This window comes from Porites lutea, chromosome 1, assembly GCF_958299795.1.
Source record: "Porites lutea chromosome 1, jaPorLute2.1, whole genome shotgun sequence".
In the NCBI taxonomy this organism is placed as follows: Eukaryota; Metazoa; Cnidaria; class Anthozoa; order Scleractinia; family Poritidae; genus Porites; species Porites lutea.
The window spans coordinates 56,570,131-56,642,219 of NC_133201.1; the positions used below are offsets into that span (position 1 = coordinate 56,570,131).

General features: G+C 38.3%; 3 protein-coding genes across 5 annotated transcripts in view; 1 reads left to right on the top strand and 2 right to left on the bottom strand.

Annotated features, from left to right (window-relative positions):
- Positions 1 to 7,685: 7,685 nt before the first annotated feature.
- On the bottom strand, positions 7,686 to 9,037 carry LOC140922751 (uncharacterized). The gene has a single exon (XM_073372774.1). It carries the CDS (start codon positions 8,944 to 8,946, stop codon positions 8,086 to 8,088), a length of 861 nt encoding a protein of 286 aa, XP_073228875.1. The 5' UTR covers positions 8,947 to 9,037; the 3' UTR covers positions 7,686 to 8,085.
- Positions 9,038 to 17,525: 8,488 nt separating this feature from the next.
- LOC140922760 (transmembrane protein 181-like) lies at positions 17,526 to 41,991 on the bottom strand. Of its 2 annotated transcripts, XM_073372785.1 has the most exons (18): positions 41,866 to 41,991; positions 41,691 to 41,794; positions 30,408 to 30,475; positions 30,021 to 30,114; positions 28,865 to 28,986; positions 27,887 to 28,009; positions 27,687 to 27,767; positions 27,506 to 27,564; positions 27,337 to 27,377; positions 26,122 to 26,249; positions 25,389 to 25,477; positions 24,479 to 24,536; positions 23,365 to 23,467; positions 22,427 to 22,478; positions 21,144 to 21,226; positions 20,442 to 20,531; positions 19,803 to 19,872; positions 17,526 to 19,041 (listed from the first exon to the last, which is right to left on the bottom strand). In XM_073372785.1, exons 1-18 carry the CDS (start codon positions 41,886 to 41,888, stop codon positions 18,993 to 18,995), a joined length of 1,437 nt encoding a protein of 478 aa, XP_073228886.1. In that variant the 5' UTR covers positions 41,889 to 41,991; the 3' UTR covers positions 17,526 to 18,992. The 2 variants fall into 2 exon arrangements, with proteins under 2 accessions (XP_073228886.1, XP_073228894.1); XM_073372793.1 differs by lacking the exon at positions 27,687 to 27,767.
- Positions 41,992 to 50,418: 8,427 nt separating this feature from the next.
- LOC140922778 (lysine-specific histone demethylase 1A-like) overlaps positions 50,419 to 72,089 on the top strand; it is a 27,556-nt gene continuing 5,885 nt past the window's right edge. Inside the window, exons 1-13 of one of the 2 annotated variants that reach the window (XM_073372803.1) lie at positions 50,419 to 50,773; positions 53,141 to 53,297; positions 56,060 to 56,193; positions 56,429 to 56,507; positions 56,975 to 57,070; positions 63,370 to 63,476; positions 64,168 to 64,249; positions 64,929 to 65,023; positions 67,344 to 67,388; positions 68,501 to 68,643; positions 70,839 to 70,929; positions 71,550 to 71,623; positions 71,946 to 72,006. In XM_073372803.1, coding sequence (XP_073228904.1) covers positions 50,543 to 50,773; positions 53,141 to 53,297; positions 56,060 to 56,193; positions 56,429 to 56,507; positions 56,975 to 57,070; positions 63,370 to 63,476; positions 64,168 to 64,249; positions 64,929 to 65,023; positions 67,344 to 67,388; positions 68,501 to 68,643; positions 70,839 to 70,929; positions 71,550 to 71,623; positions 71,946 to 72,006 — 1,395 coding nt within the window. In that variant the 5' untranslated portion in view covers positions 50,419 to 50,542. Of the gene's footprint in view, positions 50,774 to 51,463; positions 51,644 to 53,140; positions 53,298 to 56,059; positions 56,194 to 56,428; positions 56,508 to 56,974; positions 57,071 to 63,369; positions 63,477 to 64,167; positions 64,250 to 64,928; positions 65,024 to 67,343; positions 67,389 to 68,500; positions 68,644 to 70,838; positions 70,930 to 71,549; positions 71,624 to 71,945; positions 72,007 to 72,089 lie in introns of those variants that run through there. The other variant, XM_073372811.1, reaches the window with a different exon arrangement.

Consider the following 72,089-nt stretch of genomic DNA (forward strand, 5'->3'; position numbering starts at 1 on the left):
TGTCCTCTATTTGATTGGATCCGCAAAAAGATTCAAAGAGGGCAATTCCTATTATCTCTAGTAGTTTGATTATATCCAGTGGCGGATCCAGGAGAGGCCCCCCCTTATTTTTAGACCAAACTGAGGCCCGAAGGGTCGAAAAAAAGTTTTTTGGAGACCACCCCCCCCCCCCCCCCCCCCCCCAGTTATGTAAGGGTCTGGGTGACCGGGCCCCTCTCTTATCTCAAGGTCTGGATCCGGCGCTGGTATCACTACCAAGTTCTATCATTTGTTTGTGATTGCACATTCGTAACTGTTACTAACTCTCCTCACTCAGTTGTTCCTCCAGATAATTAGAAGTGGTATGATTGTTTTTAAAAGATCTTTAAAATGGTAGTTTTTGAGAGTGTTGGAGGGTATTTTGTCACTGATCATTCCTGTTTCATAAAACCTACATTACGAAAGACCGAGAGGCATTTAGCCCGCTAAAAAAAGCCAATGAAAAGTTAGAATCAAACAGTAGCCAATCAAAATCGAGAAGCCATCACAATGTTCCCGCCGTTTTCTTGCATCGCTCAGTGAAAGAAATCACGGCGCCATTTTCAAGTCAGACAGAGGGAGAGGGAGGCAGATTCCGTAGGAGAAAACAACACAAAAAGAGACTAAGGCCGGTGGCGAGATGCCTGATGCATGTAATTACGTTTGCGGCTTCAAACCAAACGCACTTTAATAGTTCAACCAGAATTATCTGAATTATGCCAAACTGCTGCGCTGTATTAAACTCTATTTAAGTGCAATGAATTTTAGCACCTGCTATAAATCATGACAAATAAGATCTATCGAATTTCCCTTTCATGTCTTTTATAAAACTTATGTCCAGAAATGCATGCCATGGCAATAATGGCGAAAAATCGCCAGCCTCTGTCGAACTTTGAGTTGGATGCCAAAAGTGTCCCCTTGGAGACTGGCAATTTTGACGAAATCGCCAGAAGGCTGGTGATATCCACGGAATGTGGCAAAGGTTCAAATTGGATGCCAAAAGTGGCCCCTTAAATCGCCATTTCCGCCATTTTCGCCAAATATGCCATTTTTGCCAAAATTGCCACTTTCTATAGGGCCCCTTTGCCATCTCATTTGAATATTTGTTTACAGTGTGGCGATTTTGGCGTTTAATCACCTTTTCTGTCATTTTCGCCAAATACACCATTTTCGCAAAACTCGCCACTTTCCAAAGGGCCCCTTTGCCATCTCATTCGAATTTTTGTTTAAAATACAGTTTGGTGATTTTGGCAATTAATCGCCATTTCTGCCATTTTTGCCAATGCGTGCATTTCTAGACACATCTCCTATTATTATCATTTTGGAGGGCACCAAGAAATATAATGATGAAAACTGAAAGAAAAAAAACACAAACAGTCTGAACAATCACGCAAGCGTTTACAAGTTGAATGGGTCTATTGAATTTTCCCTCGGTAAAAGAATTCCAGTAAAAACCCCCGTGTAAGAACTGAGTTTTTTGAAGTCTGGCAAGAGTTAAGAGGTTCTTGTATTTTGGAGTAGTTATTGGTAATGTAGGTTAAGCAGATTCGTAATTAGGTTCTTAATTCCTGTGAGGAAGATATAAATAAAATGAACAAAGTTAAAACTATAAGCATTAATAACAAAACAATTGAGACAAAAACGGCTTGAGGTTTCCCGATACAAGCCTGAAGAATCGAAAAGTCGTTACAATTCAAACAGTGTAAGCTTAATTCAAATAGTATAAACGAATAGCAGTCAAAAGTCCTAAAAAGTTAAAACTCCTTGGTTCAAATATTTGTTATATACATGCTGAGATTCTTTCAAGAATGGGGGTGGTATCTAATTTTCTTGTGGGCAAGCCAACAATACTGATTTCATTTTGTGGGTGATTTGACATCAGTAAAACATGATTTATATGTGATCAAACTATAACAAAGATCCAGCAATAATTAGTACCTAAGCCATAAATAATTCTGGTTACTTGATATTTTAGCTTATTTGTACCTAACAGGGGTGTATCCAGGATTTTAAAAAAGGGGTGTCTCATTATGAGACAAAAGTAACTAACAGACTTTGTGTCCCCTCTAATGGTAATTACCTATAAATGCAAAGACATTTTCGGCGCAAAGGGAGTGCCAGATGAACCTCAGCAAACGTGAAGATTTTTCTAATGGTGACATACGAGGATGCCTCCCCTGCTCGATCGCATCACAAACATGACGCTAATAGAGATCGAAGAACATTGCTTTTTATGGAAAGTGGAGAATACTTGAAAGTAGGCAAGGGAAGTGTCAGGTCGCATTCATTCATGATGAGCCTGGATCCCGAGAAAAATGAGTTCCTCATCTCTCCCCAGTTATCTTAATTAGGGAGCGGCAGATCTCACACTTTTTTCTCCAAGAATCTCATTCAATGGAAGAAGACGCCTGATAGTAAAAGAATCAACTTGGGATGTGCGGGAATTCTTTGTTCTTGAAGGTACGAAAGTTAAAGTTGACAAGGGCACTATTACTTGGAGTATCTATAGTTTTCCTGCGAGCCTCTTGGGAGCCTTGCAAACTGGAAGAATGGTCAGTATAAGTTTCCTGTTCCCGATTTCATTGACTCTAGAGCATCATCACGCCGATACATTATTAGCATTAGTGATCAAATCGACAGTAATCCGTGTAAAGCGTACAAGTAACAACTACACAGTAATTTTCAGGGAGTTATAATAACTCCTCTAATGGGGCTAATTTAACTCCTTACAGTGAAGTTATTTTTTGGGGGGTTATTTTAACTCCAAAAAGGAGTTTAAAGAACTCTTTTTCGGGAGTAAAAATGACCCCAGATATTGAGGAGTTAAAATAACCCCCAAAAAGGAGTTATTCTGTACCTAAAATTTTTACTCCAATTTTAGAGTTTAATTAACTCCAAAAGGAGTAAAAACAACCCACGTAAGGAGTTAAAGTAACCCCATTTCGGAATTATCTTAACTCCAGACTGGGAGTAAAAAGAACTCTTTTTCAGGAGTAAAAATGACCCCAAATTCGGAGTTAAATTAGGAGTTAAAATAACCCCCAAAAAGGGGTTATGCTGTACCTAAAATTTTTACTCCATTTCTGGAGTTATAATAACTCCCTAAAAATTACGGTGTAGCCTGTAGAATTCATGGTTTTATAGAGAGGAAGATAGCGTTTTTGCAACACTAAAAGGTTCAAAATGAGCAGCTCAATGAAATACAATGCCAGACATTGACTTGAACGAAAAGCACCAAAACAGTTCGCTGACCGAAGCAAACAGTTAAGACTGTACCTGAAGCAGCACCATTAACAAGTCTGGGGACTGAGAGAGACTCGTTGCTCGCGGTCGGAGTAATGTTCGTGCTGGTCATGACTCAGAGCTTCAATCGGGCAGTGATTCACAGGTGGATTCAAAAGACGATGCGCACCACTCGGACTGTTCTGAAATGGTTAGCTTTCTCACTGCTTAGTTTTGAGGTAATGTACCAGACGCAGTTGTCGAAAAAAGTCACAGGACAACATAATAAGAGAACACACCAATGTAATTAGAGGAAGGGGGCTTGGTCATAATTTTGAAGTAACCAGGAGGGGAGTCAGAGCTAACTTACCTTAGTTGGGGAGGGGGGGGCGCTGCATTATATTACCCTACCCTACCCTTATTTTTAAGCGCCCTTCCTGACAATTATTGCACAGCCCAGCTAGAAATAGTTCAGGCAAAAGAACATTTCATTTCAACTTCGTTTAAACTGTGAAATACATGTCATGCATGCATGTGCGCGAGCTACTATTTAGACGCGTACGCTCCTCTAGCTATTTAACGTCCAATGAAAATTGCATAGTTTAATGGTTTTCTGTACACTACAGAAGGGTTAAACTCTCAAAACGTTTGCTTTTTTATAGTCTTTCATGACACCTTTTGATATTTTGACGTAACTTTTACTGTATCATTCTACAAATTGCGCTGCATTAGTAATATATCCTTACTGTATACTCATTACCTCACCGCGTAATATTTAGTTATGGAAAAAGTCCGCGACTGCTGAGGCAGTAGGCATGCAACGAGGATAACACTAAGGTTGCCAACCGCCGCCAAGGGAAGTGGGTGGGTCGCGAAAATTAACCGTGCAGTGGTCCCGGAGTACCGATCATTAAAATGACCACATTTTAGGCAATTCTTGCAAGACCACTTAGACAAACAGTGGCGAGGGAAAGCCGGATCTTGTCGTAGATCAGGATCAGCAATATAACATAACACTGAAAATTGAAGGCAAGGCTGATCGGACAACTAAGGTTTACAAATTTATTTGCCCAATATTTCGACTAGACAAAACTAGTCTTCATCAGGGGCTGGAAAAGTAGCCTGTTCCAGGCTCCGAGATAGTGGTGAAAAGCTAAGTGAGAATAGAATAAACGGTTACAGTAAATAAAATAATACAAAAATAAAATGTGTTCGGGATGAACCAGGGATGAAATTTAATCTATTTACATATATTTTTATTTAGTAAAATCCAACTAGTGGTCTATTATCAATGCTGCGTTCTGATTGGTTGAGCTACTACTGGGCTATATGTTATAGCCCACTAATAGCGAAAAGCGCGGGCTTTTTGGCGGCAAAAAAGGATTAAAGTCTAGCTTTAACTAGCTAAAATTTTTTCATTCTCGATATTTTTGACCAACTAGTTGGGTTTTACTAAAACAATTATTCCTCTAGCCCTCATAGCCTCTGAGTCAATAGCCCATTCGGCCTTCGGCCTCATGGGCTATTGACTCAGAGTGCATTCGGGCTCGAGGAATAATTGTTAAGTAGCCTCTTTGTACAAGTCTTTGTCTATTGTATTCCTCAACCAATTAAATTTTATTTTTTATTTTTGTATTATTTTGTATACTGTAACTGTTTATTCTATTCTCACTTCGCTTAGACTAGCTTTGTCTAGTCGAAATATTGGGCAAATAAATTTGTAAACATTAGTGGTCCGATCAGCCTTGAGTCACTTTTACCGTAGGAAGCACGGTAACATTTATAGTCAATGGGGTGCAAAGCAGAACAACCGCTACATGCATACACTATTTAAATGGAATGCGCTCAGTTTATACAAAATTGCTTCGAATCAGTAAGAATAGCAGATTTAATCTCGTACGCAGAGTTCTCGACTTCTTTGGTCAGCAGTCTCCTGGTGACCACCCGCGGGCCAAAAAGGCCTCGAATTCAGAGTTAGAAAGGGAGCAGAATAGACTGAAGGCGGTTACCAAAAGTCAGAACAGGCCGGCCAGATCGTTCATTCACTATGGTTCCCAGAGCTGCGATCTTTTTGGTCAGTGCCTCTCAATCTGCGGCGCTGACCAAAAGGATCGCAGCTCTGGGAACGAGAATGCGAAATAGGCTTTTATAGAGAGTTTTCAGTAGAAACCTAACACACCAGTTCCAGCTTAATTCCCGAATCGGTAATCTTGTCACCACGGACTTGCATTAACGAATACACGTTCAACCAATGCAGCGAAACCAACCTTATCTTGCGTACTGTTGACTCTGTATTAACGGACACCTGCCTTTCTTTACTCCCTTTATTTGACTCTATAAGACGGACATCTCTCTAAGACAGACTCTTAGTACCGGTCCTAAAGGTGTCTCTCTTAGGCGAAGAGAGTTGACTGCACACCTCCCTGCTTGTCCAATAGAGGAGTTGTTTAGTAGTTTTTCGATATTGATCCAAGAATCTCGTTAATTGGTATGGACGCTTCGACTTCACAAACTACAGCGCACAGAATTTTAGAATCTAATTTGGTTGGACTGGGGGAACTTTTTTACCAATGGGCTGGATCAAGAGAGAATGAACTATTTTTCTATTGGCTGGATTTTGTTTGAGGGGAAGGTATGGCCTACCATTTCAAATGCAATCCCGTATCCAGTCTTCAGGCTTTTTGGTCAGCGGCCCAAAAGGCCGGAAGACTCTGGGTAGGAGAGAGGAGATTGGTTCTAATCGAAAGCGCTGAGTCTCCAAGTTTGTTGGTCAGCGGTTGGTCTCTAGGTAACCAAGATGAAATAACGGACGAAGACATCGATACATGCCTCCTTTTGTTTATACAACATTATTTGATAGACCAGACCTAAGAGTCTTCCTCGTTCCGGGTATGCAACCAACACAAAGCCTCAATTTTTGAACAAAATCAAGAGTGACTTTTAGAGCAGATGGCAAATACAACTTTATAACCGTGATTTCAGATTTATATTATTCGTTATTGGTCTCGATTATTATAAATTTTTAAGAGCAGTCCATGGTTAAAATAGCTAAGAAGGTGATCGTTTCAAGGGCATGCGACAACCTATAATTATCCGGGGGAGTACGCTCCCGCAACCCCGTAGGATGGTACGCCTTCGGCGGACATTTATCCGAACCCCCCTCCACTAAATTTTGGATCCGCCCCAGTAGTCTTCACTGTATGCTGTAATGAAACTGTTCACCACAAATGGTGTTTAGATAAAAGCGTTGTGCAAAATTAACTTGCTCTACCAATTTTTACTATCACGCTCGTAAAGAACCGTCTTCGTAACTGCCTTTCATGTCACCCCAAAGCAGCAAACTATCACAAATACTGTACAAATATGTCGACCAAATTTGGGTTTGAATTTACGGAATTTTGTATTTAAGTTAAATTCTCCAATCGCGTGGCGTTGCGTGTTCGTTGCGTGCTTCCAGCCTGACTGCACGCTTCAGATAACCCTTTTAAAATACTCTTTGATATTTTGTTAACGGAAGTCAAATCAGTTTGGCCATAAATAGACGTTACTTCTATCCTCGTCCTCTTGCACGATTACGCTGTTGTCACAAGATTGCACTGAAGGAAATTAGCAAAAAATGAGAAATTTTTTGGAGAATGTTGTACTTTCTCACGCGGTCCCGTTTCTTGGCATTACTTGCGTCAGCACCTAGTTTTTTAAATGATGAAATTGGGGATGATCAGCGTGAATTTTTCTAAGTATTTCGGTATAAGGTTATTGAGAAAGAACTGGTGTACGATATTATCTTCCTGTAAAACAAGTTTGTCTACTTGGCACGTCTTTGATAAGCGCTGTTGAGAGTAGTGGCCTCAAAGGCCTATTTTGTTACCATAAACTAACATTCACATACTGGGTTTCTTGAACACAAATATTTGATCAGATCAACTTCCTGTCTCAGTTCAATCTTCGTCAACAATAATCTCTATCATTTTTCGCGTACTGCGGAAGACAAAATAAAACCTCCAATCATTTGGAAACCATAAACATCCGCTACAGAATTTTTCACTCATGCGTACAGCTGAGAGCGTTTGTTGAGATAAAAAAATAATGAAGTTTGCGTATTAAAAAGGAAATCGTTTGTGGTTTGTTTTTCTTCTTCCCTTTCCTTTTCTATATATATTATACATTTTTTTTGTCCCTCGTTAGATTATACTATTCGGGTCACAGTATTGAACAAACTGTTGTAATCTGCGTGGGTTGTATTGAAGATAGCCGCGCCGAACTTCATATTAAACTGGTCAAAGTTGAAGGTAGCCTGAACTTGCGTTATTCGACTGAATATCAAGAAATTGAAAGTTTTAAAGTAAACCCGTACAAGTTAAATATTGTTTTAAACGCAGAAACCTCGCTTCAGTGATTTCCCCTCCTTAATTTCCTGCACAGAATGACTGTTGTTTTACGCTAAATCGTGTTTCCCAAAACAATTTTATTTAGCTGGTCTATTTACATATAAAACAAAATTATCTTGGAAGATTTTTGCTAGATGCATATATTCAGATATTCCTAAATGCGATTACCGCATTTGGCGTATGCAAATTTGCATACATTTATGTATGCGACCACAAATTGCGAATTCACTCCATTGTAAAATTTTGACCGCGAATTATATATATTCAGTCCACGACTATACAGGAAAATGCATAGGGTCTCATTAAACAGCAAATGAAAATTGGAGTGTCTTAGCGGGAAAGGTATTTATCCTGAGTACCTCTAGAATTACCTTATGTGGCCAGGAATGAGGAAGTCTTAAGTTGACAGATAGCTTGTTGTGTTGGTTTTTTTTTTTTTTTTCGCAAATCCTAGACCCTAGTTATAGTTCAAAGATTCGGGGCTGTCTCTTGTCAGAACCCCTCTTCTATGAAGTTCCCTTTTCCTTATTGAATTTTGATGCTGTATTCTAGAATCTACAACTGGATAAACGACTTGTAAATGAGGCGGTTGAACTGGTGACGCTAGCTCCTGATTATGTTCGCTTCCCGGAAAATTCGGCGAAGAGCCAGCAGTAGGGAAAGTTGGTAATTTTACTGTTAGGTCTTCCCCTTTCTCGCGATCGCGTCCAAGTGCAATCTCTTTGTCCTTTTTTTCCCGCTCGAAAGCATTTTTATACAAGTCTACCTCACGCGTAAGCGATGATATCAAATCCTGACAATCAGAGATTTGATCAGTCAGAACGGAAACTTTAGTCTCCGCTTTTTCTCTGTCGTCCCTCTCCTTCTGAAAATCAGTTTCGTAAATATTCAGCTGTTCTATCATAAGGTCCAAATCAGACGATGAGCTGTCTTTACCGAGCGCTTCCGCCAACCGTAGTATCTCTGATTCCAGAACGGTTTTGTGTTCCTCTAAAGACTTAATCTGGGTTCGTGATTCGCACAAACTCTCCTCAAGTTTGCGAATTTTTCTCTCCAGTTCTTCAGTGCTGTTTTCGCTCATATTAATGAGACAGTCAGTAGTGGCGAAAGAATCTAACCCGCTTCCAACGTTCTGTTGTGCTCCAAGTTTTCTTCTTAAATCATAACATTCTTGCCTCAACTTCCTTGATACCTTTCGCTCGTTTTCCAGCTCCGTGTTCAATCGCCGTTTGTCCTTTAGTAAAACCAGCACATATGCATTTGTTCTCTCCAATTCATGCTCGACTCGCTTTTCTCTCTCACCCTTATGTATCTCCATTCGCCGGTTTTACTCGTCCGCTTTTGCGATCTCATCTAACTCGTCTTATATGAACCTCTGCCTGTCATTTGTCCGCAATCGATCACTTTTATATTTATAACAGCGGAAGTCAAATGTCACGTGACAGGATGACAGTGTGTGTTTGTATATGAACTGCGTATATTTTGTTTGATATTGCTCGACTCGAATAAATCTTTTTAAAGAAATAAAGCAAATTATTGTATGTTAAATTACTTTGCATGCGTTTGTAGTTCGCGGTCGACGCTGGAAGACATGTTTCAGCTTTCTCTGAGTCAGCATCGCGTAAGTAACAATTGTGTTGTGATAAGACGGAAACTCAGTGTTCCTGGAAGTCAGCTTTCTTATATATTTATGCATGATAAAATCTAATTTACAGAGTCCTTACACACAGCGTAATGGCTTTTATTAAAAAATCACGTACGTTTTTAAAGAGTAGTGTAAAACCATGTTTTCTGGCAGGATAAAATGCAAACTGAATCTCGCTGAATTATGCTAGTACACCATGAGTCACCGCAAAACATAATTAAAATGATATTTCTGTAGGAAAGCTAACTAGACGAAGTAAGATCACCTGTAACGACAGTTTGGTATGACTGTTATTTTTTCTGTTTTGTTTTCTGTTATTTTTAGATTGTCTTGTTGATCAACGGTCAGGTCTGCCGCAGTCATGCACCCTCACTCACGCCTCTCGCACAAAAACCATGATACATTCGAAAGAGCAAAGTAAAATCAAAAGTTCAACACGACGTTATCTCTAGGGTCATTGCTACTTGTGGAAAGCAACTTATGTCGTTATGAAAGCAAACTATTTCAGTTTTTAACTAGTTTAGCTACAAATCATGTGGTTTTGAATAAGCTTTCAATCTGGAACACGGTCATGCGAAACCTTTTAATTTCACACAATTGAACTTTATTTCATTCCTTAATTTATACGTTTATTTTTATCGTAAAAGTTAAAAGGGACCAAATTGTGTGACACTGCGCCTTTTATAGATTTTTCTCAGTTAATCGCTTAAACGAACTTTCGCAGATATCGAGGTTCTTTTACATATAGTTTACTCTTAGAAGGGCCAAGAATATCGTTCGAAAAACCGAGGACTAGCAGTAATATATAGGTTTGCTGTAGTGAGGGTGCTTTGTAGCTATTGGAAATATTTATTTTACACTATGAGCTGAGGTTACTGGCCTGGCCTGGTTGTTGTACAGACTTTCTCTTCCTTACAAGACCTTTTTGCACAATTATACGAGCAAGTTATTTTTCTCTTGCTTTTCTATGCATAAGCCAGGAGTAAGTTTTTGTTCGATATGCATACTGCATCTTTAGCAACCTATGCCTGCTCAAGGAGAGAATTAAGTGTGTGACAAACCATTTCAAAGACGGCGTTGGAAGATAGTAACGGGCTCGATCGCGCAAAGAAAATTTACCGGTCCACTCTAGGATTCGGATTTGGTCTATCTGGGGAGCTCACTACTAATTACTGTGTGATGCTAAAAACCTTGCGAGTGAGGAGGTCTTTAATTCAAAAAAAATTACTGTGGTAACTTCAAAGTTCCGTCTGCATGGAAGAGGCTGAAAACGACGGAAGTTTCAAGATACAGTGTCACAGCATGACGCGTGACTGTTTCAGCCTCGCTCGATGAAGAAGTAGAGGTAGACTGCAAAACAGTCCGTATTTTTGCGTATTCACGTACGCGCGAGCAGTCAAACAAAAGGTCTGGAATGAGGCTGAAAACAGAGAGCGAGACTGGGGAGTAAGACTATTACGCCACGCTTTACCGATTTCTTTACTGATTTTGAGAAAAAAACCGACTGTTTTGCAGTCTAAAGTAGAGGTTGATTAGTTGGTTTACAAGCCACACTCTGACTCGATTCCAGGGCTTGACCGTTCGAATAACAGCATAATAGGTTTCTTAAATACACCAAGCATGGTAAACTGCCATCTTGGTATCTTCGAATCCTGCAACCTAATCACACCCTGTGGAAAGTTTAAGACGGAACTTATGGTGTTAGTTCAGTCGGGGGATTTATTGAGCAGACTTGAAAAATTTATTTCTAAACACAAGGACTGAAAAGTCCCCTCCCTTACACCCACCCCTCCCACGTACGGGGAAATTAAAACGACGATAACTAATAAAATTAATTCGTGTGGCTAACCGAGTCATGACCGTGTTCAGTTGTTTTGCTTATTTTCCTCAACTACGATTTTTAAATGTTTAAACCGCACAAATTCTTTTAAAAACCCCTCAGTTTGTCAACAAAATCATTGCACATGATAATGATGTCTGGTTTTCAAACATTGTTAGTCGGCGAGTTCATTTGCGTCATCCGTTTTATACTCATGGCTAGCTAGTCAGCCCTCCATGCTCCTTTGAGGTTCAGTTCTTTTGATGGTCTGCAGTTCGAAATAAATTTGATTTTTCAGTTAAGAGTTATTTTCAGTTTAAGTGTTAGACCAATTTCGATATATTAAAATTCATACTTGGCTCTGATGTTAAAACAAAAGAAATCATCTTAAGGCTCAGCAATCATAAATAATACATTTCTTTTGCGTTTTATTCCCTCAAGCCTCCGAGCCAAGTTTGAATTTTAACGATATCGACATTGGTCTATTCATTGCCGGAGTACTCTAGTCCAGTGATTTAAGGCCAGTCTCGGTTTCTGATGGAAGAGGATAACCAAAGCATTTGAAAAAGACTGTCCTCTCGGCAGAAGATTCCCAAGGTCATCCTCGGCGTCTTGGTAACGAGCCCCATCATGTATTGTTGTTCCAAATGTTCCTCTGTTGCTCGATTTAGCTATAATTTCCTTCTTCCTCTAAGAACTTAAGCGTGCCTTCTTTCACGATGAAGGCAATTTTATATGAGCTTTTTTGGTTGCTCTCCTAAAATAACACATAATTTACTTATACATTAGTCCCATCTCGAAGCCCAGCTTTTACGACTTTGCTTGTTCTATTTTAAGAGTGGCAGAAAAAAGATATACTGATTAATACCCATGTCTGCCTGTGATGGCAGGATGTGAGTCGGTCATTACTGACGATCTTATGACTACTTTAAAAAGCGTTAAGCCATTTCTTGCCAGCTGAAAAGATAGTGCTAATCGGATATTCAAAGAAATTATCTCTTTTATTCCTCGTTTGTCTCCTCCCTTGTCCTCCCCGCTGGCCGATTTTAATCGACACACAGTTTTTTGACAGAATAATTGCCAGCAGCACACGATATGTAGTGAAATGTCTGCGGCTAATGTTTTAGAAGGAAAACATAACATTTTTCCTGGTACTTAATTGTACTTAATTCAAAGGTGATTTTTCAGCACCTATGTCCGCCAGTTAAGTGATAACTTCCGATGTATTTTGGGAGCTCGGATATGACCTACACTTTTCTTAGTTTATGTTTCTTGTCGTTTTTTTTTTTTCCTTCTCAAAACGATATCATCAATTTCTTTCAGAGGTTTCTTTTTCTTTCTTTTTTCTTTTTTGATTTAAGGCTGTAGTGAAATAGCCTTTATCTTGGATACCACTGCGTCAGTGTCGTTCGACATTCAACCAGGTTCCTTTTCTTCTTAATAACGCCATCATCCACAAACACTGCCCGCGAGGTTAGGGGAGGGGAGACATGAAAATCCCCCGTTTCAGTTCGCTCTTTTCTGTCCTTTTGGCCTTTGGAAGATCCCTGATACTCAAGCTGGCTGTTCGTTGTGTTTGTTTCATGATCGCGTCGTGAAAACTGTGGCCATGATGCAATTGACAAATAAATCGTGATGGTCCAGTTTAAAAGTTTACTTGGACAGCATCATGTTTTATTTATTTATGCGTACGTGAGTCCTTACGAAGCCTCCACAGTTCTAGCTTCCCCCGTCAGACATTCTTAAGGGTGCGTCACGCGTTCCTGTGTCTGCGGAGGCTACAACTGTTCTGGTCTCCTTCGCAGTCGTTTTTAGGCTTGTCACGCAACGTTGCGTTACGAACCTAAAAACGATTGCGAAGGAGACTACCACTGTTGGCGCACAAAAATGTATTATTGGGCTATGTACACTTCAATTTTTTTTGCATGATTTTGCCTTTTTTTTTTTCGCTGCGGGTTGGTTTTGGTCATTCTCTTTCACACTTGGAGTCTTGCTTTCCTACGACAGAATCGATGGAAAGAAATTTTCACGCTCATTTTACTACTTGTGCTCCTCCAACAAGAACTAAAGAGCTGTCTACTACTGGAACATCATGTTGCTCTGCTAAGTTTTCTGTCTTCCCATTACATGCGAACGTTTTACCAGCTAGTCAGCAGTTACTGACAAAAAACAAAACGACGTTATTTTCCATTATCAACCTAGTACCACATGGCCCAATATATACCGTATTTATTCGATTAAACGCCGCCGCGTTTATTCGAGGGCGGCATTCATCAGCGGCAGCATGGTTCAATCACAATCTGCGACTGCAGCGCTGTTCAGTCAGCGGTTTAAATAAGTGCTCAGCTGCCGCGCCTCTTTGTCTCGCAGAAGCCACCCGCCATTTTGTTTTGTTGTGATGCGAGGTTAAGATCTGCACAGAAATCGTAGTCCATCAGATGTCTACTGTCTCTTTAAACGGCCTAAACGGTAAGAACAGTTCAAGAAGTATTGTACGAAACATTTTTTTCGTTTTTTTTAAATTGTAGATTAGTTATAGCGAGTATTCTTTTGTCACACAGATTGTTATCTCGGGAATCAGGCTTGTAAGTTACATATTAAGCGAACGGCATGTGCTGTACGTCTACCTAACCTGTGAATAAACAAGTTTTGGCCTTAACGTTATTTGTTCGCAACTCTTCTCGTTATGTGTGACGGGAGGTCAGCCGCACAATCGATTGTTCGATGAAGAAACAGCCTATCAGCACTGCTGTTTTTAGAATTTAGTGAATTATTGAAATGAATTACAAAATCATATTGTTCAAAACTTTAGCGAGTTATCTGATTGTAAGCATATCTGTCATTGTGATCGGTTCATTTTTTATATTTCCCTCTGATTGTTTCATAATTCAAACAAGTCTAAGTTATTGACTTTAATAAAAGGATTCATATGTTCAACTGTTCTACAAACTGTCTTTGTCCTATTCGCATCGTAATTAAGGGCAGCACTTCCCTTCTCAATGAGAACTTCTAGTTGTAAATCGTTTGTAAATATTATGTCATTAAGGTTTCAATGTCTCTCTTATTTTGCTGAGATAGATTCGTTAATGTCTGGATAGTGTAACTGAAAGTACCAAGTTGAACCGAAGGTTTTCTTATTATCCTCGAGTAAACGCCGTATACTTCTGATTAGGTGCGGCGTTTATTGGTAATTTTGCTTCTAGTTGTCACATTTGATCGAGGGCAGCGTTAGTTCGAGGGCGGCGTTTAATCAAGAATACGGTATGACAAATTTTTACACCTAATTGCAATAAAACTGGCATAGAAAAACGAAAAAAGGAAAAACCCAAATAGAAATTACTAAGGTTTACTATTAAACCACTATAGCTATATTGTACTACATATAGTTTTCTGGAGCTTTTTTGACTGATATGCATGAGGTTCGAGAAGTCTAGTTTTGTTTGCTTCTTTTCGTTCTTCGATTCTTCAAAAGCACGAGTTAACCTACTAAAAGTAAACATGTGAAGGCCCTTTTGAAACGAACCAAAATTTTAAAACTCCCCTTCTAGGTGACGCAATTCGCAATAAACGCAGTCATAGAGAAACTGAAAGAGCCTGGATGAGAGTTTGTCTGAGCCAGATCCCAGTTGGGGTTTTGTTCAACCCGTAACAAGGGGGGAGAAAAATCCAAAGTTCCCGTTTACGTACGATTTTGCATGCGATGTAGCATTGGAACGTTCCATATATTTTCCTTCCCCGTATAAGAGGAGAAGACAGGTTATGAAAGGCGGCAAACATCGAAGAAAAAACAAGGGTGCGTACAGTTTAAATTGGAAGCTCCCTTAGTCTGCTACACAGCCGTTTTTAGCGTCGTCACGCAATGCACTGCGTGACGACACTAAAAACGGCTGTGTAGCAGACTAAAGCTCCCTAGGCCTAGCCTGCGAAAACATCCGTTTCTCGTCGCTCTTCGTAGCCTCCCACGCAGGCGTTTTTAGGAGAGCTCGTTTTTCATCTCCCCCCACAGAGAGGGATGAAAAACGAGCTCCCCTAAAAACGCCTGCGTGGGAGGCTACGCTCTTCGCCGCTGGGGACGCTTCTCGTGGAACGTCCTAAGCGGCGAAGAGCGAGGAGAAACGGATGTTTTCGCAGGCTACGAGGCTCTGACGGTGCACAATCCTTTGTTTTTTGTGAAAGGTTTGAACCCAGGAGTCATTTTATAAGTAGGTTGAGTATGATCGTCCGGGTCAACGTAGTCCTGAATAGGACTGTTGTTGTTGACAGTGGATGACGTTTCGACAACCTGTGCGGTAGTCATGATCATCTTCAGAGTCAATGGAGCTTACAAATTGTGACAAAAAAAACAAATGCAACGTTTTTATTGGCCAATACGATCAGAATGATAAGAATACTATTTTCAGTGGACGTTGTACCCCTCCAAGTCCCAGATATAAACATCTCTCCTGTAAACGTATATTAACAAAGGAGTCTGACGGGTTTCATAAACATCCCACTCAACATTCTTTCTTGATCCACTTTATGAACTATGGTAAAGCGCAGGCGACTACATCAAGTATTCGTTTTTGATTTATGCCCAGTCAACTTAGCACCGCAAAACAATGCGACGTGTGAGGAAGTGTGTACGACATCCGGAAGTTCTATATCAGGGTACCAGACGGGAAGACAGTTACAGCAGAACGAGAGTACAGGAAGTCAGTCAAACATTGTCGAAGAAAGAACACTAAGAATTGCAAAGAAACCATAGAAATGAGTTTCCTGTTGTTTGGGTTTCCTTTTTTGATATGGTAGGATGTTTTCAAGGATTAGCCTGCGAACGCAAACGCATTTCCGGTCGTCGCTTCTAGTCTACGTTCGCAGGTTAATTATTTATTTACATGAAAAAAGCCTTCACGTCGCATTTCGTCTTCCCCTTCCTTTTTGCTCCTGCAGAGTGTAAATGTTTCCCTGTTTGTCAAGTATTTTTTACTAAAAGACATGAATCGGACGAAAATAAGGTGCTGAAGGAAAACAAGATGACTTGATGAGTGAACGAGTGAGTGAGTGAGTGAGTCTAGTTTCAGTACGAACATGTCTTCTCATATAAAGACGCGAACAGCATTCATGTCTAAATGGTTCGTATCTTGTTCGAGTCTTATTTCTAGTTTTGGACTCGCTTTCTCCAGTGACAAACGCATATAGTAATGAATTAATACGTACTCATCCAGATATAAAGCACCTGTGAAAAAGTGGGAAATTTATTTATATTTTTAGCCGCACCCTCCTCCCGACAAAGGAAAAACGGAGAGAGGGAGCTCTCTAAGAGGGGGTGGGGGGGGGGGGGCGGCTACACGTTAGCTAATGTAAATAACAACCGTGTGTAACAAACCAGCAAAACAAAACACTTAAGTGTAGGAAATCGTATTACGATTTCGTACACGTAAGTGTTTCCTACACTTAAGTGTTTTGTTTTGCTGGTTTTTAAAGCAATTGCTTTTGCCGCCAGTCCCCCGTCAATTCTAAAAAAGCACTTTTGAGCACTTTTTAAGTGCGTTCTTTTACATTTAAAACATAAGGACGCGAACATAATGTTTTCTGAGAATAAACTACGTACACCGCGTGTCACCTTTTCTCGCGTGGAGTGATTTTCACGCGCGCTCGCGTTTCCCTCGCTCCACTATCCCCGAGGAAAAATGGGGACTACTCGTAGTCTAATCTAAGAACAGGGGTTTCCTGATTTTTATTCCGCCAACTGTCCGTATTTCAATTTTTTTATAGACTGACGTGATACAACTCACTTTGACTCTGAAGGAGTTTGTCGAAACTCGACGTCAGTCACTGTCAACAACAACAACAACAGTCGTATACTATCCAGGACTACGTTCACCCGGACGATCATGCTCCACCTACTTATGAAATGACTCCTGGGTTGAAACTTTTCAGAGTCCTTATTTGCTGCAAGAAAGCAGCATAATTGTCCTGTTTGAGTGTCCGATTATAAGTTGCTGCCTTTACTGAGACACAAAATGCTCCGGTACAGTTATGAAGAAGAAATCGGCAAACAAATTACCTTCACCAGCAAACACTACTGGCATAGTGTCTTTTATTGCTTTTGTCAGTCATAGCATCAAAACCTGAAAATGTTGGCCCAACTTTTTCAAGCTTCAATCCATATCTATCCTTGCCATCCGTAGAAACAGTCGACAGGAAACAGTTTCAATGCTTAAATATTGTCTTAAACAACAAAACTGGACCATTATTTTTAGAGTTCAATTGATGCGAAGACATCTTACAGTGTAGTCACTTTAAAGTGGGTCCATGACTCGGTATCTTTAGTAGCAGGTGCAATATTTTATCGGTTGTGCGCGCTAATTATAAAGATATTTTTAAAATACAACTTGGGTTATTACCTTGTTTTCACAACGCTTCTTTGGTAATGAAGAAATAGAGCAACGAATAAAATGCCAAGTTTTAATAACACAAAACATAAACAAAATTGACGAGTGTCTGTACGTCGCTGATTGTAAACTCACAATACAAACAGGGATTTTCAATCTACCTCGATTTCTATCTTGGCTTGTTACTCTACATGCCTGAATTTAACTTAGTTATATATAATAAATACAGCAATAGACCAGGTCAATCTACAGATAACCGTCTTAACATAACCATTAAATGTCAAGGGCTTATACACTTTATTCAAAATATATGTCTAAGCGTTTCTTTTAATCCTCTACCTCCGATTAAGCAGAAGGACACCAAATTTCAGTTAAAAAAGTATAAGTCTACTTCAACTTTCATTTAGCCACTTTTGTCAATAAAGACAAGGATTTATTTGTATGATAATTCGCCCGGTTCATTTAGTAGCGCATCCGTATTATGTTCACTTTTTTTTAAAAAAACGCTACTTTCAGGGTGGGTGTTGACCTATTCACACTCTACCCCTACCCCCTCTCATAAATTCTCTTGAAATATGCATGTTTTCTTTAGTTTTGAATTGCCGATGCCATCTTTCCATGAACACGTAATAAATTACATAGTGGGAGAGTATTAACGTAAAATATCTAGTTTGGAGAGAAGGGTCGGGAAATAGAGCTCAAAAAATCTCACGTTCAGTTCTCTTTGTACTTCTTTTGCCCCCCTCTCTCCCCTCCCACTCTTTTGATGATGGCTTTGTTACTTTGCGATAAGAAACAAAAGCGTGTTTCCTTTAACCCTTGGCCCCTCCTTTATAGAGAGGAGAAGTATGGCGTCACGTTTCTCAAAAGAGACGACTATTTGCATGGTCCAACGATGGAACAAAGGTATGGGCTACTGTTTTGTTCCTGACTGCAATCACGCCAAGGAAAGTCATACATGTCAATTTTTTTTTCGTTTCTTTTTTTTATGCCGTACTTGCAGAAGCACGGTTTGTTGCGATCCAGAAATTCTGTTTCCATGGTTACATGACGTAACGACTTCTTCTCTCTATTCCAGCCCCTCTCCTCTTCTTTCCAGACCTCCTAACCCTCCAAACAAACTAATGTGAGATACAAAACACGACCGGCTTCCATTGGAAGCCGATTGATTCGCCCCGAACAACGTCGATTCGCCCAATGTCACTATTGAGTGAATGGTGACCATTGAAACGAAGGCTTCACTAAAATACACTGTCAAATGGACTTGTAAGGAAGCCTAATTACTTTACGTCTGAAAACAACCTTCAACTGCGTTTGTGATTCTCGTTCTTGAATAGACAAGTCAAAGGTCGAGTTGGCTATACTTTCTACCACGTACCGCAACGATAATGAATATTACTACAGATAGGAGTGTTTTTCACTTGTTTTTAGACCTGTTGAGCAGTTTTTGAAATAATCTACTAATCGAGCGAATCGACTATAGTTCGGGTGAAATGGCCTCAATTCCTTCCATGTTATAAGTAGCGTTAGTATTCCTCGTCACTGCTTGCGATTTGGCCTTTTTCGACATGAGAGCTGAAATGAAAAATGATACAAAATGTAAAAATATTTCTGACATATATATTTATTATAACACTTTCCGCTACCGCATCACCAGGAAATCCCAAGGACCCGACGCAACGGCAGCGAAAACGTCGCTTAAAACGTAAATTTGCGTTCTTTTAGTCCCTAACGACGGGGACGCTTGTCGTCTTTCTTAGGGGTAGCGCGTTGAGTTGGGCGTAAAGAAATTCCGAAATTAAAATGAAAACAGCCGCCATACTGTGTTGAAGTATGGTCTCCTTTAGTGGTCAAATAAAGGCCTGTTCCACACCCAGAATTGTCTGAATCCTGGTGCATGGGGTTGGGGAGGGGGGTGAAGGGACGGATGATTTTTTAGCCTAGACCCAGATTGGTCTCCTTTAGATGTTTAATTTTCCGACGAGGATCCCCGTCATTTTTATACGATAACCAACCTCCCCGCCCCCCTCGGGAGGCCTTGCCATGGATGTTTAGCAGATATACATTCTCTGTCTATATTTAATTGATAATGAATGGTCTCATGCCAGAGGCTAGCACTTCCGAAGTGTTGAACGAGCAAAGAGAACAGAAAATAAAAGCGCTCAATAACCAAGGCATACATCGCCATTGGTACACTAGTTGTAGAGGTTTTCTTTCTCCTTTCAAAAACCTCTGGAACCAAGGTACACCCTTAGGACACAAACAAGGTTTGCCAACAAAGAAATTTCCCCCTATATCTTCTTTTATTTTTTGAGTTGTAAGGGCAGACTTCTCACCTGTATATATTATCCTCATCTTCAGATTCATTCAGCATTGAAAACGAGGAATGATCACGGAAATACGACTCTGAAACCCAACAAACCAAAAAGATTACAAGTTAATCTGAGTGTAGCCCGTACCAGACTCTCAGATAGTCGGGAGATCGTTAAAACAAGCCAAGCGAAAATATGACGAATCTATGTGCATTACCATTCTTGAGCCAACAAGAGGCTGAGCTGAACGCTCTTAGCTTTTGAACTTTGCAGTCGAGCACTGAGATTAAAGCACAAATACCTTAAAATACCGAAATTAAGCCCCGCTGGCTTACAATTTTCAAAGGGTTTCTTTGAGGTTCTTACATTCTGAGGCTTATATACGGAGGGGAATTACCATTTCAAACTCCCAACGAGGGTTGTTACATATAGACAACATAAATCGTTTTCATTCAAGTGGTCAACAGCTATGCAAACTTCTTGGAACAAAAAAGTTTTTGCATGAGAAAAGATTTCAATCCTCACAGGATTTTTTGGTAAACAAACATCACCGCCGTTTCATTACTTTTCACACAAATACGACCGCCGTGACGTCATGTGAAAACGTTTCGTACGGTATTACCTATGCTGTTGTAAGTAAAACGTCTAAGCCAACTTGCTTACCATATAAAGCGTTTTTGGATGGGGAATATACAAATGCCATGGTGTACAGGTAAAAGTTGAGCAAGCCAAAAAATGTCAGGAATTCTGCGGGTAAACAGCGTCAAGGAAACACACTTAAAATAAACTTATACGGTCACTCAGATGGATATACATTAATACGAACAAAAGCAAACTGTAAAAAAAAACCAGGGTTAGACGTATAGGAACAGCGAGCTTAAGCAACAGGAACACTGACGCCCCGGACGTCATAAAATAGCAACCGGAAGTTCGATGTCTCGCTTGATGGAACGCTCCTGTCTCACCACAACAAATCTGAATACCTTTGTTTTAACTCCCGCTGTACGAATTTGTCGAGTCAGAGCACTGAAAGAAAGAAAATATCATCTTCCGGTTGCCATTTTTGACGTACGAGATGTCAACGCTTATTAAAAGGTATTAATACTTCATGCATCAAGCACGAATGCCGTCATGCATCAAGCACGAATGCCATTCGACTGTTGCGACCCTTGAGAAAATTCAAAATCAAAATCGAGCTCTTCCTTCTTAGCGTCCCATGCAGACGTTCCTAAGGAGGATTGCATGACGAGCCAAAAGAACGTCTGCGGGAGAGGTTATCTTCTTCTGAGATTCTGAAAATTTGATTAGTTGCAGTGAACTCTGGAAGGGGGGTCGTTGACATTGCTCATAGCTACTAAAGGATATAGTTGTCATAGTGAGTTTCAAGGTCAGCAACAAAATTGTCTTGTAAAACTCCTGTTCCAAATCGAAGGCCGGTGATCACCACACTGAAAAACAACAGCAAAGGCAGTGACAAATGAGTAAGGCTTGATCAACTAAGAATTTGTTTAACTGCAAGTAGATCTCAATATTAAGGTTAAGTACGTGATGGATGTTACATGTATGTTTTTATCAATTAGTCCAACCATAAATAAGGCAAAACTTATGGTAACGCTAACAAACAAATAAAAATGCAGCTCAATACTGATACATTGTTGACTTGATATTTGGTAACACAGGGAAAAGTCATCTCTATCTGTGATAGCATTTATTTGAAAATGTTCATGAATTCAGGTTTATCATTAAAATGAAACAATATTATTAAAATAAAACAAACTGTTGCCAAACACGACCATACAAAAGTTAAAGAATTTATGGTCCCTGGTGAGTACATTAAATAAAGACGAGGTCATAGCAAGGCTCATGTCTGTGGTTTTTACATTGGCTGCTTTTCCTCTTGCATGTCTCGCTTTTTGGTCTATAATACGCTGTCACAAAGGGGATAAACAAGAGTTCGTATTCTTTAACGCTCTTCAAATTTCAGGACTTTCCAGGACTTTTTCCATGACCGTTTCAAGTTTTCCATGACCTTATGTTTAGCCGTCACTTTAAAAAATTTTCAAAACCTTCCGTGTTTTAAGGTATTTTCGAACTTAAATACTTCAACAGACACCAACTCTGGTGTCCCAAAAAGGCGTGCCATTTGAGCTGTTTAATCACTCCTCTTTATCTTACATTGTCCTTGCTTTGTCATCTGCAGTAACTTATCTACCCCCAAAATAATTTAATTTTCCATGACTTTCAATGACTGACAATCAAATTCCATGACTTTCCAGGCCTGGAAAATGAAATTCTTAAATTCCATGACTTTCCAGGTTTTAAATAACCTGTCTGAACTCTGGGCTAGTCCGATAATACTGTTGGTGTAAAAGAATCTCACTCCATGTAAAGTAATACAAGATAGTCTTGGATCCTGGATTCCATGCAGAAGATTCTAGATTCCAGATTCCAAGTACCAGATTCCACATTCTTTGTCAATGGACCTTTATTTGATTCCGAAATCAAATCATAAGTGGGATTCCGAATACCTTGAGCTGATTTCCGAATTTCAAAGCCCCAGATTCCGGATTCCACAAGCAAAAATTTCCTCGTTACCAGATTTTCACAATTACCTTACACGGGGGCAAAAGAATGGAACCTTTACTTACCTTATTGTTAAAACAATTAGCATAAGACCAGTAAGAAACTTGAGCCGAACATCTGTTAACAAAAATTTTATCAAACATGTAATGTAAGAAAACTTTTTGTAATAAATCTAGAAAGAACAAAAAACAATCTTTGTAATTAGCTTACACTTTTTAAAATCAGGCATGATTGTCCCCACAAAATCGAAACGTCTATTGATTGTCTCTGGTGAAGTCCAAAACTTTTGATTTTATATGTTATTCTGGGGTTACCATTGTAAAATACTCATTACCACTTTCACATTTGCCAGAAATACACCTCCCACCCTCTTCTCTTAGACTATAGAGGATTTATGGCATAATTTATAATTCTGTTTACATTAATGTAACAACTGGATACCCTGTATCCTTTCCCCCACCACCTTTAGAGGTCATGTGACCTGGGGTGCTTCCGGGTGCAAACCTTGTGCAGAAACATAAAACCATGAAATTTGTAGTACAAGCCACTACAAAGTATGTCCAAATCTGCCAAACAAGTTCAAAAGACCAAAAAAATTGCATCGCCTCAAATCACAGCCCATACTTTCTGAACCTTCCCAAACAGAATATTGCAAACCATTAAATTTTCCAAACCCGAATTTCCAGTTTTCCCATGTAAATGGCAAGTACCCCTCATATTTTGCTCTCGCTTGTTATGTTTTTAGCGGGTATTTGCAACTAGGGCATTCACTCAAAGTCAGATCGAATTTGACACTAATCAGTTTCAATGCATTGATGACTGTACCATTGGAACACACTGTTTGTGTGTTTGCATGAATTAGATGTTGTAGCCATCTCTATCTCACAGTATTGGAAAAAAAGGTCTGTATACAACAGCGAATTTGTTGTTACAGCTATAAAAAGGAATTGAGCTTTTCATTGGGAGTTACTGTGAGAAAATAATAAAAAGTTAAGATGTTTACCAAAGTAAGGCATAGCCCTAAGTTCACTGTATGCCCTGATTAACAAGTACACCAGATAAACCAAGTAAATTGCACCAATCGTGAAGAACAACACCTTCAGGCCCTGAAGAAAAAGAGAATTTCACTATGAATCAGGAATGTTCAGCCAGATCTGTATAATTAATATTATTTCTCAAGAAAATATATACTATTTACAGCAGTGTTGGATCTTAAGCGAAAACTCTCAGGAAAAGCCTATTTTAATAATAATTAAAAGTAATAATAATACTACTACTAATAATAAAATAATAAATTTTAATAATGTTAAAACATTTTCATGATGACCAGTCTTGTTTTGCCAGTTCTGACTTTTGGTCTCGACCTCCATGAGTTTCAGGATCTGGAGCTCCATATAAACACCTCCCGAGTCATACCCAGTGTTTGGGAGGTAGGACTTTTTTGTTTCAGTCAGTTTCCAATTTATTTATTTCATCACCTCCACCATATGGTGCAGAATACACAACAGAGCGTCGAGGCTCCAATTTAAGTGTCCTTGTAGATAACCTACCCAGCCCAGGAGAGGTTGGCCACACCACCGGGATCTACGTCCCCTACTCATTTCGAACAGTGGTGTATGTTCTTTTATGTCCCACAAGAACCAGATAAGTGAAAGTGCTGTGAGATGGGACCTACGTTTTTCATCCTCATCCGAGAAGACTAGAAAGTCTAACCGTTTGCAGATGTCATTGCAAAGGCAGCACTTTCTCCACAGTTACTAAGACCCTTAGTGTTGGTCTGGTGGCCAGGGTTTGAACCCGCGCCCTCCCCCTCAGCAGACCGGCGCTCTCCCAGCTGAGCTAACCAGGCAGCTCATGGCATGATGATAACTACTTTTTGCAGTGGAATCCTGATATGGGAAAAGCAAATTGGTTCGAATTTTCAGCTCAAGAGGTAAAAGTACCTTGTTTTACTGATAGAGGGGGGAAAGACTAAGGATTCGAGAAATTAGGATTCCAACTTTCCCTTAGTATTACCTATTTTTCAGAATTTGCCTCATTCAATTGAAAAAAATATGACTTTTTAGGTATTGGTTGTATACTCAATTTTGATTTTAGGCATCTTAAAGGGTTCTTACCATGAAGTGGCCAATATCAATCTTATACTGATAGGTTGGATCTTCTAGTTCATTATACCTGTTGGAAAGCAAGTCATTTTTCAGCATGATCCCTTCAAAACTAGCTCTACAGAGATGTCTGTACTAGAATGGTGCCTCCTCAAGAGAGTAAAGCTACACACAAGTAGCTTAATCCTCCAAATTATATAATTATGAGAAGGAAACTTAATGTTTGAGCATTAAGAGCCCCAGTTTTAAGTCCAGTACCAACTGCTGCTAAGCTGGATTGTTCTTGCAGTCCCAAGTTCAACTTCAGCCACCTTTATAAAGACAGCGAGCTGGTTTGCCTCCAGCCAGTTGAGATTCGTGAATATTAACCTCCCCAAGAAATCAACAGCTGCAACCAGGGAACAACTTTGAAGGCGATGAGGTATGAAATGGTTAATGAGAGAAAGACTTTGAGAATAAGGATGCCAGGAGAAAGGGAATTATACTGCTATATATTTTATGCATAAGAAGTACCAACTGCATCAGGGAATCAGTCTTTATTATCATATCTGACTCCAGGCTTAGTACCCTTTTTTCTGAACAAAAAATTCAAGGACTTTTCAAAGGCTTTCAAGGACACATTTCCTATTTTCCAAGGACTCCACTCAGTGCAAAAAAGAGCCTATTGAGTCTATGTCTTTTAAAGTTCTTCCACAACATGAGCAATCCTATCCTGAAGGTCTTTCTGTGTTTGCTGCTTTTAGGCACTTGAGAATGTGGGTTGGATAAAGTTAGAAGTGAAATTCAAGGACTTTCCAGCACCGACTGCAATTTTCAAGGCCTTGGATTTTTATTTTAAAATTCAACGACTTTCAAAGACTTCAAGGTGCATGCGAACCCTGTGACTCTGAATGTCAGAAACACAACTAATACAAAGACTCACTGTTGCCAAGATGACAAAGTGAAAGCTGAAACCCATAGAACGCCAACAATCAGAACCTTTGGAAGGTAAAAACTCAGTCGCCTTTCACTCTGCAAGAACAATATTAAACACACAATCAGAATAACATGTAAGGGAGAATAAAGCACTAAGTAACTGCTGATGAATTAAGAAATTCTTCCATTGATTCCCAAGCACTTACAGACAGCAAATAGAAAGGAGAATCTAGAAGTTTATCAGTCATGATCAGTCCCTTAGGCCTTTGATCCAGGCACCCACTATTACTATCAGCAGTATTGTCAATATTAATTTAATTAATTATTTATCATATTATATTTATTTATTTTTAATATTAACAACAATATTGACACCCTGTAAAATAAAGTATTACAGTAATTACAGCGATTTCTAGACAACCAAATTATGATATAGCTGAATTGTAATAAACAATATTTAAGACAAAAATTTTGTTATGCTGAATTAAGTTAGGTTAAGCTGGTGATACAGGATACATGTACATGGAGGTCATTTCCCCTGGCAAATAGCACAAACTACTGTAGTCAAGACGGGTGGAGATACAGGGGTACATCAGTCAATTTTTAGTGAAATGATTAATTAAAAATAAATAAATGAATAATATAATAGATAAAGCTTTAACATGAATAATTATTCACTTATTCAAGCTACAGCGGCAACAAACTTCAATTTAACTAAAAGAAGGGTTAGTGTCGCAAACCTGTCTGATGCCATGAAATGCACACAACCAAAAGAGCAGAAGTGCACAGAGGAAAGATGCCTGGAAGACTGAGTCAAACATGCTGGGCACCCAGCTATCAACCAAGAAGTTCAGTGGAAACAATGGATCTGCCACAGGAAAGCAAATTTTAAATAAAATTAACCTTTCACTCATCAAGTCTGTTATAGAAAATAACAGGGTGCCTGCCCAGGGCTAGTCCCTAAGATTTCCAGTTGCCAGGTACCCCTCTTTATTCAATTAATAATCATGATTGGGGAACTGTATGAATATAGCTAGGAAGGTCTTTTAGTTCCATTTTCCTTTAGTTTCCACAGTTTTCAATAAGATTTAAAGTAGCTGGTGGCAAAAGCTTTGGAGTAGCTATAGGTGGAGAAGGAAAAAACTCCCGCCAAATTAAGGCATGACTTGCAAGCGCTGAAGATGTGAGTTTCTGGAAAATTTTGACATTTGGGCCTCTTAGAGTGCATTTCAGCATTCTAGAGCAAAAATTAGAGTGTTTGAACAGAACACAGACATCACTAAATTCTGGCTTTTTTATTCAGTTACAGCACATGAATACTCTATATTTTACACTGGGGTATAACTGCCAAAGAAAAGTAGGCAGCGAGTTCACAAAAAATATCCAGCAAATTTTGCCGGCCACCAGCTCTTATGAAAATCCTCAGTTTCTGAAGAAATTAATCTCTAATTAAGCTGATTAATATTAAGAAGCCAGCCCCCACGTGGCCCTTAGTGACAGCCCTGTGTGCCCAATTAGTTGCAAGGCTCACAACCAGGAAACATCACCACAAAATTAAACATATTCCAGTTACATTCATTTGGTGACTCAATAACACATCACTGTGTACAGCTCTGTAAGGGGTGGCGAATGGTAAAATCTGAGACTCGCCGAGATGCCGAGATCCTAGTTAGAAAGCCGAGCCCGAGACTCTTTGTTGAAAAGTTTCGAGACTCAAAAAAAGTAAAAGCAAACCATGAAAAAACAAGACTTCGAGACTTATCAAAAACGCTTCCGAGATTTCGCGATCCTGCCAAAATTTTTCCGAGACCCTCATTTTTCAAGGTACCATTCGCCACCCCTTCTGTAAAGGCTAGGGCTAACCAAACAGGGACAGGTAATGATCCTTGCTTGTAAAGAAAAGAAAAAGTACTTGTCTTGCATTAAAAATTACACTGCCAGTACTAAAATCTTACCGTTGTACAACAATAACAATGGAAGGAGAAGTGACATCCACCTTTGCAAAGAAAAAATAAACCAACATGCTTGTTTTGACTGATACAATTATCTGTATGCAGAAGACATTATGCCATAAAGGAAATAAAAATACAAGAATTTATGGTAAAAATAGTAAATGTCACATACTTTTGTTCAATTGACCACTCATGTAGTGGAAACCTTCTCAGAGAATGGGCAAACATGCACTAGAAACAACAAAACTTTCATTTAATAACAGATCAAGCCACCTAGATTTATCACAGCACAAAAACAAAAGAAACTTAATTCAGTCCATTTTGAATTAGAAAGAAAGAGAAAAGGAGCTTACTGTGACCATGAATGTGAGAACCAGAAAAACAAATCTAAACCATATTTCCACCTGCGTGAAGTCTGCATTGTAGTATTTCAACTACAAACACAACATCAAAAATCAATATTAATAACAAAAATTATGAACATTATACCATTATGTGACTGATGTATACAAATTTGTAACACAGAAAGAGATAACTTTCGATATAATCTTACCTGAAAGTCAATGTCACTGATTTGAATTCCTTTCGGTAAGTTGAGGTTGTGAAAACTAACAACAGCAACATAAGATGGAAAATCGATGTATCCAAGATGTAGAATCACCAATGGCTTGCATTCCTGAGGTGAAAAGTTCATAAGAACATATAATATTGTAAAATTCATCAATCAAGTAAATGTGAACTACCTGTAAATGCAGTCAGAAGCAAGATAACCTATAAAAAGTAGGTGTATATTAAGTGGAATGACCCTGGTTAGTGAAAGAACCTGTATCATAAACTTATGACTAATCACCAAGGCCTTCAAAAACCAAGACTAATAATTAGTCTTATTGCGAGAAAATCAAAGTCAACTGGCTCCAAGACACAGGGCTGTCATTAGGAGCCGGGGCCCCGGCTATTATGAAAGTGACCCCTGCCTGCTTTTGTAGGAAAAATAGAACCGAACAAAATCCCTAGCTGTTGGACTTCCCGCCTACTTGTATCATTACCCCAGCAACCTGAAATTTTAATGACAGCCCTGAAGGCATGAAGAAATGCAAAAATGAGACTTTGCGACTCGTCATAAATGCTTCCAAGATTTCACGACCAGTTCAAAAATCTCAATCAAGACGCCTTACCATTTGTCAGAACAGGTTGGCCAGACCAATCCAGTCCTAAGGAGAATTCAGCTATTAATCAGAACTATCCAGTCATATCAGTTTATTCCTGATTGGTATGCACGGCAAATATAGGTTTTAGTAAAAACTTTCTGAAAAGACTAATATTTCATTTTTCAAATCATTTTTAAGGTCTGGCCTGCAAATTCTGGCTTTTGGAAAGCACCCGTAGATACCTATTACTTTAACCATGCAGGCATCTGCTACGCCACTCTAGGAACTGAGCACTTATGCCAGATGGGACCAAGTCTTGAATGATTAAGGTGGTAAATCTTGTTGAAGAGAGAGAATTGAATATACAGTGAATTAAGAAACACCTTATTGCAGTTAAGTTCACGTGTTCTGTTGTAAGCAGCTGTTCCTATAAGATGGTAGCTGCTGTCCTTGGCTCTTCCAAGCAGTTTAACACTTAGATGAAACCTTTGAATTAATGCAGTCCCTGTAAAGACAAAAATTCCATATATATATTACTTTAAAAAAAAGCAATACAATGCCCTGGGTGGGACTCCCATATAAAAGGGGCAGGGATGCTTGTTGTCTCACTTGGTGGTGTAAATTTCAAATTTTGGTCTCACTTAGGGTGTTCTGAGCAAAATGCCTTTTATATTTAGTATTAAAGGTCTCTTTTAGAGTTGCACATGAAGAAATATAAAAAAATTATATATTTTCAGTTCATTTTATTTACTCGATTCATGTGATTAAAATTTAAAATGGTCTCTTTTAGGGGTCCAAAAATGGTTGGGCCACGCCCAGATTGGTCTCCTTTAGGGGTCTAACTCAAAATTTCCGATGAGCATCTCTGCCCCTTTCATATGGGAGTCCCCCCCTGGCTCTTGGGTGGTTTCTTCAGTGGTGTTCAATTGTACTTAAACAATGTAGTTCTAAATATTTCAAGTGATTTCTGCATGATATTTTCATGACCAGTTCTGGTAATAATATTAAAGTAGCTGTTTTATTAGATAAGTAGGTGGAATATGATCATCCCAGTAAGCATAGTCCTGCATGGTTTTTAAGCCGTAATGTTATTGGCTATGAAGACTCCAAATGTTACAGGTGTGTTTCGATCCATCTTTTATCACAGTTTAACAGTCTTTTATTGTTTGTCAAATTGTAATTGGTTGTCCAGTCATTCTGTCCATGTCAGTTTCGCTTGCAGGCATGGATTCACACCAGTTCCCACCGTTTTACAAAAGTCGGTCAAATTTTTCATAAATAAATATATTTTTAATGAAAAAACCTTTCCAAGTTAAAATCTAGCCAATATCCTGTCTGAATCACTCAGAGACCCAGGGAGTAAAAATCCAAAGAATTTCCAGGTTGTCCAATGTCCCTGGAACCACCTATAGAAGCTTCAACTTTGGTGCTCATTTAGGAAATTGGTCAGTATTTATCCTGGGACTGCACTGGCTTGGGTTTATCAATAAATTAATCATTTGTACGACTATAGATCTTTTATTACTATAACATATTTACCTGGCTTGGTTCCATTCAGCTTAATTTGGCATAGAATCCAGAGTTGTTGGTTAAACGTTGACAAGATTCCAGTGTCAATCCTAAAGGGACCAGTCTAAAACATCAAGACAGAGACTACATGTACTTACAGCAATAACTTATATCTGACATGATTTAAAGTGAGGAGGTTTCAAAAACATAAGTAAAGATTAGTAAAGAACTAAGCACAATGCTTTGATTGGTTAAGAGAATGCAAAGCATGTTGAATGTCACTGATTTCTCTAAACAAGTACGTACGACAAGTTGAAAGACCAGCTACTAATATTTATCAGTCTTATCAGCAAGTGACGTCGATATAATAATTCTGCCAGTATGTGCAATACAATACACACTAAAAGTAGTACAAACCGTCAACTTTGCGTTTGATTCACTAATTTCTGAAGCTTGTAGGGTGTGTTCTGTAATAATAGGTGGTCCTGTTGAAAAATGATTCAAAATTCTTAAATTGAAAGACCCACTTAAAATAAATAATTCTCTTTACAGTGGAACCCCAATTGATCCATTGGAACATCTTGGGTAGGAGCCAGCATCCCACGTGGGGTACTCCTGGAAATTCTTGGTGGGGGTGTGCCATCCAGTTCTCAGAATCCTGACCCTTTATCACACCCTTTTTCAGACCTGGCCTTTAATATCAATTTCTGTTTTCAGACCTGGCCTGGCAGGAATGATGACTGTCATAAGATTAAAATGGCAACAAAAAGAATTCTTGATCTTAAAATGCCTTTCAAAGTCACATATTACTCGTTCTTTCTTATCCATTTGGAATTATAGCAACCTTAAGCATCGACGACAAAATGGGATGACGACGCCGACCGGAAGTGAGATTTTGCCGCGTGAACCTTCTGAGCATGCGTAAGATTATCAAAACGTCGTCCAGCCTTCGTTGATGATGAAATTCAGGGAGGTTTGTCGTTATCGCGAAAACGTAAGTATAAAACTACACTTTTTGCATGTAAATCCCTCTTTTCCCCCTTGTCATTCAGTACAAGGAGAAATATATTCTTTGTGGATTAGCAGAATCCAAATGTTAAGCACTTTGTCGATTTCTTCACCTGCTAACTTGAATTTTTTTTTTTTCAGGTTTGGTTTGTCTTAGAACCTGAGTGACGACGGAACAACCAGTCGAAAAGACTAGTGAGCATTTATAATATAATATTATAAATGCTCACTTTTTCGTACTAAAATTAATTTTTCATGTTGTTTTTAGCCGCTATTCACTATTGGATAAAAACATGTGAAAATGCTGTGAAAAACCTGTGAATTAAACTGTGAAAAAACATGTGAACTGTTCAATTTCACATGTTTTCTCACATGTTTTTCACACCTTTTTCACAGGGTGTGAAACTGTTGAGACCCTCTGAAAAGGGCAGTTTTCACAGGGTCAGAACCCATGCAAAACCCTGTGAAAAACCCTGTGAATTTTTACCCTGTGAAAAAACCTGTGAAAGACCCTGTGAAAAACCTGTTAAAAACCTGTGAACTTTCACAGTGTTTTTCACATGGTAGAAAATGTCAAAACCTGTGAAAAGGGCATTTTTCACAGGGTCAGAACCCATGCAAAACCCTGTGAAAAACCCTGTGAATTTTTACCCTGTTAAAAACCTGTGAAAGACCCTGTGAAAAACCTGTGAACTTTTACAGTGTTTTTTACCGGGTATAAAATGTCAAAACCCGTGAACAGGGCATTTTTCACAGGGTCAGAACCTGTGAAAAACCCTCTGAAATGGGAGGAGTTAACCTGGCAGCTGCATGTTGCCAGAGATCTCCCCTCCACTCCCCAAACAAAAAATTAATGTTGAAGTCTGATTTCTGTCCCCAAGTCACAGGGAACCTGAACACATGCATTTAAGCTGTATTAGCTAATAAAATAAGATTTATTTACCTGTGTTCCTGTGTTTGTACATATATGTCATTTTAAATTAGAAGGGATTTGAATCCAATCAGGAGATGGTTAACATTGTCGGTATCAAATGTTTGCTTGTCTGGGATTTCAATTTAACGGCCACAAGAAGAGAAAAGAGACAAAGGATGAAACTCAACTGTAGCCGGGTATTTGTACGATATATATATGACTCCAGTTGACTTGACCAGTCTCACCCTTTGAAATGCGCATGGAAACTTGATCTGGCGACCAGCAGCCTTTGACTGTAATCTCACGGACACTTGACATTATATGAATCAATCTCCTGTTCGTGGTAATATTGAAATGTTGTTTTAAAATTTTACTACTTGTGAGTCCAATTATATTTTTCAGGTATTTTCCTCAAATGCTGTCCAGATATAAGAGAACAGAAATTATTATTACGATCATAGCATATTTTTACCAAGAGATTGCTATTAAGTGATCCTTGTCACAGTATTATTGGACATTTTTTCTTTTCATCAGTGACAAATTGGTTTAAAACAATAGAATTTACTACATGAGTGTTAAAATGTATCTCGCGCATTCCGTGTGGTATGGTCTGTTTTTCTACTTCTGACACACATCAAGTTGTCAAATCAAAACAAAAGTGACTGTGACGAGAACAATAGAATCATCCTGACAAAGCACATGTTTATGACAAATTTGCTTCTGGTCAAGTCAAGTGTAGTCACAGCTTGGACGAAAAGTAGCCTCTAAAAACAACACAATTCTAAGCAGAAAAATGGGTGTCAAAACAAACAATACAATCAACAGCGGATAATTTAACCTTTAATCAATGGAGGTGTGGGATACTAGCCGATTTTGTTGAGTAACAAGGGAATTATGTCTCAAAATAAAATTACCCTTATTTAGGTTTCATCCCTTAATAATTTATTGTCTCTTTTCTCTCTTCTTCTCTTTACCATGGAGAGTTAATAGTTAACAATATTGGAAACTTGATACGTAACTGTTGCATCCTATTTATGAAGCACCAGACAAAAAACCATTTGATACCAGCAACAGCTAGCAATGTTTTCCGTCTCTGATCGCATTAAAATGCCTTCCACAACAACTCATAAAGAAACAAGAACACAGGTAAATATATCTTATTATTTTCCTAGCTAATACAGCGTAAATACGTCTAATTATTTTATTAGCTAATATCTCATATAAAACTACACAAAATAAATTGGATCCTGATTGATGATGGTCTTCTTAACTTAAAAAAAAATGTAGAGATACTCACATTAGTAGTCTTCAAAAAACCACAAACTTTTTGTCAGATGAACTGGCATGATATGTGTGAATGCTATGTACTGAGTGCTTGATTCAGCTTGGCCATCAAGACACAGGCATTTTTACAGAAGTCTTTGTTACTGTTTATACAAAAGTAGTTAACTTCATTAGTTAAGTAGTTTTCATAGTCAGGTAGGTGATAAAAAGAAGTAGCTATTTAGTTTCACAACAATTTGATATAAAAATCTGAAATAAAGAACAGATGAGAGGTGTGCTTGTTAAAAGCTAAAACAGAAAAGAAAAGTCCTAAACTGTAAGAAATACTGTACTGTTACTGTTAGAAAAAAAGGTGTTTAAGGATTAAGTTTTAATACCATGAGGGCGTACATCCAAAACAATGAATTACTTTAGTAAATCATTGAGTTATTAAAAACTCGCCCCTTGTAAGGGAATCTGGAATCCGTGGCCTTACAATCCCAAAAATACAGCGCAAGGACTGAAATCCAGTACCTGGAATCCAGAATCCAGATCAGATACTCCAAACAACATGTACGACAGTTAAATACACAAAAAGGCTTGTTTTATCAATCCTGTATTATGGACCATATATAAACTGAAAGTGTTCATTACAAGAACTCTGCTGCCCAGTTGTTGTTTAATACAATTCACTAGCTTAATAGCTCAACTTCAAATGAACGTAGGACCTGTTTATAGTAAAAAAAAAATAAGAAGAAGCAGAGAAGAGGCTATACAGCTATGTATATATGTAGTTCCTTTCTAAAACTCACCAGTATCAACATGTTTCTACAAAAAACCCATTTATCAAAATTAAAGGAAGAATAGCACTTACCTTTTCAGCCAGTCTTTGATTATTTTAAAAATGAAAACTTCATCGAAGAAAAGGCCATGATTACAAATCGATGTAGGGAAAAATAAAGTCTTGTATTTGCCTTTTCAGCTTTTACACGTCATCTCTATCTTTGTTGTGATTGAACGAATGAAGAGAGTTTGGAAGCCGCGTTCAGAAATTCGCGCCAAAACCGCCAAAACTCGGGTGCTAGGATCCAGTCTTTCTCGTCCGAGTGCGGCCATCTTGGTTTGTGAACGTTCGGATCGATCTAGATCGTCTTTGTGCATATTCTTTTTGTTTGACCGGTTAAATTAAAGAAAAATATGTGAGGGACAAGCATGAGATCCAAACTGAGGTCGGAACAAAAGAGTTGAGTTCACAAGTGAAGTCAGTCTCCGTTTATGATATTTTTACCTGTTGTCATACAGAAGCAGAAGCTCGATGATATGACGAATGGAAGAAAAAAAGTTCTTTAAGGTGAGTACTTACGGCTGTATTTTTGGTCATTTTAATTACACAACACAATTTTTCTTGCTTTCTTTGATTTAAGCTTTAATGCATGAACGAATCTTGAGCGGATGCCGCTTTATTAATTCCATATCTGAAAGCTTTTCCCTTTTCCTGTACAAATTTATCACACATTTAAATCTAATAAATTCACGTCATTCTTTACCAGTTCTTCAATTAGGGTGGACAGACTCGCTTGAAGATGCTGCTTATGATAGGTTCATCCAGTGAATGAACTTACTCTTACAGCGGGCTGGAGATTTAGCCACTTGAATTAGGGAAAACAGATAAGCATATAAATTTGAACTTTTACAGTAAGCTTAAGTTTTGTTTTTCTCTGACTAAGATGCTTCCTTCTTTTAAGTTATTTGATTCTTTAAGTTGTTATTCTTGTGATCAAAAACTCTCCTTTCTTTTTTGACATGAATTTCATTTAGAAATGCACAACCTCACTTTGATAAATTGAATATGATGAAAAAAAAGTCCTTTCCTGTCTCATTTTTTCTTAGCACCTTTAATTTGGTTCTCGAAGCTAAGAGTGAAAGTTATATTGAGTTTCACATATTCTATTTGCATTCAGTTTGGAGTCACTATTTTGCGAAGAATTATGTGGATCGAGCCCCCTTGATAGCTGCATAATGATTGTTTTTAAAACAATTATTATTCAATCAAAATTATTTCCAAGTTAAAAACTTATGTAAGTTGCTGCCTCAATGTTCATAATACATGTATTTGCATGTTCTTTGGCAGTGGATGTTTAGTTTTGATAGCAGATATTCTTCAAATAGCAGTTGTCATCCTTGATTCCTACTTGCTTTAGGCAGTAGTTTACAGTAAAACCTCAGATAACTCGAATTCCCCAGTAACTCAAACTAAATTTCCCTTCCCTTAGCTTTCTAAATTTCAATGAAATTTACCCTGATAACTCAAATTCCTTACTAACTCAAACAGTTTTTCATTTCCCTTCAGAGTTTGAGTTACTGGGGCTGTACAACTGAAGTTATTTTTTCTTCATAACACTTAAGACTGAATCTCCACCAAAGCAGTTGAACTACTGTGCTCCTGCTGTCCCTTTTACTTGATTATCAGTACAATATGGGAAACTATACTGATATTAGCATTATGTCTTCCTAAACTGGTCAACAGTAGCTGGTCATGGAGAATTATCTGGGAGATTTTAGCCAATCAGAAATAGACAAATACTTTGAATGAACAATAAACAGATATACAATTAACAACATTTCACGGCTCCATTATTTTAACTAGCTCTAGGTTTGACCTTTTTTTTAACAGCTTGACCAAAACTATCCTTTCAATGACCAAAAATACGAACTAGTACATCATTTATCACCGAATATGATTGACCTCCCTTGCAAAAAGTATACTACTACTTGAAGCCAAATTTTTCCCTTGATCATTTGCTTTATTCAATTTTGTTCTGGGCAGGAATCTGTCTGAAATCCATTTCCCCTCTCAGACTGACATGGTCATGGTGTCGCTTGTTACGATGGTAGAACAAGTATTAGGTAAACATGTTCTATTTCAAAAAAAAGTGTCACACAAGTCAGTCCATCTCCCCTTACTGGCCATTTAGTAAAAGATTATTGCAGTTATGTTCACAACTTCAAAGCAGGTTTCCTTTACAGCAAATGCTTATTTAGTTAAAATATATGATTTTCAAATTATCACTTTCATTTATTCGTCACTGACAAGTTTATTTATTTATGAACTAACAAAAACACATCGCCGAGGGTCATGGGCTCACATCCAATGCAAGGCTGATTTTTATGACACAGCCTACTACATAATTATTTGAATGCACATGGCTGCTGATGTGATATATGATGTTGCATATTGTGCGAACAACCAAGAAAATTTTACAATATACCTTGTCAGTGACTTAGTTTTAGACCTGAATTGCTCTTGGCTATCACATCAAGCAACTCTGATCTTATGCTTCATTCGTGCTTAGCAACCAACCACAAGCATCCATAACTTGATGCTTGCAAGATAAGCATTTACCACTATGTTAAATTCAGTGCTGGTTTCAACATGTGGTCACCTTTGCAATGTCATGGTGTTCATTTAATTATCCTGGTAAATAATAAATGAGAAATATTTCATGTGCCTTTCTCATTTAGAACGATAATTATACTTGTTTAACATGATCCAGCATTAAACCAAATGGTGAGAACAGAGATAACTCGTCATGCTTTAACACAAACATCCTTGAGAACAAAGATGTTGACACAATGTCGAATGAAATTTAACAACATTTAGATTTCTTTCAACTCTTTCTCAACTAGGTTTCAACATTTAGGTCCAAAAATGCTCAAACTTAAACATCATTTTGTGGAAGTGGAAGATATCACATATGTCATTAAGTTGCACTATTAGCATGCAGCAGATATATGGCCAGCATTGGTTTTCTGTAAAGTCCTTCTTAGCTGAGAAAAAGTCTTTTTAAGTGACAAGTGAAAGGGTTCTTATCTAAATACAATTTTTGCCTGGAAATTATATTGATTGTTGTACTTGCCGCTTTCCCAGAAACCAAAAGCATAATTATTCTTGTTACACATGACTGTGTCATAGGGACTTGATAATCACATGGGAGCATAAGGGGGTAGGAACACTGTACAGAAATTTGTGTAATATAACAACGTAAATTAAAAATTTTTGCAAAACCACATTCAATGTAAACCCTAATGCCATTGTTCTTTATTTTCTATCTCAATGTTTGGTTGCAACCGTTACTTTTGGCAGCATGAAACTCTGAGTAGCAAAACAAATGTCTTGCATCAAATCATCCAGCTTTTTATTTTACTTAATTATGCATGTTTTATTTATAGACATATATATGTGTAAAATAATTTATAAAAGCACACATATGGTTCATTCCTTCATTATTCACAGGTTTTTTCAGTGCATCTTTGCAAATTGCTGTTATCGATTTCAACCATTTTTTGTTCACAGGTATTTTCATATGGTTTTTCAGAGGTGTTTCTTAGGCAATTTTCTCAAAATTTTTTCATAGGTTTTTTCACAGGATTTTTCAGAGGTGTTTTGTAGGCAATTTTCTTAAACTTTGATCACAGGTTTTTTCACAGGGTTTTTCACAGGCTTATTTTAGTCACAGGTTTTTTCACAGGGTCCTAAATTTTGAAATTTTCTCAAAATTTAGGCTGTGCAAAATTCACAGGGTTTTTCACAGGGTGTTTTCTTGTCACAGGGTATTTCACATATTTTTCACAGCATTTTCACAGGTTTTCATCCAATAGTGATTAAAGGCAACTATTTTCCAGTGGACTCAGCTGGAACATGATGTGGTTATGAGGAGCTCTGTGAGAGGACAAATATGGGAGAACATTGTAGCAGCACTGAATTCTCTTCAGCAGCTGAATAGAGTAACTGCAAGCCAAGAGCTGTTCGAGATCGGTATTTACTTTTAACTTCAAAACAAAAACAAAAACAAAAGCTGCGCAATGAAGAGAAAGCCTCAAGAATCAAATAATAGTGGTCATAAAGAACAATAAATTCACAATGGTCAATTAAACAATCGTCATAGGTTATAAGATGCAAATTACGGAGGTCTTGGAATGCCATAACAAGACTGTAACACGACAAAGTTCTTAGCAAAGAAAAAGTCATTGTCTGTCTGGGAAGCTGCACTGCTTAAACTTCGTTTTTCCCACCGAAAGTGAAACCCTTGGCGCAGTCTGCCTTGGTTGCGATCATCGCTGTCCGTTTCGTTGTCGATGCTTAAGGTCCCTATTGAAACGACAAATACATTCATCAACTCCTTTAGTTCCCCTGAAAACTAAACTTGATTCAAGGCCAAAAAGGGCAAAGTCTATATCCCTTTTTAGACTGAAATGGCGCAAAAGCCATACCCTTGGGGGTGGCACACACGTCTATGGCTTATATAAGGGAGTACCCTCTCCAGGGCCAGCATGTACATCCCCCGCCCTCTGACAATATTTTTAGCCAACAACAACACACTAGATGGCACAGAACTTACTCTATAACTTTAAGGTTTGAATCCATGGGAAGCTGGCCGGGGAAAGGAGAAACTTGGAATTGAATGGGCCATAAGTAACCCTAAACTAAAGACACGTGTACATGTACATTTTGTTTGAGAGAGCCAAACAATAAGAATTATAATTTTATGACAACCTTCAATGGGCAACCCAGAACTTTGCAAACAAAATTTAGCCCAGTTTACAAATATTACTAGAAATACGTATATCACAATAACCCTGGTGAAACTCGAGTTTTTAGCGCCACTCAAGTTAAGCCCTGTTGGGCAAGGTAAAGAACTGGATAGGTGACCCACCACAAATATTGTTGTGAGAGGATCCCTACGTGTACACTTTATTCTTTCTTTTCTTCTTCTTCTTTCTGTATTGTCTGGTTTTATTTGAAAAGCATATTTAGCAGTATTCCAGCTGCCAGATTTAGAAAGAAATACAAACACGGCAGTTGAAACTTTGATCCATCAGCAGAGAAAACGCCAAATTAAATTTAGGTTTCCCATGGTGTAGAATGAATTGTAAATTAGATTCCAGGACAAAAAGACAAGAATTTTGACAGTAAAAAAGCCCAACTGAAATGCACTTTAGAGAAACATATTGCGCGACCTAACCAAACTCATCTGTGAAGTGAGACGCACTGACAATTGTTCTTTTAACTCGATTTTCGCTTGTATTTTGATAATTATCTGTTGGCCAAGTTGATGCAATATTTTCTGTAAAATACTTCCTAATCAAAATTTCTTGCGAGAATCATCTCTGGATTGCCAAAACAGACGAAAAACAGAACCGAGGCACCTCAACATCACAAATCGATGATGTCACTGCAACTACCAACCCAAAAACCCTAAATTATATATATAGCCAACTGGTGTTTCTGCCTTGCTTTGCGATCCATGCATGTTGCATGTGTGGTGACAGCCTAAGACGCGACATGCTAGGGGGGTCCGGGGACCTGCCTTCCTGGAAAATTCTGAAAATTTAAGTACTCTGAGATGTAATGTGGTGCAATCTGGGCACTTAAATTAATTGGCAAATGCCAGGATTCCATATTGAACAAGAACCAGTTGTGGTTGTGGTCAACAACAGCAACAACGTAATGACCTGACTAGCGACCCATTAGTTGCACACATATCTGAAATCTTGATGGAACTCAAAGAAATTTGGGACAAAATTCGCGAATCACGGCTTCTACATATCAATGGATATGTCCCCGTAAGCATGCATCAGGGCAAGTGGCTCTGTTTTCATCGTGGAACGTAAGTACGTCTTCACTCTGCACATTATGCTAAAAGATCGTTCAGGGGTGGCAGTTGACAATGGCATTGTCAGGAGGATGTTAATAACTGTGACCGCCTTGGGATAAAGGTCTGGATTAGCATGCTGGAGACAGCTGTCTCTGTGAGATGTGTCACTGGTTTTTCATCAGTTGAATGAGACCACTTTGTTTGCCACCTTAAAATTTCATTGTCAAAGTCTCTCTTCTCTGAAAGATCGATTTTCTGGGTTTCATAAAGCTTATCTTGTACTCCACTGTTCAAAGCATTCAGCTTTGCTGGAACAAGATATTGTCCTATGAAACAATTCTCTTGTGACCGTAGCCTGTCATTTTGTTCTTGTAGGAGATGATCAAACAAAGGAAAATACACGGCTCTTTGCCAGTACATTTCATACCGTGCGAATCACTTGTAAGCCGTGCTTATTTGCTTAAAGGCATGTACGCCCCTGTTTGATGGTGCAGTAATTTCTACAAAAAAGATCTCAGGCTCAGTTTTTTGTGAAGTACTGCATTCAGAGGTCATTCATAGAAAATGCCATAGCACTCATCAAGATGTGGCATTTTTTAGAAGGTGTTTTGTCGCCTTCAGTGAACCCATCAAGATGTGACATTTTAAAAAGACACTTCGCTGCCTTCTACAGAAGCAAAAGGTGATCCAGGAGCCACTACCTTGCGCAAGGAAAAACACAAGTTCACCGTCTTGCCCTCATGGCAAAGTGACCAACCATGGCTACTTGTAAAACGTAAATAAACTGTGTTTAGCCTAGTCCTGTAGCATGTTGTAGTCAACAGTGACGCTGATCAGAAATGTTCAATTTCCACCATTCTTTTACATAATTCTGCACTTTTGCCCAGGCAACGAAAATTGCAACCGGGCAAGTATGCCATCAGGCTTACTTGCCTGGCTGACGACTCTGGGAAAAAATGAATATAGATCCCTGATAATAAGATGATCTATGTTATGAAAACCCAAATTTGGACACAACAGTTGAACTCTGATTTTGCAATAACACACGTTCAAGGCAACTTGCCTTTCACAACTTGTAAGAATTACTTAAACTAATTACTATTAAATTGCATTGAAATAGGAGTGAATAACTTGTAAGATTGAATAACAGAATATTTTTTACTACTAAACATCACGATCGAATAACAGGAAATAGTTTATTTTCCTAATAATTGTAGTAAGTGAAAGTGGAGAACAAACCAGGAAGAACAAACTAATTTAAAATACATATAGTAAATGTGTGCATTAAAAACATGGATACTGGGCAGCTGACTAGTAAGAATTTCTCGGACCTTTATCGTAATTATCATTGTTAAGTCGCACATTTCAGTGGTCGACCTTTCAAGACAATTCACCTGAAAATATTTACACAATATTCAGCTGTTTTTTAAGTGAACAAGAACACTGCGAGGCAAGTTCGTCGATCAGCCAAAGTTCGAAATGTAAATTAAGAAATTTACACTGCCCTATTTAAGGCATAATCTCGTCGTTGCACGGCATTTTCTTTAACATTGGAAATATTCGATTTTTTGCAGCTGGTCCAATTTTTACCGGGATATCTCGTTCCGTATACGTAAGATGACAACCATGTTTTACAATGGAATTTCACCCCTGTAGTTAACGCGAGACTTCACTAATACCTAAAATTGAAGGCGGGAGTGACTGGCAGTTATTGCACGATTTAGCTCGTTTCAAGTTTCCCAAGTAATAATGTTGATTGTAAAACTAAGAGTATTGAAATGCATAGAAAAGGGCTTACATCTAGAGAATACATTGCTACTTTTCACGAGGCAAGAACTAACGTTACTTATGGAGACAAACCTGCAATTCCGATAATAACCGTGAGAAAGAAAGCCACGAAAAACGCTACGAAAACCAAAACAAACTGCCTTTTTGTGAGCGTGTAGAGCCTCATCTGGACGGTGCTAAAAGAAAAGAAAACAGGACTTCAGGAACGACAATCATATTTAAAAAGGAAAAAAACTGTTGTACTTACGATTCCATTTCCTTAGTAGCCATTTTTGGGGCTAAGTAAAAATCTACTCCGCAAACACAGCCATATTTCTATAAATTAACATGCATTGACGCCAAAGGAACAACTCATCACTGCGCTTTGTTCAAAACAGTCGAGAGGAACCGGGGACGAGGAAAATTTACATCTCATTTCCACCGGGGAGGTCTCGGGTTGAACACGAGGAAGCGGAAGAATTGACCATGTCAGATGGGATTTTCTCCAACCAGGAAATAATACCATCAACAGAAACTAGAAATGCGTGTATCGCAGAATCTTGCGAAGCGAGCTTCGCGAGAATAAGATGCAGGACTGAAACCCAAGCGCATCTGAAAATGTTGTTGAAGTTTTTAAAAATGACAATCGAATCCTTTACCTCACCATCACGCCGGCCTAGAAAGAGGAACTTTTAAAACGAATACTTTGTTATCCAGAGGAAGTAGCTGATCATGACGTGAAAAAAAGAAGACGCCACTATATTGTTGTGTTGTTGACAATCTTATCGACACCCTAAAGTTAGCGTGTTCTAGGCGTTCCGCAAAGGAAGTTCAGCGCGAAGTCAGAGGGCGGGAAAAAATAAGGCTGTCTTTCCTGCTCACTCCTCTTTGTACCTCCCCACTACCTTGATGCATGGAACAGGTTACCCTCAAGTCGACGTACTTAACGTACTACACACCTGTCGTCGTGGCCTGTGTGACTAGGGAAAGCCAGAAAGCACGAATAGACAGTATAAGGAGGGGAATTGGGAAACCTTCACTGCTGTCCCCTGGAAGACTTCTCTGGGCCGGACCAGAAGAACCCCAGAAAGAAGTAAATACCAGCTACAAACAGATCTCTAATGTGAAGTCACAGTGGTGTCTGAGGCTGTCGCCGTCTAACCAATTGGCCGTTTACACTACGGTAAACTATCTAGAGGAAACGTTTCATTTGGCGTTTTAAAAAACACCATTCGATTGAAAATTAACCTTCGCCCAACTGATAATAATAAATCTGTGTTAAGCTCCTGTATCTTTTCCCCATCGTGCCTTATTGTGGGGAAGCAGGGGCAAAAAATGACAACTTACAGTTGAATCAACATACGAAGCAAAGAATGAAACCGAAACCGCCGATTAAACCGCTGTTGCCAGAAGTTTGGGTGAAGATTGGGCAATGGAATTTAAGGAAAATGCTCAAGAGCTGGGTGGAAAGTGTACCACAGGTGGTTAATGAAAAAAGGAGGTATGCTATAAGCATCCTGAGATTAAGAGAAATAAGATGGAACTCCAGTGGAAAGTTAAGATGATGATGGCTACTGAAGAAACTTTGCTTTACTCGGGAATGGATGAAGGTGAGCGTCATGAGAGAGTTGGTTTAATTCAGTGCTAAAAGATGCTGCACAGAGTCTGTTAGAATGGAAACCGGTGCCTGAGGGGATGAGCAGCACCAGGTCCAACTCAAGGTGGTAGCAAGTTACGGTCATACAGTGTCAAGGACTGAAAAGAATCATAATGGTGAGAGATGTCCGACTTTCGTCAAACCACTATGAGCTGGTAATTGATGGAGCGCATTTCCCATTTCAGAAGGATTGCTACAAGCAAACATGGATTTCACCAGGTGGTAGTACTAAACATCAGCTAGTTAATGCGCTGTTTAGAAAGAGATGGAGGAGCTCGAAACCCGGAGCGGAGAAGACTTCCAGGGGATAGCAGTGAGGGTCTCCCAATCCCCCTCCTTATACTGTCTATTCGTGCTTTATGCGCGGTGCTGATATTGACGATTTTGTGTCAGATCACCCCTGTTGATGGAAAAAGTGCGGATAAAGATTCCAAAATTGAAGAAGAATTAGAGTACGTTATAGGTAACCATGCTGAGGAACATAGAGACAAAAAGACTTGTTCAAACTGGTGGTGCAAAACAGGTTTGAGAGTCTGCAACAGTTAGAATCTTAGGTCGATGCTGCTTATTCTGGAGGCGCGTGCGAAAACGTTCTGCAAAAGGTGAAATCTAAAGAAAAGGAGTAGATCAATATGGAGGCTAATTAAGTAACGAAAGGGGGCAAAACAATGCCGTGAAAGTCCGTGAACATGGCCAAGACAACGAGCCAGAGGAGAGCTGCGAGAGAAAGGTCCTCCTCCTCCTCCTCCTCCTCCTCCTCCTCATCATCATCATCATCATCATCATCATCAGGATTTACATTCACTCTTGACAGAGGAACCCCTCCCTAGATCGATCCCACAGGTGTCTGTGCTTGGCTAATCTTAACCATTGGAGAGAAAGATACCAGGAGTTAAATAAGGAAGTAAAGCTTTGAGATGAACTGTAGAGGAGAGAGGAGAGGGTTTGATGTAGATCTAGAGTCATAGGAGGAGCGTGGTGAGGAAGCCCAAAGGACAGGTGATTTTAAGGCTTTATACGAGGTTACCGGGACGTTGAGTGGATATTTCCAGAACTCTTGTAAGCCTGAAAAATGTTGCTCAGGACAGAAGGGGAGGAGAGTCATAGGTCGAAGGAATACTTTGAGAGTGTCTTAAACCATGAGGAACCTCCAAACCCTCCGGTACAGACCCATCCAGTGAACTGGATATAAGGTCATAATACTCGTGCTAACATCAAGAACACTATCAAAAAGCTTAAGACTGGAAACTAAAAGGCAGCAGGCTGCTACGATATACCATCAGAGGCAGTCAAGGCTGTCGATGAGGTATCATAGAAAGTTGTCCTGGAGCTTATAATTAGTAATTGGATGTGGGAAGAGGAGAAGGTGCCAAAAGAGTGTAAGGGTCTGTAAATCAAGATGCCAAAGAATCATGACCTGAGCGTCTGCAAAAACTGGGAAGCATCATTCTGCTGAACATTGCAAGAAAATTCTTCTGCAGGTTGATTTTGGAGTGGTTTGAAACGGTATTGGACAATATTAGAGGAACAGGCGGGTTTTCGAACCTGGTCGGAGCTGTACGGACAATATAGCGACGCTGAGAATTATTGTGGAACGCAGGACTGAGTGCCCGGCAGTCCATTGACATGAAGGCCTTTGACAGTGTCAGCAGAGAGGTTTTGAGGAAGCTCTTCCAGCACTATGAAATACCTATCAAGACAGTCCCAATCGTTAGAGGGGTCCACAAGGTTTCCTGGTCACTCTGGATTGGCTGTCAAGGACAGTCTTTGCAAGAAGGTGTGGTATTCAGTGCTCCTGGAAGATCCGGGTTTCGCTGATGATCTGGCCCTGATATCAAACAGGATACAAAACATAAAGGACATGACATGCGCTCTGGGGGAACAGAGGGAAGGTTGGCCTGAATATTATTGCCACAAATACAAAAAGGGTGCCAAGAAGTGTGATGTGAGTTGTGATGATTGTCGGGTAACAGATTGAGCTAGAAGGTTGACGAGTTCAGGTACCTTGGGAGTATTGTGAGTAAGGGGCATTCGACAACAGATGCCCTTTTATACATGCTGCAAGCTGTCTATGAAGCAGTGGATTGTGGTAAGGCTTCTGCTCGGCTATTCGTCGCTGATTTCACGAAGGGATTTGATCTTACTGACTACACTATCCGATGCGAGAACCGGCCAGATCTGGCTCATCCTATGCTTCTGAAATGGATCGCGACTTTCCTGACAAACAGGCAGAAAGCAGTTAGAATCGGAGGAACACTGAAAGGAGGAGTACCCCAAGGGACAAAACTAGGTGTAATCTTTTTCACAGTCATGACAAACAACCTCCTGTCTGATTGGCACCTCCGTATTAAATTTGTCGCTGATACCACTGCCTTGGATTATATAGACCTGTGTTAGAATATGCTGTCGCTGTATGGTGGGCTATTCCGGACTATTTATCCGATGTGATCGAGGGAGTGCAAAAAAAAGCTTTGAGGATAATTTATCTTGAAGTAGCCCGCGAGCAAGCTCTCCTACTTGGGCGAACAAAGCAAGACGCGCGAGAACGCGCGAGAAAGCCCCCCGCTTTCGCGTCTCCCCTCGCGCATCTACTTTTCACGATATTCCCCCAAATGGAGAGCTTGTTTGCAGTCTAATCCTGAAGCTGAGTCCTGAATGGAGGCCTTGCAAATAGCAAACATAGCAAGGCTAAAGAAAGGAAGAGATAACTTTGGTTAAGTACATGGATACGATGAAGTCTGAAGGCCATCCTTTACACTACATATTGCCGAGGCAACTCATGATTCAATCTCAGGAAGAACGCAGACAAATTATATTTGTTTAATGAGTCTATTACCTGTAGGACAAAAGAGTGAGGACGAAATCCAGGCACGCAATGGGAAGGAGCGGCAGGTGTTCGCAGTGCCCAAATCACTGACGAAAGGGTGAAGGTGAGAGACTTGGGTCAAGTGTGAAGGCCGCGCTCTTGTATGCTGTAGAAAATTGGTATTAATTACCAAGGTCTAACAAGGAACTAAGCAGAAGCTGCAGGCGTTTAAAAAATAAGTTTCTAAGGAGCATCCTGCGGATTTACTGTCCCAGAAGAATCCAAGATGAAGACTTGGGAGACAGGCAGGGAAGCGGCTGATAGAAGAGGAGCCAAAGTAATGAACACTGTGATGGATGGGCCACACACACGGAGGAGACAAAATTTACCTGTGGCCAAGACAGACTTGATTATGAAGCGACGGGGATGGAGACCCGCCCACACACATGAAGGCGCACAATCATGCTTGAGGAAAGAAGACCTAAGGGGCTGTTATGTGGAGGGAGGAAGATCCTAGAAGGCGGAACAACTTTACGTTGGGTTTACATGCAGAAATTTCGGTCTGTATGGTGCCCAAGAAGAGAAGGTTCGAGACGGAATTAAAAATGGCGAGCGACAAAAACAAAAATGGAATTTGGCCACCTCTGCTCTCTTTACTACCTATATCAAATGGCTTATATAAGGGGAGTACCCCCTCCAACCGGGGACTGGCTAAAGACTTTTGGATTGGAATAAACGGGAGGCGGGCTACGTCGTTCTGACTATTTATGGACAGAGCCTAACTTAAACTACTAGAAGGTTACAAATATTAGAACCTTTTCCAGATATTTCAAGACTACTAAAACGTCAAATTTTTCAGCGAAACATGCTCCGCCAAAGTTTACGACCAGATCGTCATTCCACCGCTTCGTACTTAACTTCACCATGCTGATTAGAAAGCATATGTTATCAGGGGATGTATGACGTGGGACAGGGGCCCATCCTGCGTGGGAGAACTGAGGGGTCCCGGAGGATTTATCTGGGAACTGAGTTAAATGAGCGTACCTCTGAAAAAGCGCTGCTGTCCCCTTATTCCATGACTCCACAGTTTTAGAAGTAAATAAAACTGCACATGTTAAAATTGATAAAACCATGGTATGCTCACAAAATGACTATACAACCCGATCCTCAATCTGTGACCACTTTTATTCTGAACATTGCAATCTTGAGAAAAAGGGAGAAAAATTATTCCTCTGCGTTGAACCAATTGTTTGTAATTCATTATAAATTTACTTTTTAAAAGAGACTTCAATCAAGACGAAAAAGAAATCGTCTTGAAACTGCTCAGTGCTCTCAGTGAAAACACTCAATTATCGATATGATACCCTTTAAGATCAGTTACTGATTTTCTTTCTCATTCCAATACAATTTGTACTCATGATGAATGCTGTATAAAGTCATTGATCTTAGCTCTATTTGATGTTTATAGTTTTCTATTTTCTTCCATTGCTCCCTCCACAGATTAGTCCTTTACTTACGGGATGAATTTTTTTGTTACCGACTTTTTCAGTGATTGAATAGGGAAGTTGTTTATTTAGTAAGGGAGTTAGCTGGTAGCTAAAGACTGGATGCCTTGCTATAGACTAACTGACGTATTGGCTCTCGTAGCACAAAACAGGCATACGTCGAAAGAGTATGGCGTGCCAGGCGTAGATGCACACTTACACGGTTTCAACCTGGGATTCACCTTAAGAACCTTGCGTTAACAAGCGTGTCCTATTTGAGGACTTTGATACATTGTCAACGTGCTTTGAACGAACCCATAAAACCTTGGTAATGGGCCGGACTACTAACTTGAGTACGAAGATAAAATAAACTGCACCTTTGAACGCCGTTACACATTACTTTAACGTGGACCCTTGATGTCATGATACATGCATTGTACAATCTTACTTTTTTTGTAATTTGTAGGTTATTTGTAGAGAGTTTGCTCGCATGCCGTAGTCTTTTCCTGGGGTTATGTTTACCAACTCGTTCCGCTGGTCAGCGAAGCGCGAGACTGGGGTGCTATCACTAAGTTTCCAGCAGTTGATGAAATCGAAAAGCGGTTATGTTTAAAAAAAAATAAAAAATTTCGCCGTCCTTCGTCTTCAGGTAATTTATTTTTTGCGGGCCAGTTCCACTAACTTTGCCAATTAACAAATCGACCACAATTTTCCATGGCCTACACTCTTATAGACCAAGTTCAAGTTCAAGTTCAAGTTTATTAAAACACTTTTGATACAAGCCATAATTAATCCTTGCCCGCAAAGTAGCCTATAGCTGATCGAGGCGGCAAGGAAAAGTAAAAACGTTACAATAATAGGATTGACTCATAACAATAAAGTTAAACAGATACACGAACATCAACATATTGAATCAACTAGACAGCGAATACATATACTTCAAAGTAGAAATGACGTTATAAAATGTTCAAAACTCAAGTGGAATCACTTGCCGCACGCGAGTGGTTTCACTGAAATAACATTTATTTTTAGTTTCCTGCGAAGCTTCTCGGAAAATCACGCGCGAAGCAACGTTTTCTTGTTGTTTTTCGTATTTTTGCTCTACTTTTGCAGCTTCAAGCACTAATTAACTCACTGTCAGAAATTTCTCCTCATATGTTAAAATTTGGTTCTTCTTAGTCCATGTTGAGGAGTAAAATTATTTTTACGAAAAACAAAAACCAAAACAACCAACACTCCGTGACATGTTACGTCATTTTCTTGGTCTATACTCTCATAGACCATAGCTCTCGACCAATCAGCGCGCTAGGATTCTCTCCGTTATTGTAAAATTTCAATCCAACAAGCCTGGAGAACACCATGGACTATTTGAGTGCTAGCTACATTAATGATAGCAGATATATTATGAATGAGATAATCTCTAATACAACTGTTCCCACTGCTAACTAACTACTAACTGCCTACGATCAGGCGTTTTTCTGAGGAGGAGTGGAGGAGGCGAACACTAAACAGAAAAAAGGCAACCTTCCTCCCTATTTGGGGTTTATGTAACACCCTACCAGAATAATGTAGTTCCCAAATAAATATAAAATGAACGTGCATGTTGTTACCTAAGTATTTAACAACATGCATCTTAACGAAACGAGTCTTAACCGGTTTTTTGCAACATGCGTTGTTTCATCATGTTTGCTACTGCAGTTTGTGTTTTATTTTTACTGAAGTTGAAATGGCCGAAGAATAAGAGTGTTTAAAATATAAAATAGATAGATAAATAACTAAAAAATTAGTCCTCCTTTTCAACATTGTAATCTACTTCTTTACTGTCCGTTTTACTTTAGTTTCACGGCATTAAAATATTTTTTTTTTGATTTTTTTTAGTTTGACAGGTGTCACCAAGAACAACTCACTATCTCAGGAAAGAAGTCTATGGATGTCATAGATCATCAGTTCAGTTAGTTGGAGGATTCCAAATAGGTACGGTACACAAACTAGATAAAGTCTTGAGGATCACTTCATCGTGATAATTACCTTTTTTTTGTTTAAATGAATGTCAGTAATGAAATCATGTAAACGGTACAACAAGTTCAAAGAAATATCACCACATGACAATTACATTCCCCGCGGGGATTTTGGACCGTCACCAAAAACATCCCGCAAATTATTCCTTTCAGAAAATATACGCTCATGAATATTTCATCTGAAAGTTTTGTCGGCTTAATATTCAAGTTTCACATGATAATTAAACAAGACGGTTTCTTATAATGGATAAATTGACCGACAATCACTTGACGATATGGAAAGGAAAAGAAATTAATGCACATTAGCCATTTACTCTTCCCAGCGTACATTATTTGTTTTTTTTCTCATCTGCCCCCGAAATTTAACACTTTTATATTTCAGGTTTCCGGTCTAATAGAGCTCTCACATCTGACTTTCTCTTAAAATCGTTTAATATTCCAAGAAACATTCAAACCTTTAAATTCTCCGTATTATCAGTTACTCGCTGACTTCCCACAAGATTTGGTTGTTAGGGCTTCTTATGACAGTTGTCAAGAACATTGTTGATGACGTAGACTATTCTCTCGTGAAAAAATACAATCGATCCGAAACTAAAACAATCGATTAACGCTCGTTTTACCCGCTTAGCGCTATCAGAGTAAAGGTAATAAAATATAGATAAGCCCATAGACTCAAAAACATAAGTTTGGTAAAGCAAATAAATCTAACAATTTGTATATTGATCCGGTCAATAATCAGTTGTTATAGAAACAACCTGATCGGCTCATACGCATGCGTTTATCACCTGTCGTGATTGGTGAATTTACGTCACGTGGCGTGAATCACGTTTGTTATTCCACCTGGTCCATTGTCATTTCCCTCGGCCAGTTTATCACGCTGAATTTTCACCCAGTTTCCACAATTTATTTCCAAAGTTAGAAGTTAGACTAGGTTCGTTAAAAACTGGCCAGATTGGTCAAATATCATCTAGAATTTGATAATGTCAGGTTCATATCCGCCACCAATTCTCCCAAAGCTGGCAAGCGGCCTTCCTTTTATAGCACCTAAACCAAGTATGCCAGGCCAGGGTGTTAATGGAAGTCACTCAGACCCAAACAATATGGAAGAAAAAGGAGAAAACGGATCTAGCCCAGGTTCAAGATCATCTTCTGAAATTTTCGACATGGATGCAGATTTGGCCAGAAGGACAAGTCAACGCAAGCGCGCTAAAGTATGTTTCACAGTTTGTCTTCATTATCTAAAATTTGTCATTCATGATATATTATGCAACATTCTTCACTTCACTGTCAACAATACGGTTTTGTGTTGGGCTTTAGCCTTTTAATTAAGGCTTCGGATGAAAGTCTTGCTAGAGCAGAAAAGACTCATCCGAGGTCTTTAGAATCACGTTTTTAAAGGGAAATTTCTCGTGACCTCCGATCCAGGGACTCTAAATTTATGCATCACACTAAATAATCTGTCAAAGCGTCGATTCCTGAGTGGCTGGAAGCTCGTTGGAGTCACATGGCCTTTGTTTTAGCGCATTATTTGATATGTTCCTTGTTAGCATTTGCCAAACGTTCTTGAATTATGGTAAGCCATAAAGTTGCATAAACTTTGGAAACGCTTCGTTTCCTCTCGGATGGGAGTAAATGAGAGATTTTCGACTAGAAATGAAAGACATACGTCACTCCGTAAACAATGAAACTTTGTAATCGCTAACACGCAACGGACGAAAGCTACAGAAATATTAATTGAAACATGCATTCAGCTGGACTTTTATACAGCGCATTTGTTATATTTCATTTGACCACTCTTTCAGGGTCCGCCGTCTGTCTCATCTTATAAATCAGTTTAATTTTTTTTTGGCTTTGCGGGCTATGGAATTGTTTACATATTTCATGTGGGGTGGTCACGAGGCAATGAATTGTCCGCGAGAAGAATGGGCGATTTTCACTCGCTTTATCGTTCATTTATTGTTCGCGTCGAGATTTTCAGTTAAAAAGTTGAGAAATCTGTCCGTCTTGGGGGAATTCGAATAAAGTCCTTCGCATTTTTGGGAGAATTCGCAGCGGATGTTTCCTAATTCAATATAATGGAGGTAAGATTCGTAATAGAGTACCGTAGAAACTCCCTTCGCTGCAGTCGTTCCGTTCCGCGAAGCATCCAACGGAAAGCTTGAAGTAAAACAAAATTGTATCTTTTGTCGATAAAGCTTGGATTTAATAGTCCAGGGTGCATGTTAAAGCTTATTTTTCATGGGAAAGCTTGGAACTGGGAAAGATTGTCGATTCATTCAACGAATTCGTCGCACAAGTTGCTTACATGATAGACACGTTTGTTCCATGTGTTTTTGACGCTTCGCGATGAATAGATCTCGGTTTTTTCTTTAGATTCAAATTAAAATTAGCGATTATGTTTTTCCTCAGACTGAAAAGTCGTTTAAGGAAATGACTGTGTGTTAGTTCTGCAGACTAAAAAACAAATACAATCTTGCTCTGGTCGTCTTTCTTCTGATGACAATAATATTGCATAACATTGTAAGGGAAATTTTCGACTTGGAGCTTTACAAATTTATTTATTTTCCGCTCATTTGAAGATTGTTGTTTAGAATACTGACGAGTTCCTACAATGTTTGTTTTGGTGTTCGTGTAAATTTCTACAAAGTAAGACCTGTTTCAAATGTGGTGCTACGGCTGCGCTAAGCTTGCTCCAGATTTAATATCGAAAATTAATAAACAGTTTAGCCAACTTTATAAACTGTGATGAGAGGAAGCAAAATGAATAAATTGAAATCAGCCAAGAGGTAAAATATGTGCAAAAAAAAAGAAAGAAAACAAACTCAAAATTACCAAAAAAAAAAAAAGAAAATAACTTTCCTCTGGCGGGAGTCGAAACCCCAGACCATTAATATGTTTGGTCAGCACCTTAGCAATTCAAAAATACATTTGAGGAAAATAAGCAAGGTTTTGATGGTAAAGGCTGTACCTTTCCTTCACGTTATTATAGAACTAAGGGCCTGTTTATATGGAGGTGAGGGAGCCCAGGTAGGTGAGGTAACTCGCTTAGGTGGGGTAACCTGCCTGTCCATATAATCTATCATTTTAATTTGATCACGTTTACATGATAGGTGGGGTGACCTGCCAAGGCGGTAGCCCGGTCTTCCAGACCGGGTTACCCACTCAGCCGTGGTCAAATTTTGCCATGTGAACGTTTCAAGGTGAGGTAACCCGCCTGGCCGGGGTCGGATTCGTAATACATCAAATTAGCACGAAATTCACTTTGGCGGTGGCTTTGCATCATCATGAAAGTTAACAATAGAAAGCCATTGCACTGAAGGTTGCAGCAAGAGCAACAAGTGAGTGTAGGTAGAAGTGCATTAATCGCAAAAACTCGTGGTTTGCCAGCATTTTTCTTGTTTTATGTGCTTAGCGACCATTCAATAATCTTGAGAAAGTGCACCCCGGGATGGCGGGGTTGTATGATTGCATGTAAAGGCGGGTTATTTTTTCACCCCACCTAAGCAGTTTACCTCACCTACCTGGGGTCCCCCACCTCCATGTAAACAGGCCCTAAAAAGCTGTCATTTTTGCACTAGGTTGAATATACTGAAGTTGATGTGAAATTGGCAAATCTGACAGATGATGAGTTATCTGATGATGAAATCATTCAAAGAACCACATCAAGGTTGTCACCCAGCATGGAAGTTGATGATCAACCCGATGAAGAAGAAGAGGAAGATGATGTGCCAAAAGGTTGGTAGTCTTGTTTTGCAAGTTACCACAAACAACCAGTGTTCTCCTTATCAGGCGGTAACCGGTAAAATTTACCGCCTGAAGCAACACTTCTTACCGCCTGCAACTGCTTAATTAACTAATTTTTTAAAAAAAATATGCAAGTTGTGATCCGATCCGATCCTCACAAGAAAATGAATGAATATATGGAAAAGTAGACCTACCTAAGTACAAAACGTACAGCCCAAAAATAATGCGAGTGCAGGAACTTCTTTTTGCGTCCGCAAGCTGCAACTTCGTGCGGCTTTTTGCAGGGCGCTTGCGCTTGAATCCAGCAAGACGTAAGAACTTCTTTTGCGGTAAAAATTTAACTAGAAGAATTTCTTTGCTGAGGGATTTTCGGAACCGCAGCGCAACAACTTCTTTCAGTGCGGTAAGATTGCTGCAGACAAGTGAAAATTTATTATGTCAACAAAATAGCTGTGCTGCTTTCTGTATTTGTCAGCGGATCACTAATCTGTACTTTAGGCACATAGTTTTGAACATTCAAAACTCTAAAACTGTTTCGTTCCTGCTGATTTACAATGACAGGAATGTATAGATAACAAGTGTAAACAAAAAAGATAAACTAAAAATACTTTCATGTTTCATGATCGGTGAATTTAGAAACGGTATATACAAAATCATCTTGTGCAAAGCTAACCTTTTAAGCGAGGAAATGTGTACAATTTTGATAAAAAAAGCAGGGCTTCAAAAAATAGGGAACGATCGTAGTACGTTTCGCAAAAGAGCCGTGTAATTTGAGACCACACGTGCAACTGTGTCAACTTAAAGTGCTCTTGGAAAAAAAAAATGCTAAAGTAAAGTAAGGAATATTTTCACTAAAGGCTCTTTCAAATTAGTGCAATAAAGTAATAAATAATTCCCATGTTTTCTTGTGGCAGAAATTCAACGCCTTTGGTTTGTTTTGCCGAGACTATGGTATTGTACTATGAAATGATCCAAATGATCGAGATGTTCGAAACTACAGATCGTTTTGTTAAACAAACGCCTCACACGCTTTATCTAACTTTGGAAACGCTGAACGATTGAAGTGTTCACTTTTCAGAAAAAGCAGAGAAAGCTGTTCGCTTTCTCAGGCAACTTTTTACGTGTGTCCTTGCATGATTACCTTTTACTGCCACAGAGTGAATTAGTATCAACGCTACAAAATGATGTTGTAACAAAAAGGCGACAAACACCATAAACTTCTTTCAGGTTAACACTTAGAAAGAACTTCATGCGCCTTCTTGAGGCTTGCTATAATTTTCTAGGTTCTTGCTGTGAAGATTTTTGACTTATTTCATTTCAAAGTTCTTGTGGTGAAGATTTTTGACTTCTTTCGTTTCAAAGTTCTTGCGGGTAAACCACAAAGGGTCCGTTAAAAACACGGCACTTTCACTTCTAGCGGTGGCTTGCATGTTCTTGCGGCGCAGCAACTTCTTACGCCACTTTTTGCCCCTGCCTAATTTTGGTTCTGTACTGTGTATACAGCTTTCCTGTTTGGGGACATGCATTTTGGAAAGAGAACATTAAAGACATAGTAAAATTATTGGAATCAAACGTTTTAACTTGTTGTCTAAAGATAACGACAGCAGATTTGCGTAAAATAGGTCTTAAAATATGGGAATAAAAAATTTCCCAGTGAGGGTGGGTCCATGTCCCTCACTCCATTGTCCCCCCCCCTCCCCCCCTGTTAGAAAAGTATATATTTTGCCTTACCATCCATAAATGGTCCCTTACCTGCTGAGCTAAAATTTAGGGAGAACACTGAACAACTCTTGAACGAAAGGTGTGATTTTGTAGTTACTGTCTTGATGTGGTGACAACGGTGCTTATTTTACTTTGGTTGCTATAGCTGTAGGGTGCTTTTAAGAGACAGGTCACTTATTTGGTGACATGTTGCTTATTTGAGTAACTTTGCAATGACTGGAAACAACAGTGTATTAAGTGGGTTGAGTATGATCATTCAGGTGGTGGTTGTTCTGAATGGGACTGTTGTTGACAGTAACTGATGTTTCGACAACCTGTGTGGTAGTCATCGTCAGAGTCAAAGTGAGTTGTATCACGTCAGTTGATGGTATTAAACTCTGGTTATTGATCTGATTAATTAGTCAATTTAGTCATGATATTATCAGTCATCTGTCAGTAAAGCTGTGATGTTATAGGCTATGAAGACTCATAATGTCATTGGTGCATTTCGGTCCATCTATTGTCACAGTTAAACAGTTTGTACCTTAGCTATTCAAGCTTACTGGACATCAGGTCATTTATCAGGCCTGTCACTAAGGAGCGGGGGACAGGGATTTCCCCTGGCTACTTCATGTATGAGTATGACCGCCTTCTACTTTCATGAAGGAAACAAAACGTAAATAGAACCAAAACAAATTCCTAGCCATTCAGTTCACCACCTTCTAACTGCATATACTCGGCAACGTGAAACATTAGTGACAGCCCTGATTTGTGACTACATAAGTTGGTGCTAGTGTATTACTGTACTTTTTACAATCAGAATGATATTGCAGTGATCAAACTTAGCAGATGAATCAGAACCCGAAAATTCTAGGTTTAACTGGGATTCACTCACTGATATTATTTGTCTTTTGGGATGGTAAAGCCCAACAAGGCTCTTGTCATCTACAGTAAAGTCTCTTGCCAAATTTTCCTCTTCAGGCACATCACTTGAAGATATTGTTAAATTTTCAAATGCTGTGATAGTGATTTGCAATGATTTGTATTGACAGGGCTAGAGGGCGCAGCTTTCCAGAGCAGACTGCCATTTGACAAATTGACATCACAAGAGGCAACCTGTTTTCCTGATGTATCACAAGGTCCCCCTTCCATTCAGAAACAGTTCTTGTACATCAGAAATAGAGTGGTATGTAAAACTTTTTTGGTTTTAGATTTAGCATTTTTTAGGATTAGAAGATAATTTGAAGATGCTAATACATGCATCATAATTTGTAAATTTTATTATCCTCAAGCTTACCCTTCGGAATATAAAGAAAGAAAGGTGCCTCAGTGACTTTTCTTTCATAGGCATTTTACTTCACTAGGAAAAAATAACAGGAGAACATTTTTTGGCTAATGGATACTGTTTGTTTGTGGTACAGTTACAACTATGGATTGAGAATCCAAGACAGCAGTTAACTGTGGAACAAGCACTTTCACGCCTGGAGCCACCTAATAATAGTAAGTTCAGTGTAATTACAGTACTCGCGCATTAAAAGAAAACCAAGTTAAATTTCACCTTGCATTTTAAAAAAACTTGCCCTGCATTAGACTTTGGCTTGCAGTCAGTGTGTCTGCCTGAGGATAGAGTACAGAAAGTTGAAGAAGGTAAAAGAAGAGACTGGTACACTTCTTCATAAGATACCTCAGAAGCTAAAGGTGGTTAAGTTTTCTCAAATATCATGCTTTCACCTGTAGCTGACTCATTTTTCTGGAAAGTACTGTACATTGATAGACGTAGACATAGCTAGGGAGTGATTCCGATTACGAGCTGCAATATCCCAAGTAGGACAGTGTACCTCAAATCAAATTTTCAACCTTTTTTTTTTTTTGAAAAAAGATTTAACTGGTGAGATCCAAACCTCTTTCCCTAATCTTTTGACTATATTTTTGAAGTTGGGATAAAGTTTTTTTTTTTGTGAATGTAGATGATCCAAAGCTGGCAGCCAGAGTCCATGCCTTCCTTGCGAGGTATGGCTTGATAAACTTTGGAGTGTACAAGGTTTTGAAAATGCCTCCACCAGGTAAGTGTTCTAATAAATGTAATTTGAAGTATTGTTACATAACTTTTATACTACTACATGAGAAATTTCTGCAATTTGATTGGCTTAGAGCAGTGGTATTTCAGCTTAATTTGAAATACCTACAAGTGAAAATTACAAACCTTTTGTGGGCAGTAGTATAAGCAAATAATAGCATGATTTGTACGTGATATTTGGCATAAATACCACTCGTGGGAGACTGAGACTGAGCATGACTGAGTAAGGACGTGTGATTGTTAGCTCCGTAACTTTTGTTGCACTCTTCCATGCGTTCTGATATTTTTTATGGAATTTTCATCGCCACTTTCATCTCTGTTTAAACGGAAAACGAGAGGGAGTAATTCACCGACCAGCGAGACCATTTCCCCCGAAACGAAGCGGTTGAAAGAGAGTGTGAAAGAAGACCAAGCGAACGCTCCACCCGCCATTGTATCGCCACCAAAGTCGAAGAACGATTCTGAAGACGTAGTTCTATCTGCCCTCAATATGGCACAAGATTTCGCCTCCAAAGTGGACCTAATATTATCAAAGTTAAGTCAACTGGAAAATATCGGCACACAAATAAATGTTTTACAGGACTCTGTGGATCGAATAAATCAAACGGTCGCAAACCTTCAAAGCGAATTCCACCGCTTAAAGGAGAAAGAGTTAAATGTGGAAAACGCCCAATCTATTGAGTTCCAAAGAGTCCACCGCGTCGGTAAAAAGGACCGAAACACAAGAAAACCCAGGGCCATCATAGCACGCTGTCTTCGCTTTAAAGATCGAGAAAACCTCTTTTCTTGCCGACGCAACATCGATAGCCAGTCGAATTTCGGTATTGGCCCAGATCTACCTAAGCAGGTGATTGATATGAGGAAGAGGCTTATTCCGAAGATGGTACAAGCAAGAAAAGATGGAAAACGGGCAGCCTTCAGTAGAACGGAACCCTATAAACTCTTTATTGACGGTGTGGAGGTAAAATCATAAATAAATAGGTTCCAGGTTATTTATTTTTAGAATTCGCAGGAAGTAGTTCACTTCTTATTTTTTTCGTTTCTATTGGGAGCTATCGATTAGCATATTCCTTAGTTCTCTTCTGAAGTTCGATTTAAACAAAAGTATAACACTTGATCTCGTCCAGGCGTAGCTTCAACAGTTTAATTCTTTACACTGGCTACGTTTTTCATCTCGTTTCTTTTGTTTTGTTATGTATGTTATTCTATATTTATTCAGTTTACACTTGACAAAATCAGGAATGCGTTAATTGTTCGAGTAACAGTGACCCTTCTGGGAATAACAGCTACTGTTGTTGTCTTTTTTTCACTACACGTATGCAAATTTCAATGGATTTCAACAACTTAAAGTTTAAAACTCTTTCGCTGAACGTTCGGGGTATCCGTTCTTTTGAAAAACGTAAGTCCATTTTCAACTGGCTATACAAGCAAAATTCAGACATCTGCTTTCTGCAGGAAACTTACAGCACTGAAGAGATTGAAAATCAATGGAAAAAGCAGTGGTCCGGGGACATTTACTTTGCTCATGGCTCTAACCATAGTCGTGGGGTCGCAATCCTTATACGTAAATCCTTTGACTTCAAATTGAAATCAATTCGATCGGATGAGGATGGGAGGTACCTCATTTTAGAGACAACTATTCAAGATGTTCCATTCCTTCTGATAAATATTTACGCTCCCAATACCACCACTAAGCAATCGTTGTTCTTCCAAACATTGTCTGAGCTTATCTATGATGAGGGATACAATGATTTTGACTACAAAATTATATTAGGAGGGGATTGGAACGTAACTATGGACCCAGACCTAGATTGTTCGGGTGGAAACCCTGTGTTAAAAGACTCAGTTAAGTGTGTGGAGGACATTATGCTGAATTATGATTTAGTTGACATCTGGAGAATCCGTAATCCTAATAGCAAGAAATTTTCTTGGAGACAAAAAAGCCCAATTATTCAAAGACGCCTTGATTATTGGCTCATTAGTGACCTATTACAAGATGACGTAGCTAAAGTCGACATAGTGACAGCTATAAGAACGGATCACCATGCAATAACTTTAGAAATTGACAGTCTAAATGATCAGCAGCGTGGCCCATCTTTTTGGAAGTTCAATAACAGTCTCTTGGATGACGCTTTTTTCGTTGAGCGTTTACGCGAGAACTTTCCTAAGTGGATAGACGAAATTAATTTTTGCGATGATTCGAGAATTAAATGGGACTGGATGAAATACAAAATTCGCGGGGAAAGTATATCGTATAGCAAACTGAAAGCTAAAGAAAGGAGAAATAGAATTCAAACAATTGAAAACAGGCTTAAAATATGTGAGGAAAAAATAGCAGAATCACCAACGCAAGAAAACCTTGCCAACCTCGAATCGGTCAAAACAGAATACGAACAAGAGTATGATTACATTGTAAGAGGCTCAATCATTCGTTCCCGCGCTACATGGTTTGAACAAGGGGAAAGAAACAACAAGTATTTTCTAAATCTGGAAAACAGAAATAAGAAAAAAAGCTGCATACGGAAACTTATTCGAGCAAATGGAGAAGAGACTACTGTTCCGGACACTATTATGACCGAAATTCACAGTTTTTATTCTGAGCTTTATGACGAAAAGTCGGGAATACAAACTGACTATTCGATTTGTCCTTTTCTGGAAGATACCCTCTCATCTCCTAAGTTAACCGACTCAATGCGGGAAACGTGCGAGGGTCAATTAACATATTCCGAATGTTTCAAGGTTCTGTCTACCTTTAGTAACGATAAAACTCCTGGAAACGATGGGCTCACTATAGAATTTTACAAGTTCTTCTGGTCAGAAATCGGAATATTTCTAGTGGACTCATTAAATTATGCGTATTTTCATGGTGAATTATCACATTCGCAAAAGCAAGCCGTAATAACTTTAATTGAGAAAAAGGACAAAGATAGAAGATGGATAAAAAACTGGAGACCGATTTCTCTGGTAAATGTTGATGTTAAAATTGGCTCAAAAGCTATCGCTAAAAGGCTAGAAAATGTCCTACCACATATTATCCATTATGACCAGAATGCCTTTGTAAAAGGACGAACAATTTTTGATGCAACTCGTACGATAACCGATGTGTTGGAATTTACTAAAATGCGAGACTACCAAGGTATAATGACCGCAATTGATTTTGAGAAAGCCTTCGATTCTCTAAATTGGAACTTCCTCCACAAATCGCTAGAGTTCTTTGGCTTTGGAGAATCCTTCTTGGGGTGGATCAAGACGTTTTATAATAATATATCAAGTTGTGTTTTTAATAATGGTTTTTCCACCCCCTCTTTCAATGTTAAACGGGGTGTTCGCCAGGGCGACCCACTCTCGCCATCTCTTTTCATAATAGTACTTGAATTATTGGCATTATCCATACGTAATAACGATCAAATTAAGGGTATTGAGGTGGGTGGTTCCGAAATCAAATTAGTTACATTCGCTGATGATATGACATCATTTGTTAGGGACAAATTTTCGCATCGCACCCTTTTTGATACTATCGATCTGTTTAGTACATACTCCGGATTGAAGGTCAATCACGACAAAACGGAAATTCTTCTACTAGGAAATATGGAAGTAAACAGCTCAGAACTAGGTGTTAATGAAATAAGTAAGGCCATAAAGATCCTAGGGGTTCATTTCACCTTTAATCACGCACTGTTTTATAAGCTTAACTTTGAATCAATCGAGAAATCTCTGAGGGGATTGCTGAAGGGCTGGAGCTGGAGAGGTCTTACACTACTTGGAAAAATTCAAGTGATCAAGTCTTTCGCCATACCAAAGATTTTATACAGGGTTGTTCTCATTTCAAATAAAGAAGAGTTTATCAAAAAAATAAATACTTTGCTATATTCCTTTGTTTGGAAGGGAAAAGATAAAGTAAAGCGCAGAGCTTTTATTAACCCTATTGATAAAGGAGGCTTGAAAATGCCCAACATTGAGTCAATGATCTCTGCCCAAAGAATAATTTGTATTAAGAGATATCTCTCCATTGACCCCGCTGGCTGGAAGTTTTTTCTGGATTTTTATCTTAAGAAAGTAGGGGGAAAATTCTTGTTTCATTGCAATTTTAACTACACTAAACTACCGGTAACTCTTCCAGAATTTTACAAAGAATGCATTGTGGCGTGGACCCTTTTAAATGAAGACAACCCCTCCTCATCCTCTGAAATAGCAAATCAGGTCATATGGAACAACCAGTTCATTTGCATTGAATCAAAGTCAGTCTATAACAGTAGGCTGATTGATCTTGGAATTGTAAAAATTGGAGACCTCTACGACACGTGGGGAGGTTTCAAGTCGAACAAGGAACCATTATATTCAACTCTCTCACCAGTTGAACATTTTCTACTTTTCAGTCTCTTCAATGCTTTTCCTGAAGAATGGCGCAAAATATTAAAAACAAATAAAAACTCTATCTCTTCAAAAACTCATGATCTAATCCAAACTGATTTCAAGTTACGTATTGAAGGGAAAAAAGTCAATTTCCAAAATCTTAAATCAAAGTCATTATATGACAGTTTTGTTTCTAAGATATCCAGTATACCAACAGCGCAAAAGAAATATAACGAAGCTTTCAGCACACACACATTTCAGTTGGACTGGGAAAAGATATATCTACTGCCCTTCAAAACAACATTGGATACTAAATTAAGAGAATTCCAATATAAGATATTAAACAGGATCTTATACACGAACAAGATGCTGTTTAAGTTCAAAAAAGTAGATTCTCCCTTGTGCGATTTTTGTGAAAAGGAGTTGGAGACCATAGAACATCTCTTTTTCCATTGTACAAAAGTAAGCATGTTTTGGAATGATTTAAAGTCTGTACTTGATTCTTTTAATATAACTATTAGGTTTGATATCATGAATGTCCTTTTTGGGATCTTAGATACAGATAATATAAGCATTCTAGTCAATTACATCATTCTTGAAAGCAAATATTTTATTTACCGCTGTAAGTTAAATAAGGGCTGTTTATGTGTAAGTCTGCTAGTCGATAAATTTAAAAAAACTTTTCAAACCGAACGTTTTATCGCGAAAAGAAACAACAAAATCCATTTCCATGATAAAAAATGGAAGCCGTTACTGCCATTAATACAACAGTAGCTGTTATCCAAACTTCGTTTTTCTAATACTCCCTGTATTACTCTGTATTTTAAGTTCAAGTCGAATAAGTTATGTAAGCCTTGTAGTGTAGTGCAGCGTAGCTTTTTTTTTATTTATTTTTTTTATTTATTTTTTTTATTTATTTATTTATTTTTTTATTTATTTATTCTATTTTCTTTTTTTGTTTTTTGTAATTAAGGTAGTTGTTGTAAATTTTGTAGTGTTTGTATGTTTCGATCTGTATGTTGTTTGTACTATACCTGTAAAAAGAAAATAAATAAATAAAATACAAAAAAAAAAAATAAATACCACTCGTGATATTTCAAAATTGTCTCAAATTTCACTCGCCTAACGGCTCGTGAAATTACCTATAACAATTTCGAAATATCACTAGTTGTGTTTATGCCAAATATCACCACAAATCATGCTATTACCTATACTAATAGTGTGCCGCATTAGGAGAGCACAACCTAAGCTAAATAAGGAAGAGGTCTTGGCAGTAGCTTTTAACAGAAAGAAACTAGATTGTTTGGTAGGTTGGACAAGGTACCAGACACAGAAATTCTTCAGGAATTCTTCTAAAAAACTTAGGTGTGTCTGCATTTCCAAAGAAAATTATACGCTTTCTATTGTCAGAACAACAAATGAAATAATTTTTTGTCTTGTTGATGAAGCAACATAGTTCATGTAAATATAAGTTCTTCTTACTTTGTTTTGTTTTGTTTTTTCTCGTTGTATTTCCTCTGATTTTACCTGCTACCTAGAACCTAAATTATTCAGGGAGCTAACAAGAAAACCAACTGGTTCATTTAGCTTCTTAGCTTGCATATTTATTCTCACAACATTTAATATATTTTGAACTGTAATTAAATTTCCTAGAGTGTAACATTAACCGTTTACATCGACAAAAGCATAATAAAGATAATTTTGATTATTGATATTATTGATTATTTGTTATTCACCACCCCAAAGCCCTATTCAGTTTTGGTGTTTAACTCCACATTCATGAGCTGCGAGGGAGGTGTTCAGATGTGTTTACCAAAAGATTCAAATCCTGCACAGAACAATAATATAATATTGGTCATTTAATTTATTATTACTGTATATACGTTTTTTTAATTCTTGTTGTTTGTGGGTTTTTTGTTTTGTTCTTTTTAGTAAAGAAGGCTCCTAAAGTGATCGTTGTTGGTTCTGGAATCTCAGGTCTCACTGCTGCGCGGCAGTTGCAGTCTTTTGGAATTGATGTTACAATAGTTGAAGCCAGAGTAAATATTTGTTGTCAGTTTAGAAATGTTGCATTTGCACTCTTTGTTCATGTACATCACTGTTCTCCCTGGGAAGAAGTTTGAAAAGTCCAGGGGATATCTGATTTATTTGTTTTTGAAGAGTAATCAAACAAGGCTGAATGTACGGCTAGAAGAATCTGATTATTTTCTTGGCTTCTTCAGAAAAACAAATATATATGATCACCTCTGAGCTATATATTCAGACTTACTTCATTGCAATGAAGTAATATTATTGCAATCCTGTTTAGATCCAGCAGGAACATCAGTCCTTGCTGCAAAATAAGTTTGCCTTGTAAAACACGCAACATGTATAGATTCTTTTGCAAAAAGTAGAACTACTCTCTACTTTTTGTAACAACTTTTCACAACATGCACTAACCTGATTTGTTGCAAGACAGGTTGATTTGTAGGTGGTAAAACACGTAACATCGCTATTCAACTTGTTATGCAGCAATGTTGCAAAGCAAGTTACATGGTTTTGTTGCCTGTTTTATTTTACCTTTGCTAGCATCCCTGCTGCGGGTTCTGGGCTTGGGTAATAAAAAATGATTGTATCACGGATAGACAGTCTGTTAATATGCATGATTCTTTGTCATTTACTAATTTTAATAACCTGTTTAATCCTTTTATCCTTTGATTAAGATCCTTGCAATCTTTTTTAATGCTGCAGGAGCGTGTTGGTGGAAGGGTGGCAACATTCCGTAAAGGCCAGTACATTGCAGATCTTGGGGCCATGGTTCTTACTGGACTGGGTGAGTAATATATATGTTTAGCTTTCAACGCACACATGAGTCGTACCAAGCAATTCCTCCCTGATATATTAGGGCTGTATTTCAGGATTTTTGGGAGGGATTTCAAAGCACAATTTGGAAAAACCTATATTTTTCACAACCCACACTGTCAGTAGTGACTGATTTCGTTGAACAGGGATTTCTATTCATAAACACACTGATTTCCCAACACTCAATTAAGGTTTTACGTGTACATATGTATTTGTGCTTGACTTAGACTATTCATCCATGGATGCACTTGCCAGCTGATTACATTAATTTTGTCATTTTGCCACTAAATTAGTGCCTGACAGCTAACAAGAAATGACTGAAAAACTCACACAAACCACTATGATGACCTGTTTGGCATCTGTCAAAACAAAACTGTGAACGGATTTCCCAGAAGAATTTTCGATTTTGTCTGAAAAACAAACTCCAAAGTGACTTGCCAAGGGAAATTTAAAGTAGGCAGTGTTCTTGAAAGAAGTAGAAATGATCGCTTTCCATGATGCAAGCATCTTAATTGAATGAAAAATATCAAAGCATTCTTCAGGACTCTTAATCTTGACCTGGCTTAAGTACTAGTTTTTAACCCACTTGTGTAGGTAATGAAGCACTGCGGAGTTGTGGTTATGTTTTATATTGGCCCTTGTATTTTTAGGTGGAAATCCTCTGTCAGTGTTATCTGATCAAATCAACATGGAGTTGCATAAGATAAGGCAAAAGTGTCCTCTTTACGAGACTCATGGAAAGTCGGTATGAATAACTGCTAGCTATTTTAGCCTCCAGAACACACACACGCACACTTCCCACAGTCCACTGTGTTTACATAATATGTAAATGAAGAAGCAGTGGAAAAGAAAACAGTCCTTTACTTTCCCAGAGTGGAGTTTTGTTTCAAGTCTCTTTCATTTCCAAAATCAGTCTGCTAAAAATATACTCGGTTCAAAATGATTGCTTTTCAGAAGATCCTTTGTCTTGAAATCACATGAGGGTCTCTCTGACCATTACACCATTGAATGTTGCATCCCTTTGGGAAAAAGCTTTTTATCTGATGCCATTCTTCCAGCCTCTGCCAGAAGTATCTACCATGAATATTCCTTTATAAATAGTTTTGCAGAGTGATGTGTATCTCACAAGATATCCACTGCTTCTTTGGTCTTTCTTGGCTGTTGGGAAAGTGTTCCGTGTTGTAATAAGGCTTTTTCACTAAACCCTTTAAGTCCCAATAGTGACCAACAACAATTTTCTCCTAACAATATCCATTCACTGTCAAGAGATAAAGTTATGAGAATTAATAAAATGATCATTGTAGAGAAAATTCCATGATCTTTTAGCAAATTCTCTCAACTGATTCTTAAAGGAGATGTATGGAGATCAGTTTGGAGAATTTGTATGTAGATATTGGGGCTTAAAGGGTTAATGTTCATTGCAATCAACTGACCTCTCTCTTTGATTTGTTTTGGATTGGAGTTTTTGTTGTCTGTTATCTGAGACAGGCAAAAGAGGAAAAATTTTAACATTGAATTAAACTCATACACTGCACATTACTTAACATTTTTATTTGTACTAATCTTACTAACGAGTTACGTTATAGAAGAGCAACCCTTGTCCTACTGATGAAAGCTGCACCGTCATGTCAATTTCTCACATGAGCTTTATTATACTGTAAAATTCTGAAAATGAGCCCCTGAAAATATGCCCCCTCCCATTTTGAAACCAAAAAAAATTTCCTCAAGTCCCTGGTACTCTTTTTTTTTTAAATTAAGTTCGTTGTTGTGTTTCTAAGATGAGGACGACTAGTGGACAAGATTTTCCCAATACTAAGTAGTGTGGGCATGTTGAAACAATATCATTTTGGTGGGAAAATGTGATAGCCAACGTCATTCTACTATGAGTTTTTGAGAGAATGTCATAACCGCGAAAGCAAGTTATCAAATGTTAGAAATTTTATCGTTTGGCGATTGGGGGGTGGGGGGGGGAGGGCTTTACCTCCTTCAACAGAAATAAGCATACTAACTTTTGTGGTGAAGAAAAAGTACAATGAAGCTCTCTGTTTGGGGTATCTATTTTTACAGGATAGGTGAGAAAACTTAAAATTAAAATAATGTTGTCCTCATAGTCGTCCTCGTCCTTGAGTGTAAAGCTCTCTAATACGTTCTGAAGGATTACCTTGACACAAATTTGTAGTTACTTTCCAGTATTCATTTGTTAAAATACTGAAACAAATACATGTATTTCCCACCATTTGCAAACTCAACCCCTCTATAATAAGCCCTCGAACAACCTTTGAGCATAGAAAAATACCAGGGCTTATTTTCAGAATTTTGTAGATTAAGTAGCACACGATGATCAGTAATGCGTCCATTTATACCAATAACAACTGGTGGAGCTGGTGGTTTATCAAGTCTGTCGGGCTTGCTAAACCACTTTGAGGTCTAACGTCTGATGTCATAATAACTAGGGAGTTTAAGCAGCCACAATGTTGATGGCAACAAGAACGTCAAAAACCAATAAAAATAATAAGCAAACGAACAAATCTGCATCTGCCGCACACTTTGTGGTACATTTCATTGGCGTCCATAACACTACCTTGATGTGAAACTTCGTAATACAACATTTTGTAAAGGACGTTGTGAACACACAACGACTCATGTTCCATTCTGTTGTTGAACTTGAATACAATTCTTAAGAATTCAACTCCTTCAAAATTCCACTACATTCCTTAAATTGAGTAATACTACATAAATAAGGTTAAGTTTGAAAACAACGCTGAAAATCGTTTTTTAGTGACGTTTCCTCAACCATTGTCATTGTTGTTGCTTAAGCTCCTTGTTGTTTAGACAAGAAAAACACTGTGTCTCTCACTGTGTATATTGCCTGGTGACCCTAGAGGTGACCTTATGATGGACTCACATCCCTTTCAGGGGAAGCAGTGGTTCCCTGTGCAACCGTGGGGGAATCCTGTGGTTTATGAACATGCATGTTTGTATCTTTTTCTGACAAACTGGCCTATAGACAGACAGAAAAATGTCAACATTCACTAGTTAACATAACGCTTGATTTTTTCCTGAAGGGCCCAATTGAAAAGAAAGCCAACAGCAGACTCTCGGCTGTGAGGGTAGGCTTTCCTTTCCTTGTGGATTTGAATAAAACAGTAAAATTCATCATACATCCCGTCATTTTAACACATACGCCTTTGATGTATATGCATGCTTGATATTTGATCTTAAGGTAAACTTTTTAAAAGTTGTATATTTTGAGTCAATTAAAGCCATTCACTGTCTAGGCAAGTCCCTGGGTAAAGTCCCTGGGTAACTTCATTACTGAATTTGACCTTATATTTCCTGGCAATATATCTGAAAATGGGATTGTTGAATACTATATTACCATATTTTACATCCGGACCTAAAAAATGCGTTCTTTGATTGTGTCAGTGTTCTCTTCTTCTTCTGTAAATCGAGAATGGACCTTTAATTGTGGACATGAATATAATGCGTGGTTCAGTTCTATCGTTTACTTATTGCCATGCTCTCCTTTGATGGGAATTTCCATTTTTTAGGACACTTGATTTAAATTAGCGAATTTATTCATCACAATAATAAGAATAGCTAATATTTTGTTTTAAACCCATCAGAGTTTTGTGTTAAATACAGGCACTACTCTCAATCCTTTTGGTGTCCATGTTGACCCTAATAGTATGATATAAAATTTCCACTGTCACCACATTATTTTAGTCATTGCTCATCTACTTAATATATATACGTAACTGAACATCACTTCCTGACAAATAATAATTTTATGTGCACTTTGATCTTGATTAATTATATAACCGGTAACCTTACGACACAAATTGACAATTTTTTAACCATTACTGATAAAATTTTATTTTAAAGGAAAATAACTATATAGTTAAACAAGATTAATGGGCATCCACCATTTGAAATTCACCATAGTGTTCATGATAGCTTTCACTTCATTGCAAAATTATGTGGTAAGGTTTTTCACAGATTTGGTCGTTAGAATATTATTTACATGCTTTAGACAGCACCACAGGAAAACATTTCTCATAATAAGTACTTTATAAAATGTTCACACTTAGGATTTAATCCATACAATGAAAATTAGGAAGAAGCGTCAACAATTTTTGGTCAAAGTGAAGAGCCTTACAAGTTTGGAATGTATAACAGTTACCTACACTGTTAATGACAATAATGCTGTTGTTGTTTGTAGGTTCCAAAGGAGAAAGATGAGATGGTTGAGCGTGAATTCAATAGATTGCTTGAAGCCACTTCATTCCTTTCACATCAACTGGACTTTAACTACATGCACAGTAAACCAGTTTCATTGGGACATGCCCTGGAGCTTGTCATCAAGTATGTTCCTACTTCTATTTTATTTTATTTTATTATATTGGTGTAATGATAAATCGAATTCTCAATTAATCGCAATTATGACCATTTGGTTCGATTCACGATTCTTTGCTTCCAGGTTTTGATTTTGCTTCAATTTTTGCATACTTTTTCCAGGGTGCCTTCAGTGAGTCAGGGTTGTCATTAAGAGCCGGGGGCCGGGGATTTTCCCCGGCTACTAAGAGAGTGTCCCCCGGCTACTTTTATTGGAAAATAGAAGAAAAATAGAACCATAAGAAATCTCTAGCCGTTTGATTCCCCACCTACTTGTTGTATTTACCCGGCAACTTGAAATCTTAGCGACAACCCTGGTGAGTTATTATAATTATTGTAAAATCAGAATCCAGAACTCTTTAAAATGTGTGTTTTTGATTGACAAGCAAAGACGATAGCAGTTCGTGCACCATTTTGTATTGCCTGGTAAAAATGCTGTCCTTCAACCACCCCTTGAGAATTTCCAAATAAGGCAAACCATCTTTGTCAGGTTCTCAAACATGGCGATGAACCAAGCGACTGTGAATCCTCCTGTCCCAGTTACTTTTCTCAAATTGAGGGTTTAGGTTTGCATGTTGTTAACATTACACGTTATGTTATAACAATTAAGAAACATTTACATAATTGAATCGAAATTATCGAAATCGAAAGACAATAATCGAAATCGAATTGAATCGCAACGAATATGAATCATTACACCCCTACTATTACATGATTAAGACAGAAAAAGAAAAGAAAAAAAGAATGATAATAAATAAATACTGAAACAAAGAATAATAAATGTGACCTCCAGGAAAACGTAAATTTACACTGACACTTTTTTGTTAAATGGGCAAAAACTCACAGCTGATGAACGACTTGTAACGGCCTTTTAAAGCATGTCAACGGTTTGATTAATGCTTTTTAATATTAATTTTGATTGTGAGATCTGTTTTTGTCAGATATTTTGGCAATTTGTATAGGTAATAGCATGATTTGTAGTGATATTTGGCATAAATACCACAAGTGATATTTTGAAATTGTTATACGGAATTTCACGAGCCATTAGGCAATTGAAATTGGAGACAATTTTGAAATATCACGAGTGGTATTTACGCCAAATATCACATACAAATCATGCTATTGTTTGTTTAAATTAAGCTGAAATACCACTGCTCTAAGCCAATCAAATTGCAGAAATTTTTCATGTAGTAGTATAAGGGACTGAATTTCTGTAGTTACCTTATCATTCAGGTTCGTATGTTGTTAAATTGATTTAATCTTTTGCTACCATTTGTTGATTTTTGAGCTAATACAGAAATAAGCTCTTATGTTCTTTGTGATTTTAAGTGATCTCTCTATCCGTTTGTCTCAAATCAATACATTGTTCAGCTCGAACCTTAAGAATTAGGTTGAATGATGAACAAAACTTATCGTGGCTCATGCTTCAAACTTCCAATCAGCAAACAAAAATCAATTCTAATGACTACTTGTAACGTTTCGAACATTTTCGATGCAAAATTCGAGCAACTTTTCCTAACGCCTTGAACGGTTTTTCTAACGCTTTTAACGGCAGGTTAAAAAATTCCAACAGTTTTCCAAATGCTTGTAACGCCTTCCAAAACTGTTTTAATGCTTCTCTAACAGGTTGTAAAACTTTTAGCCATTATACGGAAAAAGTATTTGTGTACGGTTTCCTGGAGAAGGTCACAAATGCTTAATTAGGCAGGAATACCACAACAGCGGTAAGCCAATTACAGTGGTCCCAGAGCTTAAAAAATTTGTAAAAACATAGTAAATCTGTGCGATTAAAAAGAACAGTGAAGATGAACAGACACATTACATGGAACATTACATGATGTCTGCGCAAGAAAGTTTGTGTAAGCGTGGGAGAACAGGCAACTTTAATTTCTGACCATGTGCAGTTCTCATTAAGACACTTGCACGTAATATTCAGTACGCAATATTCTGGTGCTGTTTTTTGCTCAAATGACTTCTATGAATAAGTTTGCATTATTGCTTTTGTTATTAATCATAGTGTGCACTTTCTTGGGGTGAAATGATTCTGCAACATAAAAAAAACCCAATAAATTAATGTAAGCTGGCAGATTTGAAAATTTCATTTGTTCGGCTTGGGATTCTTGTTTATTAAATTTTGTTGCTTTCATTTTGTTTATTTCTATCAGGATGCAAGAAAGACAAGTGAAGGAACAGCAGATCGAACATGCGAAAAAGATTCTTAAAATTCAAGAGCAGCTCAAGTCAACTTTAGCACAGGTATGCTGACCTCTGTTTCTGGTCCATAACCATCAGGACTCATTATTATAATAGTAACTGTTGTCGTTGTTGTCTCGGACTCTCTTTAGTGGGGTAGTTTCATCCAAGGGACAGGTTCCAAGCATGTACGCTGCCTAAAAGAGTTTATTGTTATTTTGATCATGAATGTTGGCTGTGAATGAAGTTGTTACCTCTGCGGTCTGCTATGAGTCATTCTCCTGTTGTGTTTCCTGACCTTGTGTGTCAGGCATCCATGTTACTGGTCAAAATTACATTCAAGTCAAAATATTTTAACCTAGGTTGGTTTTAACTTGAACATAATTTTGACCTGTAACATCTAGACTTCCAGTTACAGTTTGAGGTTATTACATTATGTCTGAAGGGAAAAGAATTTTTCCATGCCCATTACCTGTTGATCAGCCCAAGTAATGCCTCATGAATATTTGTTTTTTTCGTTATCCAATAGGGATGGTTCCATTGCTGCCAGATACTTTTATGGAATTCGTTTTATTTTATTATTTTTTAAACTGATCATGATTTTCTGTGATATGCAAGATGGTAATGTACTGCTTGCAAATGAAGAATGATAATCTGCATTCCATTTTAATGTTTGCCTTAAGATGGTTAAAACGAAAGAGAAAGTTACACAGACACACAAAGAATATCAAGATGCACTAAAGATCAAAGAACCAAGGTAATAATCTTTATCATAATCAGCCGCATAGTCCTCTCATTTTAGCTTAACGGATTGTGTTTTGGGTTGGTACTAGCCTTTGTTTGATTGAAATACAATTCATTATTTTGAGTAGGATCATGTTATTGTAGCTAATAATTATATATAGGGTTTTCTGCTTTGTTTCCAAAAATTCCATTATATATATAATATCTTTAAATACATCTTTAAATAAAGCTCAGTTGCTCTAGCCTCACATTCCCATCAAATGTTTGTCATGTAACAATATCAGTTAACAGTGAAAAACAAAGTGTTAAAGGACTTGTTTTTGAATGTGTTACAGAGATATCACATCAGAGTTCTTGGTGAAAAGCAAATTTCGTGACTTGAATGCTCTTTGTCGAGTAAGTGTTAAATTTCTTTTGTTTGATGTGAGTGCTGTATATGTTGTGGTTTAAATAATAAATTATTGTTTAACCAGTATAAT

What these genes read in the sequence shown, in the direction of transcription:
- LOC140922760 (XM_073372785.1), bottom strand. Translation starts at nt 41,888, where the DNA reads ATGGCTACTAAGGAAATGGAATC. An exon ending in AATCAAACGCAAAGTTGACG is followed by an intron (nt 30,115 to 30,407) that starts GTTTGTACTACT and finishes TTGATGTTTTAG; the next exon opens with ACTGGTCCCTTTAGGATTGA. An exon ending in ATCCAAAAACGCTTTATATG is followed by an intron (nt 19,873 to 20,441) that starts GTAAGCAAGTTG and finishes GTTGGGTTTCAG; the next exon opens with AGTCGTATTTCCGTGATCAT.
- LOC140922751 (XM_073372774.1), bottom strand. Translation starts at nt 8,946, where the DNA reads ATGGAGATACATAAGGGTGAGAGAGAAAAGCGAGTCGAGCATGAATTG.